Here is a 72089-nt window from a genome sequence, read left to right on the forward strand (position 1 = left end):
TTTAAGTACATTCATGTTAGGCTATGGTTTCATAAGCCCTAACCAGTTGTAATGAAAACCAGTTGTCATGTGAAAACGAAGATGGATCAAATGGGTTGTTGACCATGACAAAAAAGAAAAGATGACTCGGTAAGGAAAGCTACCAGATATGATAATAGAAATACAGTCTAGTTATCTAGCTAGGCTATAGCTTACAGCACTAGTTGACAGCTTTGGATAGAGTTTCTTGCTTCCATTCAGGCATATCTGCATGTGAGCTTTAATTGCTTGGGAGAAGGTGAAAACTCGGACCTTTCCCATGGGGTTTAAGGACCCCTGGCATTGAATTCCCAAAGATCTGACGTTGGCATCAGGTCATTGGCTGCAAAAAACAACATAGTAACAGTAGCCTAAACCATTGAGGGTTCTGCACCACCTGCATGCAAATGCCACCCCTCCTCTTCAGGATTACAAAGAAATTTACATACTTGTGAACCAGATTAACTTTTAGAGAAATATAAGAGCATATATCCGCCATTGATGGAGCAACAAAACTAAACCAAGGAAAAGAAAGGGTTCGTGTCCATATAGAAGCTTCATAAATATTAGAATTAAGAAGGAATAGTCTAAAATTAGCAACAAGCACCAGACAACAAAAATCCAAGAACTAGAACGAAAGCTAGACATCCAGAGAAAGACAAATCAATTTAGTTGAATTTGTAACAATAAAATTCTCGAACTAAATTTCACTTTCTTAAACATCACCCAGACAATTTTGTAAAACTAATTACCACAAACTGCAAGTCATCTAACTCGATTTTGCACCTAAATCCTTGCCCAAGAAAAGTGAACATTTTATTTCTCCTAATAAGATGGGCGCGAGGGAGGACCCGGCCAGTGCATAATTTCAGGAGGAGACATCTGGCAATTGACTGGAGTTGGATTAGCCACACCATAAACAGCCATGGACATGCCAGTACTAACGCAAGACTCGCTTGCAGGACCACCGCCACCACCGCCGCCACCACCACCAACACTAGGTTTAGTCTCTTGGTCAGCCTCATCATTCTCACCTGGTAGCCTGTGAAACGTAGGGTTCAAGAAAGTAGCTGCCACCACCACAACTTGCGTTGCAGCTATCACCTTTCCAGCCACTATCCCTCCAAAAACCTGCCCTTGTGCCCCTGCAAGAGATATCCCAAAAGAAGAACAAGAATGCACTGCAGAACCAGGAGGAGAAGAAGCGCATGATGCTTTGTTTGTTGCGAGAGAACCAACAACAGAGCCAAACAATGCAAGCAAGTTAAACGGTCCATGTAGAGATAGAGAAGGAGTATGAGAAACTGGGTGGCGAAGAGTAACATTAGCAACAGACCCGGTTGCACTTATAACACTTATGCCCGCATGGTTTCTACGAGCAAAGTTGACGATGGTTTCGATTACATCAGAACCAGCGGAGATCTCGAGGATGGCTGGTTTCATGGAGGATTCACAGTCTTTGGTGATGATAATGGGTGGTTTAGGCCTGTTTTTTGAGCCCGGAGGTCTGCCTCTTGGCTTTCTCTGGATCTGAACTGATTGGATGTTGTTGTGGTGGATGTGATCATCAGGAGAGGTATTGTTGTGGGGTCGACCAAGTCTTGATGGAGAGTCTGCAGTTACAGGAGTGGCGGAGAGTGTAGGGACACTTCTTGGGCTATGATCGGAGGAGGAGTCATCAGAGGTGTGGGAAAGTTCTCGAGAGAGAGAGATTGCGCCTCCAAAGTGATCTGCCATTTCATGGGGAGAATTTTGTTGAGGATGAGAGAGATAGGGAAATGGACGGAGTCAGGAAAACACTGTTTCTTCAATGTTGTCTTTATAGTCAGCAGGGTCTTGAGTTGTGGGACCCCGCAAATTTTGTAGGGATACAAAGGAAGGTAGGTAGGGACACTTTTTTAGAGAGGGAAAAATGCAGTGCACCTGGATAGGAGAAGACATGAGAGGGGTGAAAGCTTTCTAAAATGTGGTGTGTCGTTTTATAGTGGGGCCAGTCCAGGCAACAATACAAGACCAGAATTTGTAGTCTCTTAAGTCAGCCGGGTCCAAGTTGACCCGGCGGACCGATTTGGGTTTTAAACAACGGGGTCATGGTGTGGAAGCCAATCTCACTTGTTTTTCCGTGTGGTATAAGGCATGGTTATGCAACCTGGCACAACCTAACATGTTTATTTGAGAACCGGGGTTATGGACGGGTTTCAAATTATAAAGACCTTGTCATAACCTATTTTTGGGTTATTCTTTAATTTATATTTTTTTCTCTTCAAAAACAAATATCAAAATTCATGTTTATTTTTCATTATTAAAATACCCGATTTTCATCCAAACTTCCAAAATACAAAAAAAAAAAAATGTTTTTGTGCACACGGTCAAGTGTCTCAAAGCTAAAAAAATCATATTGTGTTTTTCATACACCAAAAAACAATGTTTTAGCATGCATTTTGGTTTTAATAACCAGTTTATTAAAGTCAAGAAAACATTGGTCAAAATTTCAAAAACAACAAAAATTTTATTTTGTTTGTCTCTTAGTATCCGAGGTACGACATTACACGTAATACGTATTCCGGATATTTAATTTTTTTTTGGACGGTAGAACGGTTATGTTATCCCATTAAGATAGGAACTTTCTTATTAAGGAGAGTTTTTCTTGACCCTTTAGACGGACCAACAATTAGAAAATGCAACCAAAACCTTAGATTTTATCAGACAATAAAACAATGCAGCTTACCTTAGGTAGGGCGTAGTTGGGGTGCTAATACCTTTCCTTTACACAATCAGTCTCCGTACCCGATATTTGAGACCAGTTAGGGTTCCTAGTGATCGGAATATTAGGTGGCAACTTCCAGTTCATATTTTACTGATAAGAGACAAGAATTCATTGTCTCTTCGTATTTACCAGATAGAGATAAAACACTATACATTTACATTTTCCTTGTTTTCATTCTCTTTCCATTATTTTTCGTCTTCTGCTTCTTCTTTTTTTTTTTTTTTTTAACAATTAATTAATTAGATTCATTGTCCGGGTCTTGATCACAATTAAACCAAATAACCATCAAAATGTTTCCAAACCCACTAGTTAAAACATGTGAAGTTGATATTTGTAAATATTTAGAGACTGTTTCTCTTCGTGATTGTACCATGTTTTTTTTTAATTATTATTTTTGTTTTAATTTTTTGAGGTTTTTTATTATTATTATTTTGATATGCTAATGTTAAAAAAATAAATTTTAAAAAATAAAAAATAAATTATTTTAATGTATTTCTAAACAAAAAATACTACAAAAAACAACTGTTTTATCACAATACCAAACAATATTTTAAAAGGATAAAGATTTAAATATTATACAGTATTTGATGTTTTACCCTTGAATAAATATATATCAATTAAAAAAATATATCAATTAAGTAAATTGGATACGAGCGCAGGTTTTTTACGAATTTTTTAAAAACAATTTGGCTCCCTTTATAAATTTTATATACTATTCTGGATTACTGGATTAATGAAACTCCTTTGAATTTCATTTTATGAATTATACGAGTGAATTCTACGATCCAATGTTCTGCAAAACTCAACACATTTATTCGGGCATCGAATTTGCAACATTTAGCATTACTCTTTGGAGTGATGATAGTTAGTGTTTTATATATATATATATATATATATAATTTTATTTTTACCACCACTATAAAATAGGATTAATGATGGACAAATGTTCAAGCAATAATTAATAATATTTTATTGGTTTTTATTTGAGTTTATTTATAAAAGAAATAGATACAAAGAAAACTTTATAGTGCTAGGAATTATATTTGATACAATCGTATCCTCTATGTGTCTCTTTTTATGGCTTAGAAAGAGTGATGACTTGATACAGATATCAATGGGTTGCCTTATTTTAAAGGTTTAGATGTAAAATTACGAAAGCGAATAATTTAAATTACTCATAATTAAAGATGACACCGATATTTTAAATTTTAAATATGCAAATCAAACAATTTTAATTTCTCAGTTAGTATACGCATCCATCCTCTTTTGTGAGGTTTGGTTTATTTACATAGGTATTACGATATTCTTAGGTCCTTTGGGAATTCCTATAGTTAAGTTTTTTTTTTTTTTTTAGTTTAACGTGGGTGTCCGGGTCAGTTTGCGCGCACCTTAACTAATTTCACGGGCCCTGAAGTTAAGTCTTTTTTGTTTTCATGCTTGGATGCTATCTTAACGACATAATTTTTAAATTATTGATATTCTTGTAATTAAATAAAATTAGTTAAAAAAATGGTTAGATGGGCTGATCACTAACTCTCCAGGGCCACGAATCAAGCCTTGAGATCTAGCCTAAAAGCCAAGCTGGGAATCCGAGACACCAGTACCATGCCGCTACAGAGAACGAAACTATTGTTTCTCTACTTTTTCTGCTACTGAGCCCAATATGGAATTGTGGCTTAAATAGATATGGATGAAAATTTATTTATTTTTTAATGTGTTTATGCTAAGAATAATTTTTTAAAAAATAAAAAAATATTATTTTAATATATTTTTGAGCAAAAATTATTTTGAAAAAAACTTTTAGCATACTTCTAAATAGTAATACTGTTTTACTTTAGATTTTGTGAACACTGTTGATTGAAAAAGTGGATTTCCAAATCTGCTCATGAAAGCAATAAAATTCTCGTCGTAATTAAAAACATAATTTTTTTAGGATTATCGCTGGTTAATAGCAATAGTAAAAAACCAAAAGAATGGTGAAGCATGTTTAGAATTAATCACCTCTCTAATCATGAGGGGTAGGAAGCTTGATGGCCAAGGGTTGTAATTAAGAGTTAGGTGCAGATTATTAATTAATTAAATAAATAAAAACACTTTCCAGCATTCAGAGTAAGATGACTATATATATATATATATATATCACAGTGGAATATACAAGTGGCACCTTGGATTCCTACTATTTCCAAGTCTTATAGGACCCTTTTTAAACGTGGCTTGTATGTTTATTTTGAAGAATAATATGCACAATGTGTGGAAAAATGGTCTAATCTGCCCCACCATTACAATGGTATCCACCAAGAAATTTTGTGGCTTTAACAAATATCGTGATGCTTTTCAACCCTTGATCATGACCTGCTGGGAATTATATCTTGCATTCTCCACGCACAAAGTGATATATACTTCAAAAATATCTCCATCATCTACTTGCATGCATGAATCCAGCAAATCATTCCAGCTTATAACATGAGGGTATCCTCAAATCTTCTTCTTCTTCTTCTTCTTCTTCTTACTGTTATTATTAGGGTTCTTGTTAGGGTTATTGAGTCTGGTATATATGGAAAATAAAGGGGCATGCAGAGGTCATATGAAAGAACAGAGTTAATTGCATTTTATTAAAAAAGAAGAAGAAAGGTTAAGTGCTATAAAACAATTATATACCACGTTAGACCTCCACATAAAAAATAAAAATAAAAAGTTTAAAGAGAAAGTCAAATTTCTAATCACTTTGATTATTAATAAAAACTGCCGGTGATCCTGAGATGCTTCTAAGGATTACGTACTAGCATTGATGAGTGCTAGAAATACGTGACCATTAAGCAAGATATATTAATTAAAAAAAAACTAAAATGATGACGCTTTTAATATTGCAATGATTTTTTTTTATATATAATTATTTTAATTTTAATGATTCGTAATGCAAGTTTAATGAGTTAATCAGATTGATTTGAGTTGTTTTATTGTATATTTTTGTTTAGATTAATTTCTTTAAAAAAATTATCATTCAATAATATATTGATTAAAAATTATATTTATAATTTATTTTAATTTACTTTATATATATATATATATTTATTTTAATCTTATAATTCGAGTCATAATTAAATTAAATTTATGAGTTAAATTTATTTTTTCAATTTATTTCCTATAAAAATTCTCTTATTGCGATCAAGAAACAACGCTTTAGCTGCGGAACAGATGTTATTCTTCAATCATTGGGGACAAATTATTGTAGGTGACTTACAACTATTGAAGAAACTAGAGCTTAATTTAATTCAATTATTCACTATTGTTCAATTATTAGTGAACCCCTATGGTTTATATTTGCTTTCGTATTAACACATTTAATTTAATTCTATAGAGCATTACGCCCTGATTTGCACTAAAAAAAAACTAGAGCTACAGTATTGTATGGTGTCTCCTCTCAGCAAATTAAGGAGGCAGGCCAATCTCCTATACATAATGCTTCATTCAGGTTGTCAATCTCTTATAAAAGTGCAGGCCGGATGATGATTATCTGTCTTTGTTGCGAGGATAGTCTACTTTTAGCATCCAATTCTCAGGAATTTATCTGTAGCAGGAGAGAAACACAGTAGAATTACGACTCATTGCTTAGCCAATATAGTCAAGTATGAGTTTCAGGAAACTACCCTTATGGAGGACGGAGTGTTTCCATGCCTATACTCCTTCTTTGTATGAAATCCAGGAAGAAGAAGAAGAAGAAGAAGCTTGTCTTGCAATGGCAGAATTCGTACAGGTTCCATCTGTACATTATATCCAGAATACGTACGTACGAGTCTCTTTGAAGTTTGAAGAGTTTACGAGCTTAAATTGCAGTAGAAGCTTTAGATAAATGGTAATGATGTAAACATTGTTTTTAACACATTTATAATCATTTTGTTTTTGCTAATATAAGAAAAGGGGCCATTTAAATTTCTTTATACCGCCCAACAACTGGATTAAGACAAATTGCGACGTATACATAATAAATAGAACTCTAATACAAATGGTTTATATAAAAAATTGATGTCACTTTAATTATCATCTTTTACAAGTTGAGATTTAAAAATGTTAATGACCTAGTGGTCAATCTTGACCGATCAAATTAAAAAATATTATTTTAATAAAAATAATTGACTTAATCTTTTATAAATTCTCATCTACCAACTAAAAATATTAATTTGATTTGTGTTTGATAATAGAAGAAAAACAAAACCCACATAATAATAATAAAAAAAAAGCTCATGTGAATATGAATAGTGAAACATCTCAAATTTTGTTATGAGGTTCTCAAAATGTTGAGAAAAAATTATGGTGTTAATGCTTGATTACCATTTTTTCACTCTTGCTTTTTTTTATATATAATTTTACCCTTAAACTTTTTTGTTTATTTTGATTTAATTATTTTACAATGTGAACTTGATGATTTGTTACATTTGAGATGATAAAGGCTCTCAAGATATTGAGAAAAAATTATCATGCTCAATTAATATTTCATTAGGCACAATAAAATTCAATGTTATGGATTTAAAATAACTAAAACTTCAAGGACTAGATTTTAAACTAAAACAAATATCCAACTTTTTTTTTTTCAAATTAGGAACTGGATTAAATTGTTGCATGTAAAATGCGCGCCAATAACTTAAAAAGGTCGCAGAACTTTGACGACGCATACAATGGTCATAAGCTCTAAACACGACCACAAATTTGACCAATGGAGTCATCATGACGAGGGCTTTTTACCCGGTGGCGCATGAAGACAAATTACCTCCGGTGTGGCTTCAACAACTTTTTAATTTTTTTTCTATTTTTTTTTCTGTCTCATCTCCTTGGTTTCTACACCTAACGTTTTTGATGTCTTTTTATGTCAAATTTAATCCTTATTTTTTGTTTTTAGCAACAATTATAATTTGTTTTAACAAAATTTTATGTTCATAAATCATAAAATAATATTTAAAATCATGAATACGTGAGATAATGTGAAATGAAAAAAATATTAAAAAAATAATAAAAATGCAACTTGGGAGGAAACACAATCAAATGTTGATTGCAAAATCTACCCACAATGTTTTTTTTTTTTTTCTCTTATTTTTTTTTTCAATTTGATTCTTTAATATTAAGTTGATTTTAAATTAAGTTTGATATTTTGTTTTGGTTGAATTTATATAAATTTCTCATGATTTTAATAATAAGTTTTGATTTAAATTAATGCTCAATTTTAAAAAATAAAATTTAATTTTTTTAATGGTAAAAAAAAATTAACAATGCTCTCACTTTTTTTTTACTTTGAGGAAAAAAATTGCTCTTTCCTACATTATAGCGCGGGGCAACAAAATAGTCTCCTTTCTAAATTTATCTCCTGCAGGTCGAAGAAACTCCAAAAGAGTTTTCTTTTAACAGTATTTAAAATTCAAAACTTAAATTAAAACATGCAAAAGCTCATACTTGTTGTTGATGAGAAGCTGAGAAATGAAAAAAACCATCAAAATTAACCTTATCACATACTAGATGTATAAAGAAGAACTGAATAGCAGCGAGCAGGGACAAGCAGATTGATGCACAGGCCTGCTTGTCATGGAGCCACAATCGTTCTTATCTAAGATACACAAATATTTAATGACTTGAAACACATCAGGCAAGGCTGGCATTGCCCAAAATATCATACCACTTTCTATATATGTAATCTTACAAATAAAATTCTGTGTTCTCAAGCTGCAAATAGTACAGATGCTACAGAGGATTCAAGATCCCCTTCTACAACATACAAGTCTTTGGCAATTCTTCAATACGGATACATTTATTCTTGCATAATTTGAAACATGTGACATATTAGAAGAAATTGTAGTGATAAAAAAGAGAAGCTAAACAACACTAAGGTTATTGATTTGAGTCATAAATACCACTGAAGTAGCCGATAAATTAAACTCCATTTCCCGATGGAACAAAGCTAGGTAACATGCGCAGCAGCAAGGATTATTGACTAGAAGAATGCCCGGCTACCATAAAACACTCGACCTCCGTCCTTTTTCTTCTTCTCAAGCTCTAGTTCATTTCTGTGACTTTGAATCACGTCACCGCGGTCCTCAGGTTCCGGTTTGTCAAGATCCATAGGTAGCTTCATCTTGGCCAAAGATTCTGTGAATTGTTGCATGCTCCTCATGTACATGTCTACTATTTGCTGCTGCATTGCAGACTGCTCGGCCTCAAGATTGATGTTTCCTAGTGGAGCTGAAAATACTTGACCAAATTTAATAGAACTCATGTTTCCTTCCTTATTGGTCTCCTCCTCCTTGCTTGTAAAATTTGATTCCTTTTCATCTCGGACTTCATTTCCCTTCTTTGAAGTTGGAGTGTCAGGGCAAGCGCAGGAGTTATGATTAGCCTCTGTGGTGATCAAAACGTTAAGAGAGTTTGATGATTGACCACCTAAACGAATCTTTCTCTCAACTGAATCGGAGGAATTTCTGTCATCGCTCAGGCTTGTTGTCGTAGAGCTCAAGAAACTGGAGTTTTGGGTGCTGCCATTAGGAGAACCTGAACCTCCATGATTTTCCTCGGAGGAATTTGTTGTCATTTCATAGTCATGAACAGCAGGTTGTGGAGAGGCACCAAGGTAAAGAAAAGAGCCAGGCCTGGAACCCATGCCATCAAAATACTCTGAGACCATTTGCTGATTCTCTCTAACAACATTGATATCAGGAAATTCAATTCTCGAATACTCAACTGGCTCCAAAATAACCTCCGATATCTTTCTATCAAGAAGCACAACCTCTGATGATATTGACGAGTTGGCAGCTGTTGCTGAGGGCTTAACAGGCAAAGATGTGTTTAAGGAAAGAGACAATTGGACAGTGCCAGCTGGAGAGTGAAAGAGGTCAGTGGAGGAGAGGCTGTAATCTTGAGTCACCTTTCCTTTGCCAGAAACTTGTGAAATAGGGACCAAAGCAAATCCTAGAAGCTGATCCTCCATGTAGTTTCTAACTCTACTAAGCATCCAAATTTCACATTTGAGGACTGCATCAAGTTGAGTGAGTTTCATCATGAAGTTTTCATTGAATTCTGGGTTTTTTCCGCCTCCATTGATAATTCTAGTTGAAAGGGTTTCATCGGGATTATAAGTTAGAGAGAATTTTGCATAAACATCTTGGTTATCATAGATACATATGTTGTGAATATTCCTGGCATGATGAACATAGATTTCAAGAATCCCGGAGAACTCAGAATCGCCATCTGCATCGACCATCGTGTTTGAATTTGGATTGTACCTGAACCCAGTTGATTCATTGAAAGAATCCATCAAAAGAAAGTTAATTCTTCAATGTGATGCTTCACGGGAGTTTCAAGACTATATCCTATTTGGTTCAGGTTTGGCGAGAAAGCTCCTATATATGAGAGAACAGAACAAAAACAGGGCTGACACAAAGAACAATCTATGCATCAGTGATAAGGTCTTGTTCCTATACGAGTATCACTGAACTCTTTCAAGTAGTTTTAGAAGATTAGTGAATGGATTTGGTAATAGGAAGAATGTTTTGAAGGGGAAGAAAATAGAACAGAACAGAGCAAAACAACGAGGTTTCAGAGAGTTAATTGATTGCTTATAATGCACTGGAAGCCTTTCTCTCTAGTTTCTATATCCTTTCTGGCTTCTGGCTTGTGTTGGCAGCATCGATCCATGAATTCAAGGAAAAGACTGGAGATCAAAGAAAAGAAAGAGGAGACAGGCAGAGAGAGAGAGAGAGACTCACAGTGGAATAAAAGAGCTTTCTTTGTGCAAGTTGAAGAGGTAGGTGTGGTAGTAGGTAAGAATCAAAAGAGAAAATCAAAAAAAGATGGTGATGATGTTGCTGCTGCTGCTGCTGCTGATGTTGTGGCTTGTTTTTACATGCCACTTCTTCTATTCTTTTTCTATAGCAAGTGGTGGGTGAGGGATTGAGATTTTTGAAGGCTTTGCTTTGCTTGACATTGCAGCTTCCACTTCCAGTGGACTTATTTTGCTCAGCTGATGTAATTGGAGGTCCCACCTTTTGGCCCCACTCTTCATTATTACTCTCGTCACCTATCTCCCTCTACAGATGCTCTCCTAAGCTTTAAGACAAAATAATCCCTTCTGTCCTCCCCTATTTCGTTCATGGCTTTATGGGAAGAAATTGTCTCCATGATCCCATACCACCATGATGTAGAAAACGTAGCAAATGGTTCAGTAAAACGCAGAATAATATATTAAATAAAAAAAAATAGAGCAGAATATAGCAGAAAGTATATAATAAATATAGAACAAGGTATAGAAGAATTTATGTTATAGAATCTATGTTGGAAAACATAATCCGATAAAATCATAAATAAAAAAAGGTGCTAGTGAAAACATCTATAAGAAATTTCATGAACTATATGACGCATACAAATTAATTACCCCTGTAGAATTCCTTGGCATCAAGGGGAAGCGTACGAGGATAACTAATCAAATATATATAAAGCACTTCAAGCAAACTATTCAAATCCTTCAACTGCTTCGCTTGAATGCCATTTTGTAGAGTAAAAGTCATCTGAGGGGAAGCTTCATTGATTCACCATGTATGCATGGTCAATCCTAATCTTGAACATTAAAATGATATGATTGCTCTAATTCTAGTGTGTGTATACTAGCTTGCCTAATTAAGTTTGAATGGAACTATAGATGATCTGATTTTCCACGCCAGGTCTCCATCCATAGCACTAAAATCTAACATGAAAGCTCTTGGTATTTATTGGATTCAGGTGGCAAGCACTTTAGCCGGGTACTTGACTATCTTGTATAAATCATGAGTTGATTTCTCCGATTTATAATAAGATCGGCTGAAGCTTAATTACTCAAGAAATTAGGTTTGTAAAAGATATTATAATTGTAATGCTTTCAGGAAATTGGAGGAAATGACTTTAAATCGAAGCTCATTTTCTCCTAAAACCTCTTTTCGAACTCATTATTTGCGAATCTCTTACATTGTGGCGGAGCCCAAGAGGTCCGGTGGACGTCCTAGAGTTCAAAACAGTTTTTTAGATTTAATGAGTTTTTTCAAAAACAAAAAACAAAATTGTTTCAAAACTGACGAAGATTTGCAATTATGAACTAGGCCTGCGTATTTTATACTCCTATATGAAAGATTTTTTTCATCTCAGGATATTCTACTCATCCATCCCCTTAAAAAAATTTCTAGCTCCTCCACTAATTTTAAATAAATTCTTCGACTTGGTTGGTTGATGGAGTCAAGTATCTATCTCCATGGACAGGCATATATATGAAAGTGAAGTTATTTATATATGATGATTAATTTACTATGTAAATACAAAGGAATAGATATTGCATACTTAAATTTATTAATAACATGGATAAAAGTTAGGATTCTTTAAAGTTACAATCTTAAATAAATACGTAGAGAATGTTGATATTTTTTAAAAAGTTTAAAATTTAATAATTTGATAAAAAAATAACACATCAAATATTTATATAAAAGTTAAAATCAAAAGAATTCAAAGTTAAATAGAAAATTAATTAAAATCCAAAATTAACTAGAAAAATAATTAAAATAGCAAAAATAATATCTTCTAGGTTTAATTTGAGAGAATTTCGAATCTTAACTGTTTAAAATAAGTTAACCCTTCGACAGAATTAAGCCTATAGAATTGTCCCATAAAATTTAAACTTGATTTGACAATTAAATTTAAAATTATGGTTTTTTTTGGTTATGCTGCATATTTAATGCGTTCAAGCTAGCTTTTTCATAAATTTTATCTAACTCATAAACATAGTTACATACATACACCGATCCACGGATAAGATGTGTGTGTACACACTCAATAATTAAGAGAACACTTAAAACTAAATAAGCAATGCCTAAGACATTAGTCTAATTCATAGACAAAACTGTCCAAAACACGAAAAGGAGAAAGAAAAAGCGACTTTCTGATAATGAATTCGTTCGTCCAAAAGAAGATTGCCATGATCGGTTACAAAGTCTGATACATGACCTCAAGGCTGCAATCTTTCTCGATGGTAGTTAGTGCAGGATTCAAACTTGAAACGAAGTCCTCAACTTGGCTATTTCTTGGCAATCACGGGAGTATGTTTTGACTACCACCAGCAATTTAACCTAGAAAATGAGAAAATTGGGGCGACGTTAATTTGACTGCGCAGTCTTATTGTTGTTTTTCATTTCTCCGAAGATTTGAGAAAATCCTTTTTATTTCTACCTGAAAAATGCGAGCTTTCTTTTTTCTTTCCTTTTCTTCGACGAAGTTGTTTCATCAGTTATTGGTGGTACTCTTGGAACAGAAACATGTTCGTTATTGTCTCTGTCTTGGAATATATGTTTTCTGGAGAGATTTCCCTCTATAAAAAACATAAGTCGGGGACATAAATTATTTGTTTATCCCTGTAAACGTCTCGAAATGGAGTTTGAAGAGGCACTCGAGTTATTGTTTAGAAAGGACACTTGTCAAAGGAATTGAAATGGAGCGAGTTGGTGGAAATGTGCTTTCATCCACTGGCAGGTGTAGGGCCTTATTTAGTGATTAAAAAGTCGTGCGATAATAAATAAGCACATAATGGATGACTCTAATTTTTTCGCTCAATCATCCTCCCAGGGAAGTAAGAGATGATAGTGTCTAAGCATCTAGGTGGTGGCCAGTGGTAAAAGCTTGGGACTAAGATGTTTGTTCCCTCTTAAATTTCAGGTTCGAACCCTGTGGTCGCTCATATGATGGTCACTGGAAGCTTACATGGTCGTTAACTTCAGGGCCCGTGGGATTAGTCGAGGTGCGCGTAAGCTGGCCCGGACACCTACGATAATTAAAAAAAAAAAAGAGATGATAGTGTCTCGAGACAGGGAGTTTTTTCTAAAAATAATTTATTTTTATTTTAAATTATTTATTTTTAATGTTTTTGAATATTTTTAATGTTTTTGAATAGTTTTAATGTACTAAAGAATGATTTTCTTACATTTTAAAGAACAATTACTTTACCGTTCCAACCACTTTATCAGAGTGAATGGATGGATGTGCCGGCTTCGAATTAAGAATGCAAACCCTTCTTATTTCGCTATCAATTATACTTCCTAGACAAAATCCCTTATTGCCATTATTAAAAAATAATTGTTACAATACAAGTAGGCATAGATTAATGAATGCTTATCATTGTGAATAGACTTGGCACAAAATATTCGAAAATATATTCATGATCTTGATTCTTGTGGAAATATTTTATACAAATGCTATGTTTGCTTAAAATCAAATTTATTCATTTTCTTTCAAAAGAATACATCCATGATCAGCTTCTTTAAAACTTAGTCATAACTCAATGCACAAAAAATAGATGGAATATACTATCACTGTAAAAGTAAAACTGAAGAAGAAGAAGAAGAAGAAGAAGTAAACTAGTTATTTACAAACCCAACGGCCCTTTCATGATGATTTCAAATTTTGATTATTTCGGGCTTTTAATGGGCCTCATACTGCAAACAACTAGCCCTAACGTAGCTCAAGGCGCAACAGAATGGCTTCACCAGACCCATCATTAAGGTTCCCCGCCCAGTCTTGAGGCTCTTGAACTTTTCTCTGCTGAAGATGAAGATAGCTCGACTGAAGAAGCATAATGGCCACGCGACTTTCAGGAAAAAAATAATCGTTTGCATTGTTTTCCCTCTCTACTCTGCTTGAGATATGGGATTCTTGGTTCTCATCACACTAATCGACTTCAGAGATACAGAGCTCCACAAAAACGATAACCCATCACTGCAAATGATGATTCTCTGAAATGGATGAGCACTTCCTATACTCGTTCATTTCATGCGCTTTCTTTGAATATATATGATTAATTGCATATGTCGGTTGCATTGCGCTTAATCATGAACCTTCATGCATATATAATTAAATAACTGAGAGGCTTACTTGCAATGTTGTGAACGAGGAATAAATATCAGTATGCCGAAAGGACGGTGGGTTTTGAAGGAATAGTATCTAGGAGCATGTCCTAGCCATAGGTCAACGATCCACCCAGTTGTGCCAAGGATGTAGCCTATAATTTGGCAGCCGATATGAAGATCACAATACTAATGATTTTTAATGATAACGGATATTTGAAATATCTCTCAATTATCACACCAGCAGGAAAGAATGTTCCCCACCCTACAAGGTTCAAGATAGCATGAACCTGATCAGGAGAAGTAACATTATTTAGCTATATAAATATGTATTTAGTACCATCTGGGATCAGTATTTTTAGTTTTAGTTTCTTACCGTTCTTAGATGACGTTCCTGCTCTCCCACATGTTGAGCCCATCCAGTCTTCAAGTCTATTGTTTCTGTACTATCAACATTTTGGAGAGCTGCGGGGTGCATCTTAGGTTCTGTTCCTTGGACTTCATATCCAACTTGCCACACATGATTCAATCTTGAAACATTGTACATGGAAGGAAGTGCTAGTGTGGCATGTAATGTGAGGTAGTCTACTGCTGTCACACAATCTGATTTCATACTTGGAGCTTCTACATCGATTGCTGAAGGTTGTAGCTATCACTAGTGATATTATAGGTGAGGGCAGTGAATTAGCCCTTTTAGCTGGATAATGCCTATCATTGTTCTTGTTCCAACCATCTGTGGCCTGTCTTATGGATCCAAACCCCAGGCTAGCCACATCGTATCTGCATTATTTAGCCTTATGCCAATGATGATGTCAATTTGGCTTACATTGTGTTTATTGACTTCCCATCCAAATTCAACTCCTAAAGTGGTCATTTTCTTGCAGTTTGAGAAGTTCTTGTCCTGGGTTAAGTGACGGAAAGATTCACTACAAGGGGTGTAATGTGCAGCACTGCTGTTCACGAGAAAGAACAAAGATTAGTATGGAAGTTATGAACATAGTAGTAGACGCCATTTTCGTGACTCTCAGTACTTCGTATGTTTCTATTGAATTATGGTATGTGCCACAAGGTTTAAAATGGCTTTATTCTATCAGTATGATTTATACGAGTTGTCCAGAAGTATTGCATAATTTCTTCATAATTATTGGAGAGGATGTTTCGACTACCACCAGCAATTTTAACATACAAAAAAAATGAGAAAATTGGGAGTAAGTTAGTTTGACCGTGCAGTGGTATTGTTTTTCATTTCTCCGAAAAGATGAGGGGCAAAAAATCCTTTTCAAGCCTAACTGGAAAATGGAAATTTTGATTTTTCTCTTGTTCCTAAAGGTTATGCGTCAAAGGAATTTGAAGGAGACCAAGTTGTAGGCATGGTGCTTTCATCCAATGGCTTGTGCATTGCATTATCCAGTGATAAAAAAGTAAGAACACGATGCATGGCTAGAATCTTTTTGATCCTGGGACCCCTCTATGTTCTATCGTTCTCCGAGGGTAGTAGAAGTTTGGTGGTTAAAGAGTTGATGGATTGATGACCGATAATTTTTGCAGTACAAGTAGATTGCAGGCGCACGAAGTCATATACATGGGAATCAAGTGGTACATAATTTTCATGAAATACATCAAAGTGGATTGATGACCAAAAATTAGCCGGAAGGTACTAAAACTTTACAAGTGTTTCTTTGTTTTTTTTTTGGTAAACATTGTTTTTTTAAATGTTTTTCTTTGAAATATATTAAGATAATATTTTTTATATTAATATTTAAAAAAATTAAAAAATAATTTAAAATTAAAAAAATAATTCTTTTTAAGAAAACATAAAACCGATTAGAAAGAAACTTTGAAACTTTACAAACCCACGGCCCTTCTACGATGATTTCAAAACTTGATTATTTTGGGCTTATAATGGGCATCATACCGGAGACAAGGAGCTGTAGTGCAGCTCAAAGCTCGACAGAATTGCTCGGCTCTCCGTCTCCGCTGAAGATGCAGAAAGCTCAACTAAAGCATCCTCGCCAGTCTTTTGCATTCTTTCCTCTCCACACTCGCTTGAGATCATTGGAGTTCTTGGTTCTCGTCGCACTAATCATCTTCTGAGATGGATTATCGTTTCACTGCAAATAATTCCGTGAAACGTAATTTCAAACTTGGTTACCAACCATAGAAATAAATGAAAACCGTTGTCAAGAATTTATCCAAATGCCAATCACTGGAACGAACATTTGAAATATTAGCTCGACCTGGAGTTTCCAAACAGCCATGTAAACAATGCAAAAGAATTTCTCTCGAGTATTGCAAATCCTAATCAATGACAACGTAAAGAAATACGTGATGTTAGCAACTGCAATATGAAGTTATGAACTTCATTGTGAGTTGAATTGAGTAGCGTTAAATTTTGAAAGGGCAATGGATCTGTCATGTCATCGTCCACCACATACCCCCCCATCTCCTAGATGCTAATCAACTACCATGTCATTATTATTCCAGAGTTAAAGCATGGAAATACTGTACAGGTGACAGGTTCGCTGTTCCTGGCTTATGAAGAACAAACAGAAATGAACATGGAATCACTTCCGGCCCAACCTAGTCAAATGCTGCTGATGTTTTGCCGCAGCAGCCTTGTCGGCCGCTTCACGCTTGAGCGTCCTCTTTGCCCGTCTCCCTGTTCTATCTTTTGCAGCCTCTTTCTTCTTAGGTTCACGTGAAGAGCCGGCCCCCGAGTCATCGAAATTTGATCGATGCACTGGCCTTGCTTCTTGACGCCCTGCCCTAACATAGCCATTATCTCCCCACCTGCGATTTCCAATGCGAAGATTGGATGAACTGCTCAAGTACACTCCATCTAGATCATCATCCTCATCTTCATATTCATATTCATATTCATATGGATAATAATCATCTGGGTCTTCATAAAAATCCTCATGATCCTCCACGGTCAAAGGCATGAACCATGCAGCTCGAAGGAGGAGGCACACACTTTCCTCGAACATGTAATCCTGGATGCTGTTAAAGAAACAAAAATCTATTAAACCTAAAGTATGGCTCATTTCAGCAAAAGAGAAACAAATGGCAATACTTTCACTAAGCTTATACAAGCCAAGTTCAAGTATTTTGATCAAATGAACCACTAACTGACCACATTCAGAACATAATACATGACTGTGTAAAAGATTTCAACCTGCCATCGAGAGAACGGTGAACATTGAGAAACTCGAATGGCTGTTTGCACTGAGGACAGGTTGAATTCTTACTGTATGTGGCCCATCGAAGGATGCACGTCACACTGCACAGAACAAAGGACAGAAAGAACAATGAATACTAGTATACAAGTCATTTAGTATTGAAATTTGTTAAAATAGTCTTCACACTATCAATGTCAAAAGAAATCATCAACATATAATCGGTGCTTGCATGAGGTTCAATAAGTACATGGAATATGCTATAATCAGCCTTGATTCTTCTGCAGTTATGTAAAGCTAGAAAATTCAAGTTCTTCAAACCAATTATTAGCAAGTTGGAGAACACCATATAAGCATACACCTCAACACAGCTACGATGATGAGAAAAATGTCCACAGCATAATTAGGTGGATCAATCAGTTTCTTGCATCAATAAAAATCACTGCAATTCTTCAACACCAAAACAAGAACTCATGCAGCATCATATTTAGCAAACCCACTTCAAAACAAATGAAATACAACTACATTGCATGAAAAGGACACAGGCAGATTTATACAAATAAAGGATTTAGGAGGAGAAACTCTGTTCAAAAGATATTTCTTTATACTGCAGAAAGAATAGTTGAAAGTGTAATAACTACAAGGCATAAATGATGAATGTGCACAAATAATTTGAAAAGATGATGTAAAGACACAGAAACTAGATGGTTCAATGCAAATTTAGAACCTAATTGCAGAAATGAGCCAGAGCATAAAATGTAAGACAGCATTAAACTCAAATCTGACAACTAATATACCATCCATATATGTCTGTAAGAATTATGATCTTCAAGATTGGATTTGACAAAATTTAGTACATGATTTACATATAGAACTCAGTATAAGGAGAAGCTATGAAATTGGGACTGTTAAGGCTTGTAGCGGGCACATGAATGGATTATTGCAATGTATAAGAGTACACATCTTAGCATGTGAATGAAAACAATGTTCAAAAGGAAGGTTTATTCAGAGAACAAACCTAAAAGACTGGAAACTATCTAATACTAGCTGGCAGAGACAGATTAGGATAAACATACCTCCTCTATTAATTCCAGCAACCTGACTACTATAACTCAGGTCTCAAAAGGCGATAATGAAAGCAAGGGAGTTTAATTTACTCCACAACAGTGAGGCACAGTGTGAACCTCATAGCACAGATGCAAGTCATCACAAATTCTTTGAAAAACAATAAAAAATAAAAGTAGCAAATTAGCTAACATGTTAAATGAAAAGAAATAATATATGCATAAAAAATGAATGCCATAGCACACAATTAATTTCATGCAGCCATTAGAATCCGTAACGTCATGCATGATAAAAAATGATGCAGAACACTAACGGAGGCACAAAAGTTACAGAAGATAGCATAGAACCCATATTCACACAGAGATCACCAGACTCAAGCAATTTCTTCTTCACCATGGAACTTTGTTTTCATAAATGACAATACATAGCTCTACCCACTCACAACCCAAAGATGCTTGAGAGAACAAACAAAACATAGCAAGAAATCGATTAATTTATTTTTTAAAAAAAAATGCAGCCAGCAGCAACAAATTGCACAATGGCCTCATCACAGTGGAAACCAAATGAACTTTCAGCTACACCTGCTGATATGATTCCTAAGACATTCTCTTGATAATTATTTACAAATAAACTTAGGAAAAACATGAATACATAGGAGCAGGGAAGAAATGCCACAAAATAATACTTCTACATACACATTACTATCTGTTTCTAGATCACTTTTACATTTTGTCCTCAACACAAGATCATTCCACTGTATACCAGCATCAAAGACAGTTATTTTTCAATCTAAACCACTTGAATTCTGGCAGAGCACATTTCCAGCTTCCACATTCTTAATCCTAACAAAACAGGTATGGGATATCATCCTCCGTGATCAAATAAGACGAATTAAAGGAAAAAAAACAACAGAAGACTCCAATCAAGAAGCCAAAATGTTAGAGAAGTCACCCAATCATATCAATCAAGTGGTTCAAAATTAACCAATGCAGTCATGTTTCAGAAGCAGAAACAGTAAAAAGTAGAGATTAACTATACTAACCAGTACGCATGCTCGCAACCTTTAACAAGAGCAGTTTCCTGAAGCACAATCTTATCCAAGCATATAGCACAAATCCCACCATGATTCCCACATGCCTTTTCGCTACTCTCCACTTTACTCTCCATTTCACCCTGAAACCAAAAAATCCCACAAAAATAATTAAAAAATAACTTAAAAATCCCATTCATTTCCCTCAAAAAGCAACAACTTCCAATAAATCATCATGCACCAAGAACAAGCTAACAAGCCCCAGTCAGACAAATATACCGAAAGGGTTTCAGATTATAATAAAAAATATCAGTTTTCCAAGCTGTAAATAAGCACTTTCATTAATTTATTAATCAGTCACCAAGAATTGCCAACCTTCTGTTTTCAATTTACTAGGAATTCAACTACCAAACAAAAACAATATCATTGTATTCATCATTTCCTTCAATTTCTTTATAATTCTCTGCGAAGATCCAAGACCTAAAAAAAGTAGATCTAAGAGGTCAGGAAAGAAAGTACCTGATGTTGAAGGGCAGGAGTAAGCGGTTCGTGACCGTCGATGTTGATGACTGAAGTCATGGTTTTGATCAATTTAATTAAATTAAGTTTACAACAACAAGAAATTAAATTGTGTTTTTGTTTTTTTTGTTATACTAATCTAAATCTCTAAAAAAATTATATAATCTAAAGAATATATACAGAAAGAGATTTATAGGGAAAGAGAGAGAAAAGGAAAAGGAAAAGATGCTAGCAGTCTAAAGAATGATTCTATCCAGATTCCTATATATGTATATTGAGAGAGAGGGAGAGGAAGAGTTGGAGAGGGAGGACCCTCTTTCGCATCGAAAGGGTCAAGGAAGAGACGAGAGTGTTTGATGTGGATGAAAATATTATATGGCGGTGGGTATTTTCCTTTTTTCTTTTTCTTTTTTTGTTTCCAAATTTCTAGGGTTGTGACTTGTGCCACCGGACCACTCGGTGTCATGCGAGGCATATTCCAAGCACACGTGTCTTCTTCGTCTTCAAATTTGTTCTTGGTCAAAGTATTTATAAAATTATCAAGTAAATGAGAAGAAAGTATTTTATAAAATTATAAATTAAAGACGGACGCATCAAATTCTTTTCTTCTTCTTCTTCTTTTCCATCGCAATCTAAACGAGCGTAAAACTCTGATATCCTTTCTATGCCTATGACAACTACCAAAATTGAGATTTACATGAATTTTTGAAGTTTTATTTTGAATAAATTGTTTTTTTATTACATTATATAAATGAATTTAACTTTTCATTAAATAATAAGAAAAATGTCTACTGAGTTGCTAGATAATAGTGTTTTTGAAAAAATTTAAAATTTTTTAATTTTTTAATTTTAAATTAATATTTTTTTTGTATTTTTAGATTATTTTGATGTGTTTATTTTAAAAATAATTTTAAAAAAATAAAAAAAATATTATTTTAATACATTTCTAAATGAAAAGCACTTTAAAAAACAACCGCAATCACACTCTCAAACAAGTCAAATGATACTATCTATCTTAATTAAACTAAAAATTTATACAAAAATATATATAACTTAATTTGATATTCGAATTCTGCTTGCTGATCAATAATTAAATTGAAATAGTGAATCCTAATAAAATAAAATAAAAAAGCATGGTTTTTTTCCTTAATCGTCATAAATGAATTGGAAAAAAAAAACACAGTAAGTATATTATACACACACACACGTGGAGGCAATCAAGCACTGGGCCTGCCTGCCTGGCTTTTCTTCATGGGCTTTATTCAGTGCCCTATGGAAAATAGAACTCGTAGCCCAGATGCCAACCTGGCCTTTCTTTGAATTAAATCACCAATTTTTCCGGTGCTCAACCCTCAAAGAAGAAGAGTGAAACCTAAAACCCTGTGCTCCCTCCCTCCCAAAACTCTAGAAACTGATAATGGGGACGGCGACAAACCAAGCAGAGCGGCAAACCCAAGTCGAAACAACGCCGGAGATTGTTGATGCTTTACTTGAGGTATCTCTCACAATACCCAATTTTTCATTCTTTGCGAAACTCAGTTTTTTTTCTTCACATTGCTCTCTTTTTCTTCCTTTCTTTCTTTTGTTTTTCTTCTCAAAGGCTGCTAGATATGATGATTTTGAGGATATCACAAGTTTAGCATCTTCTGGGGTTTCTCTTGACTCCAAAGATTCACAGGGCAGAACAGGTTATTATCAATTTTATCTGTCTTCTATTCTGACTTTCCATCCTGCTTCTGTTATTTTGTTCTTGTTAATGAGGTCTTAGATAACAATTAATGATCTAGTAACTTGCTTGTTTAGAAGCTTAGTTACTCAATTCTTTCATCCCATGTAGGCATGTACTCTCATTAGCCTTCCGAAACTCTGATTTAGTCAATCCTTGTTTACCTCTAAAAACATTTTGTTTCTTGATGCCATTCGGCATCCAATTAATGGGTTACTAGTTGTAGAAATGTTGGAAAATAACTTGCAATAGGAGATCAATATTTGTAGCTTTTTCGGACATAGGTGATGTGTTACAACATTGTTTCCCTTTTTTTTAGATTGTGAAAAATGTATTTCAAACAATTCATTATTTTTTTTTATCATAAGATAACGAGAGAGATTATATTAAAGAAAATGCAAGAATAGTGCTGAGTTTAAACCATTGTGTTAAAGTTGCAAAGAAACAGAAATTTTGAGAGTGAAGCTAAAGGCATGTTAGAAATATCGTTCCATCTCTAAGCAGCCATGTCTTGATTTCGTGCCAAGGCCTAACCTTTGCCAATGAATCTGCAGTGAAGTTGCTCTCTAGAATAGATTGAATAACACAGCTTCCTTTGGGACAAGATTGCTTCATTTATGTTTTTTGAACATTTTTCTAGGTGTTTTTTGATCCCATTTCCCTCTTGTTATAGATTTCCAGAGATATAGTGTGAAGAATTTCACTTCTGTTAATTGTTCCTTCAAACATGCAGTGGGTTTTTTTAATCTAAAATTACAATCCGGAGGGGCATAAAGTTTTTTGATGAATTGAGATTTTGAAAATTGTTTATTATTGATTGTTGATTATCCTCTTTTTTATTGTAGCTTGAATTTGCTTCTTTTTTTTATGAATCTTGCATGGTTTAATGGATGTTTGACTTGGCTTTACTGATTTGTAACGGCAGCACTCCAAGCAGGGCATAGAGTTTTTTGATGAATTGAAATTTTGGAAATTGTTTATTATTGATTGTTGATTATCCTATTATTTATTATAGCTTGAATTTGCTTCTTTTTTTATGAATTTTGCTTGGTTTAATGGATGTTTGACTTTGCTTTACTGATTTGTAACTGCAGCCCTCCATATGGCTGCAGCTAATGGGCATCTTGACATTGTGGAGTATCTTATCAATCAAGGAGTGGTAAGAGTCCATGCTTGTTTTCCTTTTCAAGTTTTGGGGGACTTGGGGTTTTGGGTGGAGGAGTGTTGGTGGCTGCTATGGAAAGGTGACACAGCCGGAATTAAGGAGAATAGAAGTCAAAGAACAAGGAAGATAGAATTTTAGAAAGGGGTCTCAACAACAAGAGCCTTAACCATAGTTTTATTACTGTATAAATTCTCTCCATAATTCTTTGCCTTTTCAAAAGGATTACAACCCTTTAAATATATTTGAAGCCGACACTTACAAGAAAGTAAAATCAGAATCTTTAAACAAATAGAATTAAAAAAAAATCCAAAATTTAACATAAAAATAATAAAACCAACAGAAACTTCATCTTCTGAGCTTCATTTGAAAGCCTTCCCGACATATTTTGATTACAATCAGTCGACTTGTTATAAAACTGGGCTTGTAGAATTTTCTGAAAAAATTTGAGTCCAACTCAACGGTCGAATAAGAAGTTATGCTTGTTTTCGTATGACATGTTAGGGGTGATCAGGTCTCTTCTTGGGCTTAGACCAATCTATTTGATTCAAAGATGTATATGTTAGGCTTTTCACACGGTCTAAATACATTAGATCCTTATTTGATTGATTAAAACCTCCAACATCATAAGGGCAAGGCAAAATTGCAATTCTTGGAAGCATTTGTAGCTGAATATTTTTATGTTTATTCCAAGTTCTCTTTTTATGGCTTCAGCGTGTAAACTGGCTGCAAAGTTTTCTTAATCTTAAATTTACTTAGTCATATTGCTCTATTCTAGCTTTGACCAGCAGATACCTTTAGTATTCATCTTTCTTTGTTGCTTATAGTATTTTGCTTCCATTTTCATAAGATTGTAAAGGATTGGAGGATGTTTGTATTGTTTTCTTTGTCCCTGGATTGAACCCGCTATTTAAATGCGATGTTAAGACCTATTAAATGTTTGAAGTATCCATTGAGCAGGACCTCAATGCTTCTAATGAGGAGAAGAATACGCCTCTTCATTGGGCCTGTCTCAATGGTCATATAGAGGTAATTATCGTGGTCGCTTCCCATGTCGGTTTTGTTATGCATCATATTAGGTTCTTTAACAAATACTGGGATCTGTAGGTTGTTAAGAAATTGATTCTGGCAGGAGCGAGTTTAGGCATTCTTAATAGGTGTGTAATTCAAACCTGCAGCCTGGAGTTTGTTCTATGTTTCTCTCATGTATGCAAACATTCTCTAATCTATAACTGGATGGTTTTCAGCCATGAACGGACTCCAATGGATGAAGCTGTTACTAGGGGAAAATTGGATGTTATTGATGCAATTAATGCAGCTGTGGCACAACAGGAACTTTCAGGTGTTACAGTTTCCTAGTCTAGGATTTCTGTGATAAATGTAATCCGATTAATATTTTACAGGTACATGTTTCTCATGGATTGCAATCTTTAAATTTGGTTCGTATGCCGTAGCTGGTGCACAGATTACCTTTGATTCCTGCAAAATCAAGTGACAATTTATTTGATTTGATCCTGATTTTGTGTGGTTTTCTTTAGGATGACAAAGATGTAAAAGGTGGCTGGAAGCATCTTAGATTCTGCCAGGCACTTACTGATGATGCTACTGGAGGAATGAATGAATATGATTCACTTCTTGACCTCTTGAGATTCATCGAGACTTCTTTACATAATTTATTGCTTTTTAATGTACAGAAAAGTCGCAATGCATACTCTTTGAAAGAGAGATGGAGAATCTATAATACGGTCCAAAAATTAATCAGAAATTTTGTAGTAGAGTATAGATTCCATTTCCTCGCACTTATGATAGCAGTTGATTGGTTAACATTCGCGAATAATTTTCGATGAACCATAGTTTCATTTCAGTTTTGAGTATGATTAGCCAAACCATCAAGTGCTGAAAGTTTTCAATTTGTTTGGTTACTAAGAATTCGAATTTGAGCGTTTCAACCTATGGGACGCCATGTACTAGAGCCTTGATTGGAAAAATGCACTAAATATACTTGAATATTGTTGGTAAAAGAAAATACGAATGATTGTTTCTCCAGTTCGAACATTGACATGTAGCTTTTACGTGCTTGGAAGAGGATCTTGGGGAAAAACTGTAAGAGCAGCATCAGTTAAAAAAAAAAAAAAACCCAAGGATCTCGAGGTCTGCTATTAGGGTGTGGTTCATGTGGGGGGGGGGGGGGGCTGCATGAGGCCTAAATACTTTTATATTTGTTCGTAGGACCGCTATTTAGCTTGTTAATACGGGGCCTCGTGATTTTACAAGGTTAACAAAGATAGAAAATAGCAGGTCCCAAAACATGCATGTCATGGTTTTTCACAGGGAAGATGTGCTCCCAGGCCTGAGCTATGGATGAATTAATTACACCTTTTTAAAATCTCTCAACAATAAGTGAAGCATAGATTAATTTGCAGGCATCAATTATTCTTAGGGTTTGATTGATTATAGTAGGGATTCTTTTCAGGACTGAAAATTTAGGGATAAGTTGTTGGAGTTTAGAACAAGGCATTCCTGCTTTAACAGAATTTGGAAACCCAAATGGGATTCTCGAATTCGTCCCACCATTGATTTGTGGTGGGACCTGACGGAACCCACGATCACAATGCTTTAAGACATTCGATAAATAATAAATTTTCCTAATGTTTTAGAGTATAAGCATCGATTAATTTAACTGGTGAGTTAATCAGCACTGGTGCAAGAACTTCTTATAAACAGAAATCATGACTAAAGATGGCTATCTGCCAAACATTGCTGGCCCAAAGATCCTTTTCCAATTATCTTTTTTTTCAAGGGGGAAAAAAAAGTGTCTCCAAGCTTACATGTATTCATGTAGTTGAACACTCTTCGCCTTTAGAGTTGCTGAAAGTGTTCCTCATCATTTTTGTCCAGAATAAACAAATAGTTCATGCATTCCCTGATCACTATTGTATGGCACGAAAGCTCAGTTCCTGTTTCAAGAAAAAAACCATGGCAATTTCTGGCCCACATCCCTGATTTTTCATTTATTTTAGTACTAGCTAGGGATTAGGAAATAGGGACATAATAAGAGATTCCACGGCACATTTACATAAAATATAGTATATACATGTAAGTGCAATTGAGCACAGAAGTCAGGTGATTATAATAATACTGCTGAGTGATTTATAGAACATTTTTATATACCAGTGCATATGAGCACCAAAAGTATCAATTATACCACCATCATAAAGGAACTTTTACAATATTAATATTCTATGCTAACCCTTAATATATTGATAAATGGAATTTTAATAAGATTACAAATGTTCTTCTTGTTGTGTTCACCAGTAGTTTTCTGCGATTCCAATCATTACTGCCACTTTCTTTCTCAAAAAAGTTCGGCTGGCTAATGCTTGTTCTGATTGTTTCGACTCGTTTCATTAGTTTGCAAGACCAACACTACAAAGTTGTGAGCAAGTTCTGTGCAAAACCCAGAAGTGGAAGCTGCTCTCATACAAGTTAACAGTCACAGGGTTTGTTCCAATTAATGCAGGCCATTCCTGGGCTGGAGCTTTGCTGGTTTTCTGCACATATCATTCCATTTTTTCCAACCATAAAATGAAAGTAAATAGCTACCCGCTATCAAAAAAACCAGGTCCCAAATAATAGCAAATGACAATATGGTAATTGACAACGTGAACACCGTACCATGGCAGTGAGGGTATCCTACAAGTAGGTATACAAGAGGGCCTCTATATACGCAAGGAAACATTAACTTGACTTCCATTTATTCTATAAAAATGAATTGGCTTTTAATTAGGGGTTCTACTTGAAGGGCAGCTGCCCTGGGAAATAGCGTGGAGAGAATCTAACGGGATGGTGTTTGAAAGAGACAGCATACCTGCAATCTCTCATATTTTGGTATTTGAATGGCGCACTGGATTCCTAAGCACAATTCACAAAGAATATAATCAGAAAGCTTCCTTTTTTATTGAAGTGATGACCAGTATACTTGAAATATGGATATATCAATGACTTTGTTGATGGAAATGCTGTCATGTGGTGCTGCCAGAAATGAGAGAACTGTCAGTAAGCTGGATAGATATATGATATAATCCTAATTGACATGGTGTCATAAACCAATCAAGAACCATTTTTAGGAATTTTCACCTTGGAAATCTGGGACCATAAACAATTAAAACTATTAGTGAGCGAATGCCACTTCAGGAGACTGCCACTTTGGAAATGAGCGTCTTTGGATCACATTTATAGTGCCTGGAACTGAAAGCTGCCACTGCCACAATTCCACTTGACAATCCATCAAAGGCCATTGGAAATACAAAAAATAAATTCCAGCAACCTTTTGCTCTAGGGGCATGTAAGTAGAAAATTCCAAACAAAGATACAGGTTTTTTTTTTCTCTGGAAAAAAGTAACGAAAATAGCTGAACAAAAAATGACATTGCTAGGTTTTTCTTGGATAACCACACAGAAATCACCTATGACATGTGAAGAATCAATATTTTTATGTTTTGTGAGAAAATCTAAATCTTTATCTAAAAAAGTCTAATAACAATGAGATAACTCATTAACATGCTGAGTTTAGTGAGCTGTCAAACATAATATATTTAGGTTTGGTCACACGCTGAGCTTAGATAAACGTAAGTCTAGTAAATTGCCAGATCCAACATACATGAATTTAACCACGCGCTAAACCCATATAAGTGTGGGTCTAGCGACGTGATAAACCCAACATATTTAGAGTTGGTCACATGTTGAGCCCAAGTAACCATGGTTCTTGCGACCTGCCACACCCAATTTACTTGGGTTCGGCCATGTGCTGAGCCCGAGTAAGTGTACGTTCGGCGAACTGTAAGACCCAACATACTTGGGTTTAACCACGTGCTTAACTCGACTAAATGTGGGTCTAACGAGCTGCAAGATTCACCATTCTTTTATCCTTAGAATTTGAAGTTATTTTTTTTATTTATTACAATCTTTTATTTAAAGTAACTAACTTTACAATTAGAAGATTCATAAACCCCATAAAAAATTATTGTTTTCGTGTGCTAGAATTTCTACTACCAATCATATATTTTCTAAATTCTTGAGAATAAAATATTGATGTAAATATGTCATTAACCACTATTAAAACATCAAATAACCTCATTTTTTAATATATTGTATTTTGAAACATCAACAACTTTTATTGTTTAGTAGTTGAATGGCAACTTGAAAAATAATATTCATAGAAAAAAGAAAACCCTATACTTTACAACTTGTAACTCAATTCCCTTTATTTCTCTGCATTAGGAGAAGAAATTTCAAATAAGTTGATTCCTTTATTTACTACTATTTCCTATTTCTTGGTTTTATCCAATCATTAATAACTTGATTATTTTTAGATAATAGTATATAAAAAAAAGCTCATAAGAAATCCTATTAAAACTAAAAAAATATAGGTCTGTCTGTCATCTACATCAGAATAAATAGAGTTTTTCAAAAAAAAACATGCTAGTAGAGAAAGATTTCCAAACGATAAGAGATATAGGGCCAAAGAGAGAGCCAAAAAAGGATATTTCATGTATAATCCTCGAATTTTATCAATTCCAATGTGTTGATCAAATAATACAATGCATGCAAAAAAAAAAATATCCTATTGTGACTAAGTATTATTGTAGTACTAGTGTTTTTAAAAAAATTACTTTGAAATATATTAAAATATTTTTTTATTTTTTTAATACAAGCAATTCAAAATTATAAAAAATACTATAAAATATATTTTTAGACAAACACATTACACTACCAAACAAGTGCTAGTCAAACGATAAACTTTCAGCTTCCATCTAATTTATTTATTTTTGTTGTTTTTGGTCTCAAATATACAAAACACGGACCGACCATTCAACAAAAAAGAAAGCCCCACTAAACTTGGAAATCCTTGTTTTTCATTCTTTACATATTAATGGTGGGGGATGCAATAATTTTATAGGTTTATTCGAGGGGTGAAATGTGTACCTCAAATGCACTAGAAAATATTAAAATTCAAGTTCTGCCAATAGAATTTTAAAGCAATCAGTATTCACCCCTTGATACAAGGGACATTGAAATTCTGGTGTCATCATCCACAGGAAATAGTGAACTAGCAGCAGTGATGCCACTGCAACTCTCAGAAAAATCATGATCCTTCACATGCTGGGGGGGAAAAATAATCTGTGCCCTGCTGGGTGCCATGAAATATGCGTTGACATGTTCATCATTTACCGATCTCATTGAGAAATGAACTCTACAAAACTTGCAGGATATACTTAGAACCCTAGTATAAAACCTTCTGTTAACCTATGCAGAGGTCAAACATTTCCTTGCTTCAACCAATTAATGGTAGATTAATACTTCAATTAGATATCAATAAACACCTGTATTTCTCATAAGCAATGCTGCGAGAGAATCACATTCCTCACAGATCAGCTCTCAACTGGGAACAAATTAACAGTGACAAGCAACTCTCATTGCAATAATCTATGCTGAAATGGACAAGCGTGATATTTATTTTATTTTATTTTATTGTGAAAAAAAATACTATCCCATCCGTACTAAGGAAGGGAAGGATCAGAAGTTTGGATAATATTGTTTTACAAAATACTTGTGACAAGCACTAAAAGTCGGCAGCTGAAGAAGAAAACGATGCACCCCGTAAGACTCAACCGTAACAAATTAATAGCTCAATTGCAACAATTTGGCATCTGGGAATCAAGAAAATCAGATAAGATGTTTAAACAAAGCGAGGGCTACAGAAAATGTTAATGAAGCCAGTATAAATGATTGGGGAAAGGGAAGAAAGGAACTAGGATACAGACAATAAACGAACGACAGCACGACAAGAGCTCGTGCAAGTAAAAATTGCTCAAGTAATGGCGTCACAAGGGCACAATCATGATGAAATCCCGATCCACAGGTAGATTAACAGTTTGAATAGAGAAGTCATGGATCACATATTTCCTCAAAAAAAAAAAATGACAAGATTTTTCAAATGATCAAATCACATTAAATCATATCAGATCACACATATTTCAAATTGTCAGTGATCAGTACATTCCAAAATGAAATGCGTGCTCCTAACATCCCATGTGCTATGAAAAGAAATAAGTGCATGAGCTTAACAATAATTAAACACACCACATAAGCATTCCAAGCAAATTTTCCCAGGTAAAACACCAACACTGATAGGATTGTAGCCTATTTCTCTGGTTCAATGAAGTTCAAAAATCTGCCACCAACCAAAGAAAAAATCTACTAACCTAACCCCACCACAGTACACATCTGGTTACAGCATCAAAACCATAAACAGCACTTCTACACTCTCACCCTGCAGTTTTCCCATGGTTTTGCTACCTGATTATACGGTTATACATGTACAGAAAAACCAGAAACGTTTAACATCAAGCAAGAGGACAGAAGTGAGAAAGGCTTTTATTCACCACCCTTGATCTGGATGCAGACATGAAGATTGCAAAGAATAATTGTCACAAGACACGCCCTATGCACACAACATGCGCAGTCTAAAACCCTAATCTATCATTCACCTATGTTTCATTGATGCAAAGCATCTGCACAACAGCTCAAATCACAAACAGTAATCATAATTTTATCAGTCCACCGAATCAAGTACTTAACTTTTGTTGTTTCAGTTGATTTTCTTCCTTCTAAATACGGATAAGGTACAGGGACAGATTGAAGGACATGATCGAAACACGGGTAACAAGTAAACGAGGACCTTCCGTAATGCTAGCCAGACATAAAATACAGTGATTCTTCCGGTAAAATTAGTGATACGAACACTTGACTCGAGTGAAATTGACCAGTCTGCTTTTCGCAAAACAATAAAACAATTGTCATTCTATTCAGCAAGTTATGTCAATTAAAAAACGTACCACTCACAAGTATAGAATCCAAACGTTATTCAATAGCATTTCAGAATGAAAATATTCATATATACTGACAGCATAGATAAATAAAATGTATTTCAGAAAAAGCTACACAGCCAATCGATGGAAGAACAGAATTGATCATACCTCCGACATAATGAAACTTCACGATATGCTAGGAAAAAAAAATGCACACAGGTGGCCATATCAATGTTTGATTATTGAAAAACTATCAGAACGTGCATTCACATACCTCAGAACAGGCACTAATCTTTCAAACAAAAAGTGAGCACAAGGACATGTTTCAGTGCCAGTCATGCACAAAGGCATAGTATTTCCATCAGCAATGTATATGAAGTGTAACATGAAAAAATCTTCATGGGACTGCCCTTGTTCCATACATGTTGCTGGTTTACAAAAGCGGCATGCAGTTTATAAAAAACACAACATTAAATATAGAAAGAAATGATCAAAACGATCTACACGACAAAATACATCCATTTATAAACTATGCTACGAGATCCAATGGGGGACAACATGTCTGGGCGTAAAGGAAAAAGGCCAAGCAAAGAATTAAATAGATACCAAACGCTTTATTTAATCCATATCAGTCAAACATGTGCACGCAAGATTATAGCCAAAAGGATAAGTCATATATATCTGAAGCATCTCAAAAAATAAACTATCATTACAACCCAAACAGACATCCCGACAGTAATTATCCCGGTGGGCAGAAATGACACGACTAGCAGATTGACAGCACGAGAAAACCCACAGTTATATGAAATACTGTTTAAATATTCTTCTATGCTTGTATATTTCCTTAAAACTGGGCCAGTGAACAACACGAGGAGACAGTAATTCAATCAAGAGCACCGATTAAGTTTTTAGCAAGTTCAATTCACTAAACCACGGTTTAAGCACAAAAGAAGTGCATGAATGTTTCCTGAAACAAACGCAAACTTCAAAAGGTTAAAACTCAGAAAATATGAAAGTTGGAAAAAGTTTTAATATTCTAATCGAGTAGGATGCATTTCAAATACAAGGATAACAGAAGTAGCAAATACACCATGTATTCATGTGTGCATGCGATTCAATGGTTGTCCGTATTACGAAAATGTTACATGAAGAGAAGTGGGCGGAAAAGGACATCCATGTAATGCTCTTTCTTGTTTGGCAATAAATGATGGTGACATAGCAACTACTTCTCATGCTAAAGTCTAAAGCAGCACAATAATGATGAATACCACATTTACTTGTAGTTGATGGAACCAAACCAACCCAATGGGAAGGAACTGGTGCAACAAAATGTTAGCACCGTAAAAGTACAAGATTGTGAGAAAACAAGCATGGCAGAAAACAAAGGGGGGCTTGGTCATATATATATATGGGGCAGTTTTAGAACAAATTAAGATCCTTTCTATTGTAAAGCATGACTGGCACAGTGAATCCAGGTAAGACAAATTGCTACACAAAAAAATTGAAGTTCATACCAGAACGCTTCTTGATGATGCATTTATACTTTACACTGTAGATCTCACCTTTGCCAAACAAAAACTTGTAACAAACCAAAAGAGAGGGACAGAAAGATAAAAAAGAAGGCTACAACTTCAAGAAAGCAAACAGATTTTTATTTTATTTTTTCATCACAAAGTTTAAGAACTAATATATCTGGTAGAACAGGATTTTTAGACTTTACTATCTTTTCTAAATTTTGATACAGGAATTGCTCCAATAGTGAGAAAATGCAGCTTCTTTGGCATATGATGACCCTCGAAATGCTATTACACAAGGCAAATAGAATTAAGAAGCAAGAATACTAAAACCCAGACGCTGGGATTTTCAAAGAGAGAGCATATGTTAATAAGATACAAATTAAGGAGCAACTTACCAAAACCCTATCGATAATAATTAATTAGTGGACATAAGAAAAGTTAGACAAGAATGTCACTCCTTGATAAACCTTGAAAGTGCCCTCAATTTATTGGATTGCCATAGCCCGAACCTCCGAGTAACCCTCCAGTGGAAGCACCATAAACATCTGAAGGATCGAGAATCGGGGAAGAAGAGGCCCCGTTTCTCCCTACGCCATTACCACCGCTACTGCTACCACCACCCAAATGCAGTTCAGATATATTAGGGAACCCATCTCTTGTTTCAACTCCTTGGTCATATAGAAACCCTTTGAAAACATGACCGCCAATCTTCACCACAGCCTGATACGCAAACTCATCTTCACCATCTTCCACTGCCGTCACTCTAACACACCTGAAGGTTGCTGGTGCAGTTACTTGCCCCGGTAGTCTCTCTTTAAAACCTGCATCAGAAAACATAATTCAACAAAAACCCTACTCAAAGTTTCACTTCTATATTAACAACCCTAAAATTTTCTCATGCTCATATAAAGCAAGGCAAGTAAAATAGAGAATGATAAACTGATAAACTCAAAACCTTGGTGACTAGAGCTCGTGTCGTAGCTCCTTGGAGTAGTATTAGAAGTGGAAGTATGAGAAGTTGTAGTTTGTGAGCTTATAAGTCTAGGTTTCTTGACACCAGAAGTAGACCCAGTAGAACCAGCACCGCCACCGCCACCTGCAGTTGCCATAAGCTGACGCTCTCTCCTCCTCGCAGCCGGTACCCACGTGCTCTTCACATGAGTAACACAATCAAAACCACGGCTTTTGCAACACGTCCTACACCTTCTATGGCTACAATCTTTCTTCGCTTGGTTTCCACAATCTTGACACGTGGTTGTAGCGGACGATGATGAATTCCCTCCAAGACTTCCACTTCCATTCCCAGCACTATTTCCACTTTGTAGTAGAAAATTCGCTGTTGAAGAATTGTTGTGATGATCAAGAATCGAAGGAGTGGTATTAGAAGCTTTCTTGATATATTGAGAGCCTTGGTTTTGCCAGAACTGATGAATTCCGCTAATCTTGTTTCGACCATTATTCAACAAATCTTGATCATCCATGTTTTGGGGCGCAAGACAAGGCCCCGCAGCAAGGAGTGGAATGACACCAACACCTACACCAACACCAAGGGCTGTGGCATTGGAAGCATTGATTGGATCTGCTGTTGAAAGATTGATTTGCTCATGATGCTGGTGGTGGTGGTTGAAGGAGGCAGCGGGAGCCACCACGAAGACATCGCGGAGGCCCACCATGCCCATGTCTGGAGAGATGCCGTAGTTGATGGGCCGAGCTGAGTTAGGCCATGTTGGACCGGATGTTTGGCCGCCGCCGGTGGGACCGGCATTGAAGCCGAGTGAGAGGTCGTCTGGACCAGCGGTACGGATACCAGAGGAGTTAGAGGTGGCCCAGTCAGCAAAGGCACCAGTGTCTGATAGTAGCTGCCTACTCCTTGTAGTAGCCACAACTGATAATTTTGTAAAATTTTATCAGATTGTAAAATATAAGAAAGACAGAATCTTTATATTTATAAGTAAATATACAATACGAGTGTTTTTATGATAATTGTAGAAGAGAGAGAAGGGAGGATAGATTTTTAGAAGAAGAAACTAAATCTAAGGATGTGTGTATGTAGGTGTTATGTGAGTGAAGTGGGGTCGAGAACTCTGAAATTGTATCAGAGAAAGAGAGATTTGTAGAGAGAGAACAAGAGTGGAAAGAAAGAGATCTTGTTTGTTGGGGTGGGCTTTGTTTCTTTTTTTCTTTTCTTTCACTAGGCAGGACTGGTTGCTGCTGGCCTGCTGCTGCTGCTGCTAGGCTCTGGGGTTTCTGTTGGTAATATAGAATAGAAATACTACGCTAAACACAACTGTCACTTTGGCTTTTGTGAGATTGTGAGAGCAAAAAAAAAAATAAGAAGTTGGGATTGAGAGGGAGAGATGACTGAGATTTCTCTGGAAGATGGGGGCAGTGAGACTGTGAGAGAGAGAGAGAAGTAGAAGAGACTGGTGAGAAGGAACAAAGACTCCCTCTTTGTTGTGTTGTATTTAGTAGTATTTGTTGTCTTGCCGACCTTTCTATGTATCTATCTCTCTCTTCACGATCATCTTCTCCTTCGCTTCTTCTTCTTCTTCTTCACTCAGCTTTATCTTTCTTTCAAAATGGTTTCCTAGAAAGCGAAAAATGTGGTGGGTTCCTCTCCACCTCTCTTTCTGCTCTCTCGATACTATAGAGTTAAATGAGATTATTATTGGAGAGGAGAGTGTGTGTGTGAGGGAGGGAGGGAGGGAGAGAGAGAGAAAAGGGTATAAAGACTTTTGTTCTCTAGTTTCTGTAATTTTATGAGGCTCTAAAGTCACATGACACCTTTCATTCACTTTGGGCAACTTCTTCTCTACCCATGTAGTGGTAGTCTGGTAGAAGTATTACTAGGCCATCCATTCTCCACTCTCTCCCACTGCGCGTGGATATGCTTCCACCATCGAATGTCGTGAGTGAGATTGAAGGAGGTGGAGAGCAGGATTCTAGTCCAGCGTTGACGATGGCACGAGGCAAATTTTAATTCTTATGATCGATCCAATTGGGTGATAAGTGATTTGTTGTGAATTTTGCACCTGCGATTGAGCCATTTGTTTCGCGATAATTACAGTGATTTCTCCCGAAAAAATTATAAGTAGTTTGTTTACAATGTTTATTTACAACACGTAATTTTTTTGGTTATGATACACTTTTTTTTTTTAATTAGGTGGTTTTTGGTTAATATTTGGTATGTGGTGAGTTAATGTGGTAAGTGACTAATAACTATGAAAACAAAATTTGGTGATTTCAGAATTTTTTTAATTTTTAAGTAAGTAATTTTTTTAGAAAAAATATGATAATATTTTAGAAAGAAATTTTAAAAATAATTATGCCATATAGAATAAAGATTGTTATCTTATTTTATAAGAATTCTAATGGGTTTTTATAACTCATTGTATTGATTGTCAAATAATGAATATCTTTGAATTGATAAAAGGCAAAAATATTCCTATAAAAAATATATAGGCTTGATTCTTAATTGAATTTATAAGTGTGTTCTTAGTTAAATTTATAAGTGTTAAGTTTAATAAATCATCAAACTCGTATATAATTAGACTTAATATTTAGCTGAACCTATGAGAATTAAGTATACTAAATCGCTACACTTATATGTTATTGAGCTCATTACTTATATGAATCTAGGAGAGCTGGTCTAGCAAATCAATAAACTCATATATAATTGGATTTAATGTTTGATTAAGTTTAAAAATATTAAATTATTATTTTGTTTTTTATTTCTCTAAACAATAAATTACAATAAAGATAAAAAAATATTTTTATCCATCATACAATAAATATTTTTTTGTTGCGGATGAGCTCAATACATGTGAATAAAAACAATTTGATTGACCGGCTGGGATTGTTCCAGGGTCCATCTGGTGCAGCAGAGGCGACGATTTTGACTCTGGTAATTATTGTGACTGTAGTTGTTGATGTAGAGGTGCCAACAAAAACATTAAAAGATTTCGAGGTGAAAACACTGTTCATAATATATATAATATAAACAGTGAAGATTTTAATTTTTTTTTAACATTCTCTTTTTTATTAGGATCTTTTTCTCCTTATTTGTATCATTCCTTTTTTTATTGAGTTTTTTTTTTTATATAATTGTATTTTAGTTTTGCAAAATTAATATTTGGTAAACTATGAAATCATATTTGGAATTATAAATATGCGATGCAATGCAAGATGTAAGAAAAAAATAACGAAAATACAATATAAAAGAAGAAAAAAAACACAATCCACTTTGTGTTATAATAATTACCCACAATGTTTTTTTTCTGTCAATTGTTTTTTTTTATTCACACTTTAATCATTTTACATTTAGTTAATTTAGTTATGAGTTTGATATTTTACTTTGATTGGCTTCATATAAAACTCTAGCTATGTTAAAAATAAATTTTAATATTGAGTTAATACTCGATTTGGTATAATAAAATTCAGTTTTATTAATTCGAGTAATTAAAATTTTAGGGACCTGCTATCAAATTGAAATAAATATTTAAATTATTTTCTTCTAGAAAATAATATCTTTATCTCAATTTTTCATTTTATTTTTATTGAAAACAATAAATTTATTATCATTTATTAATACATATAATTTTTTATTTATTCTACTGTACACAGGTGTAAACTTTTTAGTTTACAGTTAAATTTTTTATTGATGTTAGAAAAAACATTAATAAAGCATGCATACGTTTTTGTGCATCGAAAAAAAAAGTTTTATCCTGCATGGTAGCACGTGAATCAAATTGGTTTGTATTATATATTATTAAAAGTGGTTCTGAAGAAAATAATATTCAAAAGCCCTTTGTAAAATTCAAGAGCTTCAATTTATAAATTTTCCATTTAATTAAAACAGCTTTCAAGACATCATTCAAGGTGACCAGAGAAAAGGCTAGCTCGAGCAGGGAAAAGGAAAACCCCTCTAAATTAGGTTTTGTTTGCTCAGGTTAGGTGGCTGCGATACACCGCTTGTGTTTGCTCCCTTTTTTCTTCTTTTTTTTTTATTAAAATTTGAGCACGTTATACTAGTTTAATTTCCTATACAATCATCGAGTTTATTTTCATGCCCAAATTAGATAGGTAATTGCTGTTTCATGGTTTTCTCTACTTTTATTGTTATTTTTTTATTCGTTTTCTTTATAATCGAGAAAGGTTTTATTTATTATTTTAATAGTTTTATATGTTGTTTGTATGAGACTTTATGAGATTTAAAACTTATTAAATCAGATTTTTATCTACAGTGTAGATGCAATTTTAAGGTTTGTGAATTTTTTGATTTTATTTTTTACTATACGTTCACTTGGTGACTATGTCAAGTTATCTGCGTAATTATCCATAATGTAATTATGTTTCGTATATATTCTGACTTTCTATAAAGTTGTGATTGTAGCAGATTTGTGGTTTTAAGATTAAACATATAATGCGGTGAAGGTTTTATCTGGCTTGATGATGTTTCTACGCGAAAATGTTTTCTTGAAGCCATCACACTCATAGAGGTGATTTGAAACACTCAAACAAGAAGTTCAAGGTCCAACCAGACACTGAAAGCCCGACCCGACAAGCAATATTATGGATATTAAAAAATCATCTCAACTTAATAGTGTGAGCTGTCATGTGAGGTTTCAGGATATTATTTATACAATTCTCTAACACACACTCTCAAGTAAAAGCTCTCTGTACTTAAAACTTACACAGCCTCACACTACCTTGTGTTTAATTTTAATAAACAAGAATAGCGAGATTCGAATTCATAATCTCTTAATTATCAAGGCCTCAATATCATGTCAAATAATCATATTAATCTAATAACTTAAATTATGTGAAATTTTATAATATAATTTATATAATTTTTTAACTATGAAAACTGATATGACCGAACCAGGTCTAATGGAACAAGATCTGATTTCAACAAGATATTTGACTCAGGGAGAGCCGGCAGGAATCAATGAAATACTGAGCACCGGGAAAATGACTATCAGCTGACAAAGATGGCTCCTCCTCCGTATGTGATTGGTGGTAGTTAATATAGATCCATATGTTACGCATTGTTTTACAATATAAAATTTTAAATTAAGTTGATTTTTTTTATATGAAATGGAAATTTTAATTATTATATAGTGAGTTCGAGTTACACCACTTTTAAAGTGTGTTAATTGTATGAGTTTATTATCAAAACATACATGATAATTTAAGTTTTTTTTATTAAGATGCTGAAAATCATGTTATTATTGATAATTAAATCAATAGAGTCAGGATCAGCCACTTTCCAAGGTTTAGGTTTGTACTCTGCCCTCTTCAATGTCAGATAGATCAACGACTTCTATTTGCTGAGAGGGCTTGGCGAGGGCCAGGTTGAACCTCTCTCGGTTTCAGGTTTGTTGATTTGATTTATTTGACTTTTCCTGTGTCAGGGACAAATGCTGGGATTATTCTTAATCCCGTTAATCTAAAACAAAAATCTTTGTCTGATAATAATTTATTTAATATATAATTTATATTATTTTTTAATAAATTTATCATACCAATATTATATATTTCAAATAAAAAGTTTTTAGTTTAAAACTTCCACCCCCATCCTATACTCTTTCAAGTCCACACTATCTTGTAGTTAATTTTATCAGTTAAAATGAGATGGTAAAATTTGAATTCGTGATCACTTTATCAATCAAATTTTAATATCATGTCAAATAACCTTTTTAGTAAGAACAATCTCAACTTAAAATTTTAAATTATCAGTTGATTTTTATCTTTGTCTAATAATAATTTATTTGATATATAACTTATATTATTTTCTAATACATTCTTCCAGTCTCGCGTTATATTTTTCAAATAAAAGTTTTTTAGGTTTAAAATTTGCACGGATAAGCCCATACTATAATCCTTCAAATTCACATCATCTTGTACTTAATTTTATTAGTTAGAATGTGATTGTAAGATTTGAATTCATGACTATTTAGTTAATGAAATTTTAATATCATATCAAAAAATCTTTTTAGGTGGAATAATCTCAATTTAAAAATTTAAACTATCAGTTGAATTTTCAGTATATAATTTATTAATTATACCATATCAAACAACCTTTTTAATTTTATTAATTAAAATAAAGATATTAAAATTTAAACAAATAAAATTTTAATATCATATCAAATAATCTTTTTAATCTAAAAATTTAAATTATTAAATACAATATATAATTTGTTCTTTTAAATGCTACGAGACTAAATCTTTAACATTAACACTAAGTTATGTAACTTGAGTTATAATTGCCACAATATTTGAGTTAGTTAGGTCAAAACTCGATGATTTAAATGTAGCCGAGTAAAAAACTATACAATCTTCTCAAAATCTGGATGGGTTAAAAAATAAAAATAAAATCTTTTAAAAAATCTTTTATGTACGAGACAAAAAATATCTTATACGTGATTGACCCATAAATTATTATTCTTAAAATTAATTTATTTATATTGTTCAAAAAGATAATTGATGTCATATTAGATTACATGAATTCAAATTCTATTTACGTTAACAATGATCACTCTTTATTAATCGAATAGGAGAAATACCAAACCCAGACCATGTACAATTAACTTATACACATAGATCGTACGTATACATATACATATCACCGTATTTTACCTAGTCATTCGAAAATCATCCTATATCAATCATAGAGTTATCAAAAAAGTTCTAATACAATTTTTTGTCATTAAGCAGCTAATAACAACTAAAAAATAATCACGGTTTTATTTATTTTATTCGTTTTTTTCGTACCCCCATAGGTTCTGTGGGATATTATCAGGTAAGACGAGGTTTCGAGAGGAAAGATAAAGATAAAAATCAAAGAAAGTATAAAAATAGCTGATTTCCGCTAGATTTCATTAGCTACTATATTAAATTTTAGAGACTAGAGGACTATATTGAAAAATGTATAATTTTAAAGGGATCGATACGGTTTTGTTGAATTTATAGAGACTAAAACCGTGGGGGAAAAAACACCATGGATCTACGTCTCAATTGCCCTACACCAGGGCGTGTATTGCACGTTCCTGCACATCCAAAGATTTTCTTTCAAATACAAATAAATAAATAAAGAAGTCAGTCCAAGGTAGAGTGACTTCATCGCCCCTCCACAAATCCAAATATCCGATTCGTTGTCGTTTGGATTGGATTTTCTTGTCTGATAAACGGGAGAGATTTTCAAAACTGGACGTAGCAATTTGCATCCGCCATTATAAGGGCCGAAAATACTTGCGTTCGACCTCCTCCTCTCTTCTTTATTAATGTAGCACGGCACGCACCTTCCTCCTTATTTATTGCCACCATGTGAATCCATTTTATACATTAAAGTTATCGTGGTTTTAGATTTTACTGAAATAGTTAATACAAAGTATTTATAAAACTCATAGTCTCCACGACTTAATTAATATTCAAATCACTTTTTTGAATATCATGCTTGAAATTGTTCTTGCTTGTTGCCTTGTTCTCACATGTAACGGTGTATTTTTTGTGTGAGAAGGAAAGGATTGGTACTTGCATGGGACTTACTCGTGTTTATGAATTTGGGATGCATGATTGCTTTTCAAAGAACGCTCTATAAGCCCGCTATTCTGCCGTTCCTTCGCCTCCGAGGAGATGTTTTGAATTGTAGAATTTTTTAAAATAATTTTTTGTTTTAAAATATACTAAAGTGTTTTTTTAGAATTTTTTTTGATGATATATCAAAATCATAAGAAACACTAAAAAAATATTAATTTATATTTTTTTAAATTAAAAATCTTGCTTTATTCGGCTATGTTGAGATTGGGTCAAGGAGAAAGGTTCTAGGATTGGATTGGAGTTGGTTAAAAAAATCAATTTTCTTGTCTGCTAGAGGAAAAATAAAGTTTTGCTTGTTGTATTGATCAGCAACTTGAATGATACCGAGGAAGTACGGGGGCTTGGATTTTCTTTGTTTTTCATTAGCTTCTCGGAATCTTCTTTCTGTACGTAGTTGTTAACTGAGCAGCTTTATGACAGCAATATAGAGCAAATTAAACCCGGAAAAATGGATTCTAGAGAAAGAAATACAGTGATTCAAGAGAGTAAAGATTGGAAAGAGAAGGGTAGGAATTCCTTGACTGGGAGCAGTTTTAGAGAGAACCTGTTTGTTATGTTTTTTTAGGTTGATTATCATACCTTGGGGCGGAGCCAAAATTATTTCTAGAGGGGACAAAACTAGAAAGATTTTTCTAGGTTCGCTAGTTTTTAGCTCTAAAATTTAAATCTTACTGGATTTATAGGAGGAATATTATTAAGTTTTTATTTAATTTTTAGAGGCCGGGGCCCCGCCACTGGTCATGCCCTTTTAATATAATAATTTGAGGGTTAATTAATTTCTTGAATACTAAAAACTTAGTAATTATCATGGAGTTTTATTGTTCATAAAGTTTTTTTCTTTCAATTTAACGTCCATTTCTTCCATTTCCTATTTTTAATCTAAAATTATTTTATTTCTCAATTTTATCTTTAATTTTTTAATAGTTGTCCATGTTATTTTTAAACCAATCAAGTCGATTGGATCACGTCAAAGTAATCTTTATATAATTTAATTTTAAACTTGAGCTAAAAAATAGGGTTGAGAGAGCTTTTTTTTTTAGCAATTTCATCCCCATATTTTATTTTATTAGTCGGCCGAATTGTATTTGGATTTATCAAGTCAACTGAATCGTGTCAAAACAATTTCCACACAATTTAATTACAAACTCTAGTAAGATAAAAGTTGATTCAAGAGGTTTTTATGTTAAATTTCATCTCTTTGTTTTTTCAATTTCAACGTTGTGATTTTCTTGTCAGTTGTTTAGGAAGCCTTTGGACCTATTAAGATGATTGAGTAACTCCGGGATAACTTTTACACAATTTTTATTTTAAGGAGTTCAGTTAAAAGATTTAAAGGTTAACCAGTTGAATTAAACTTAATAAAGATATCAAATAGTTTTTTATGACATGAATATTTTTATTATATTTTAAAAAATTGATCTGTATAGCGCATTTCTGTAGACTAATTGATGTTCAAATAAAAATGCATTTCTGTAAACTAATTGATGCTCAAATAAAAATGATGTCAATGTGTAAATATGTAAGATCAGATTAAAAACTATGTCCTCGGTTAATCTATTTTAAGGACTAACTTGTATTAGATCTTGGAATATTTATTTAATTTTTTTAACCCCACACAAAGTATCAAAGTCTTGGACGTAAAGTAGTGTGATTATTAGTGGAATTATTACATGGGGGCGCATTCATAGTATCCATGTAAAGACTACACGAAGGTCATATGCACTTGGAAAAACAAAAATCCAGGATTAGTGTTTAGATTAATATTTTCTATTTAGATTAATATATTTCATCTGAGAACGTGAATACAATAGTAGTTTCGCCCGTATTTTCAAACAAAACTTAATCTAAACACTAAACCTGGATTTTAATATTTTCTATACATTTAGAAACGCAGATGCAATCGTAACCACGTCCATGTTCACAAACACTATCATAACAACTGATCAACGTTGACATAAACTAGGATAATTCGCTTTTAACAGTAGACGAGTGTCCTTAATTAGAGTAACTTCAAAGCGTGGTTTCGGTGTATAACTTTTGTATTCTGAGAAAACGTCAAAAATAATTGAATGTTTAGGGCACGTGAAAGTGAGAAAGCGAAGCTCTCTGGGTCCTCTGGCATGCCGTATGGGGCCAAGAATCTCCTCTTAAGTCTCCTCCTTTGTCACTTCTCTTCTCTCAAGGTCTTCCTTCACTTCCTTCACCTTACTCATTCTTATCAAAGACTCCTTATAAGCGTGTTGTTAATAAAGTGTCTCTTTTTCAAAGCACACTCATGTTTCTCTCTTTCAAAGTGTTCGTGTATTTGGAAAGCACTTTCCTTTTGAGTTCCACTCATTAGCATGTTGGGTTATGGAGGAGCTAATCCGGCTTCTCTTAGTAAAGCATGAGTGCTAACTCCATTTTTAACAAGATGGTATTCTCAGCAGAGCATTATTTTAAATTTAAACCATCTCAAATCAAATCATAATGAAGAAAAAGAATCTTAAGAATTTGAACACCCTGGTTAGGCTTCTACATGGTACCAGTAACAAAATTGATCTTGAACAGTATACCAAACAAAGTATTGCTGCAGTACCCGTGAGCCATGATTATCATTTTCTCCACTGGTTTTCGGGGAAGGAAAAAGATAAGGGATCGTTTAGTGCTGGTTCGAGTTCTTGTTCTGGTTCTCTGATCGTGGCAGGATTGATCACTTTCTATACATATATTTGGCAGATTTCCAGTTCGTTGTTCTGATGATCGTTACATGCTTATCAATTTTATTCTGGTGATATGCTACGGCTTAGCATTCAGGTTCCTGTGTCAGTTTTTCTAAGAGGTTTAAATATTGCTGAGTACGGAATATTAAATAACATCATTTAATTTCTAGCTTATTTTTCACCAGCTAAAGTTTCGTCATTGATCTGTCCTGTCCCATAAGTAATCCATCGAGCAATTAGTGTGACTTTTGGGCAATACACTCGCACCAGAGAAAAATAAAAACTGGGTAGAGACAAATGAATCCATCACTGTAAATTTTTATCTTATCATCAAGCTACGGATATTATTAACGAGTGCCTTTTTTTTTATCATGGAGGAAAATTCAAAGACTAATTGGCCTGTGACCATCAACGAACAATACGATCTCCATTAATCCCTCATTAATTAAGGAGAAGATGTATAAACTGAGGGGCCAATAACTTTTTTTTTTTTTCCCTGAAAGGAAATCAATCCATTATTTTGGTTGAGTAGATGAATATGAAATGTGCAAGACCCTTATGATCGATACAAAAAGTGGAGATAGGTGATGAATTTTATAAAGTCAAGCGGCATATTTGTTCAGCAAGGGAAGGAGTTTTTTTTTTAATCTGGTAATTAAAGAGAGATAGAGAAAAGGAAGTTAAGCTAGCTGTACATAGGACAGTCAAAGAAGAAGGTCATCCAAAGAAGTACTCCCCTTATAAATACTCTTAAATTAATGGATTGCTAGCTGTCCAAACCAGCGAATTGACAATCAAACTAGACAAATTTAAGCAAGAATTCTTGAAGAAATAACATGTGACAAAAAAAAAAAAAAAAAAGCTAGTTGGAACTGCATTAGAAAGTGACAAGTCCAAGAGTTATGCCCATAGATGAATCATAGACTGAAAGATGATGGTGAAGATGATAGATAGATACCCTTTGAGGCGTTAGCTACTATGATCTCTAGCTTTCCCCAAAGTATAAAAGTATTACTGGTAATTAAGGCAAAGTTAACTGCTTGCGTGCTAGGCAAATGTTCTATCAAGTCATTACAATTACATAATTGTATATCCATATTTTTTATATATATAATTTTATAAACTTCTTTCAACTATATTATTTTGCAATTTGATAATCTAATTATTTATAAATAAATAATATGAATATTCTATATGGTGATCTTATTAAAACATTATACTAATTGATACAGCTGATTTTATTTATATTGATATTTTTAAATGGAAACAATAACAAATCAGATAGTCGATGCTTAATTGACCCAGATTGAACAGTAGAAAACCAAGGTTTAAAAAGTAGGCTAACAAAGGTTGTGGGCTAATTAAGAAATTAACTATTGAAATTATTTTCTTATCAGATCAAAACATATTTTATACTACACTTTTGATTTAATTATTATCATTCAATTGATATTGGTTGCCATGAATTAAGAAGAAAAAACAAATCATATATAGATATGTATATATAATATATTCTATATTTTCGATCGATGCAATTCAATTTAATTAGAGAAATATTATAAAATCATATTACATGATTTCATCATTTTGTTAATAAAGAGTTTAATTGAAAAAAAATATAAAATATAAAGGACTCATTCAACTATTGTATTATCATAAAGTTTTATAATTTAAAAGACTTTGACAAGGATTGATCTAGCATGGATTTTATTTTCCTAGTTTTTTTTATAGTTTTACTTTTCAATAAAAAACATTCACTATGCCTCTTAACTTGAAGTTTATATATAATGCAAATTTATAATTGATTTAAATGAAAATAATAATAAATATATTGTAATTAATCTTGATCTTATAAAACTTGGCGTTTCAATTTTTTTTTCCTTATTTTCTTTCTCCTTGAAAGTAAAAGACTTTTACCATAACATTTATTATGAATTGTCAAATAAGAAGCTAAGGGACGGGGTTCATTGAACTTAACTGTATCAATTATGGCATTATTTGCTCACGAGTAATATAAACAACCCATGCACAAAAAAAGAAAAAGAAAAGGGCTGGGAAGAAAAGAAAAGCAAAGAATTAAAGCTGGTGGAACAAAGATAAAAATAAAGCAAGATTCTCGCAAAATTAACTTCGATTCATACTTTAATTTGTTTCTAGAGAAATCTGTTCATGATGCGGGGAGATTGATCAATGCGCTTTCAAATTAGCACCCAATAGTGTAAATGCTACTTGCATCGAAGAAGAAAGAAGAAAAAGCCATCTGATTAGGATTTTTGATAAAGAGAAAGCATGTGCTCTACTCCCCCATCAACAATCAACCGAAGGCATAAAATTAAATCCTAATTCTTTTAGTTTGCATATGTGTTCTCAACATCGGGAAAAAGAGCATCCCTTTCTTTCTTCAAAAGCAGAAACTTAAATCCGACTCCTTTTAACTTGATCACCTCTTGCACCTGGTACTGGGCAAAGCTTTGACATGTCAATTCGTCGAGGAGGTGTTTGTTTACAGAATTGAAGGGGAAAATAAATCATGCAAGTGAGATTTCAAGCATCAGGACGGAACTACATTGACCTGGGAGACGCATGGCACCCTCGAGATTTAAAAAAATCTTCCCTGGTCCTGAGATCTTAAACATCTCTACTGAAAACTAATATTTCCTTTTTCGCTTTTCCAATTCTAAATATCTAATTCCACCCCTGTCAAGCATGATGTTGTTTATTGTTTATCTTGGAACCCAACTTTTCCAAAACCGTGTTGCATCGCTGTGGAGTAAACCAAGCATCGATCTCCAAAGAATAAAAAAAGTGCCAACATATAACAGGTGCTTCGTCAACGTAATAGGAAAATTAAGGTAGCGCCCGGCTGATTGAGATCGAATGTAAATAGCATCGTTGGAGGACATAGAGAAGAAGAGAAAATAAAGGCAAACGATGTACACTACTGAACATATGACTATGCTTCAGTTGATTATTATGTCTGTGAGGTATACCGAGTAATTAGAGCAGCAATGCTTACAAAGAGTCTGGACGTGAAAATGCTGCATTTACTCTATAAACTTCCTTCGGGGTATCCAACTATGTTGCGTGTAGAGGCTAGAGCTAGCCTAGGCGAGCCAGTCAGGCAAGCCACTATCCAATCTAACTTTGGCTCGAGGCAATAGAACCATAATCTCAAATGGGTCCCTGCGACCTAGAAACGGTGCAAACAATCAAACGGCGAGTTAACTTTTTTAATTTGTATTCTAGTTGGAGAGGTCCTTCAATCCTTATTCCTTAAATGCATCTTGTACGTCCAAGGGCAAGTGCTGTCTTCAAATTAGCTTGCAAGGGTACAGAAACCCTTTTTCAACTTGAAATTCCCCCTTTCTTTTCTTGATTCAAATGCGAAGGTGACAAATCTCCTTTATTTATTGGATTTTGTTGGTACAGTATGAGGTTGCTCATGTGAACCACATATTCTTTCAGTTGTTAAAAAATCTAAAATTAGCTTTAGCTAATAGAAAGGGAGGTGTTCGTGGCAAGAAATCGGATTTCTCCATACAGGAGTGTCTGCTCTGATAGACAGTATCTTTGATCACGAGCGTGTTAAATCGATTGGCATACGTGCACATAAGTAACATCAGTGTATCTCAAAACAAATCTTCTTGCTGACTGCGATGCCTGCATTGATAATGATCTTGGAAAGACACCAATGTCATGGACTCACAAGTGGCACCCGATATCTCTTTTATTTCCATTAAGGTTTTACCCGCTTGACCAAAGTCAAATCAGACTGAGTAAAAATTTAATCTGGTTTACCCGAGATTGATCGACGAAGGATTCATCATCTGACCAGCTCATATCCGATCTGACATTTTTATTATTTTCTTTAATGTATAATTATATTATAAACAAATCTAACTATCCATTCTCTTATTTATAACTAATGTTTACTCTACAAATGAAATGAAAAGATCATTTCTTCAATGTTTTGCATATGAATATCTTTTTTTCTTCAATATTACATTATAAATCCCCCAGTGCAACCATTAAACGTTATTAGAGTGTATTTATTAAACTCGATTTGTGGTTGATTTGTGTTAAAATAATAAAAATAAATATTTAAATAAAAATCAATGATATTCGTTAAAGACATTAAATAAATACTAAGATAATACAAAAAAATCTAAATAAAAAATACCATGATTGATTAGAAGTATTAAATGTAAGGGCACTTGTTATATAGAACAAAATAAAAAACAATCTAAATTTTTTATCTTCGTTTTCTAAGGAGGGATCGGCGTACATATTGTCACATATTTTGTATTTTATATGTGGTAGCATAGGTTAATATTGTATAGATATATTGTATAGTTACCCCTTAAAATTAGGTGTTGATTTGTTCGCCAAACAATAACTCCCTAAAATTAGCACATTACTTTTTATACTAATTTCCTCGGTAAGAAGGAAACTCTCATTGTACTTATATATAACAATGCTTATACATGAATAATATATGCAATTCTCCGTAACTTAATATAGTATTAGAGCCCCTTGAAAAAAAAAAATAACTATTGTGTCGCCATCATCATTGTTGGTTTCTTGTGAATAGTACCCCCTGCCCTTTATGTTTTCGTATTCTACCAACCTTATCACGATTTTTGTCATGACCCTGATTGTTATTGTACAACATGATTCCTCTACCATATTGTTTGGATTCAAATTCAATGACTCCAACTAAACCCTTTGATTGAAGATGATGGAACTTCATGCTGCTGCGCAACATAAACTTGGTTAATTGATTGACAAAACTATTGTTGTTGACGAAATTGATCCTGGTTATGCAAAATAGAGTAAAGAATATGCCATTGTTAGAGACTGGTTGCTCAGGAAAATGAAACTGAATCTTATAACATTCTTTATTTGTTTGCCTACTGCATATAATATTTGAGATAATGTTTCTCACATGTATTTTGATATATCTGATGAAGCTCAAATCTACAAGTTGTGTTGTTAAGCAACTAATATAAAAACAATGAGGTAGATTGATTCCATTATATTTTGCTCGCTTGAAACATTTTTAGCAAGAACTTGATCAACATCGTCCAATTAAAATGACATGTGCACAAGATCTCAAGCTTCGTCAATAAGAGATTATGAAATATTGTATCTATGACTTTCTTACGAGTTGGCTAATGGAATAGAATCCTTATTTTGATTAGTCCATGCTTGGTTCATTGGTAGTCATCTTTCATCTGGAAGAATTGGTCCTCTCCTTACTATTGTTCTTTCAAATATATATCCTTATATGATGTTTTTGATAAATTTTGTTATGATTTTCTATGGATTAAACTTTTAGCACGACCTGATAAAGCATTTGCTTATACTCGTCATGAAGCTCAGGGTCAAACCATGATGTTTGGTAGTTATTCTCCACTTGACTCACTTCTGAACTCTGTTGTTGCCATGATATCCAAGGCATCTATTTATAGATCAATAGATAAAGATGGCTTGATTTGTTTATATTGCAAAAAGAGCTAATAACAGGGGCATATATTAAAAAAAAAAGGGCTTCCTGAGTGGTATTTGGATCACTACAAGAAACTTAAGGTTGGTCGCACTGCTCACACATCCATATTTAGTTTGACACCATATTCTTTGCACGGTGTGGTTGTCCTCGCAGCTGCCAGCTCGTCCACAACACTTTCCAGCAATGACCATAGCCTAAATTTGCCACCTCTCTCTTCATGTTTTACATTGATAGACTTTTCAGTTGATTCTACTCAACCAGGTAAGATTCTTCATACATCTGACACTCATAATACTAGTTGGATATTTGATTATGGTTCAATCGATCACATGACATATGACAAGTCTCTGTTTCGTACTAAGAAACCTCATTTTCATAAGTGTGTGGTCACTGCCAATGATGATTAAATTAATGTGATTATAGCTGGTTTTATTAATCTTACACCTTCTATCCTTTTGCATCATATTTTTTTCTCCCTTCTTTATCAAATTATTTATTACCTGTTAGTTAGCTTACAAAGCAAGTGAATTGTGTTGTTATGGTGTTTTCATAATTTTGCTTGCTACAAGATATCCAAACAGGGTGATCATTGGGCATGATACTAATAAGGGAGGTGTCCACTACGTTGAGAATGTGAGATCAGGTCAGGTTCATCATGTGTCTGATGTACAATGTGATACAATTCAAGATATTTGGTTGTGGTATTGCCAACTTGAAATGTCTAATTTGGTTATTTACATCATTTTCTTCCATCTTTGTTTTAAGATGTTCATGTAGCTGAGCTCAAATATAAAGTCTGTATCTTGACAAATACATCGAGTGTCTTATCCTTTAAGTTTTAATAAAAATGATACTTTATTTACTATTATTCATTCTAATGTTTGGGGTACTTCCCCTGTCAAGACTTGTAATGGAACTCGATGTTTTGTTACATTTTTTTTTTATGACTGTACACATATGACTTGATTGTATATGCTGAAAAATAAAAGTGATATTGGTCGTATATTTCATGTGTTTTATCAGATGATTTATACATAGTTTAAATCCTCTATCAATATTTTTCACTTTTATAATGGCAGTGAATTTGTCAATATTGTCTTATTTACTTTATTTCAGGACCATGAGATCGTATATAAAACTACGTGTCCACAGCTTTTGAATAAGGTGGTATTGCAAAACGCAATAATGTGCATATTTTAGAAACTTCCTAAGCTTTTCTTTTTGTTGCCTCAACTCCACAATTATTTTGGTCTAGAACTGTTATATATATGGTGTATCTCTTGAAAAAAATGCATTTTTGAGTCTTGGATTTCAAGATTCCCATAGAAACCTTAGCTCATCATATCTCTGTTTGTGCAGTCCTAGCTCTTACTTCACGAATCTCTAGATGTGTAAGCATATGTTTATATCCATAAGACGTGACATAGTAAATTGGATCCTTGTGTTGTTTAATGTGTCTTTCTTGGTTTCACTTCTTATAAAAAAGGGTTATTATTGTTACCATCCATATAAAGGTCGAAAGTTTCTTACCATGGATGTTATATTTGTGGAATCTGATTTCTATATTTAACCCAATAAGCATGTTTCCCTTATTTCTAGTGCACATTCCATCACACATGAACAACTGTGGTGCACTATTCCACTTAAGATAACAGACTTTACTATCACAAAAGCAGAGGCTATCACTTATCCTTAATTTGTTGCTACTGCTCCTAATATTGCTATCAGTTATCATCAATATGTTGTTACTACTCCTGATATTGTCACACCTGTCGATATAATAGATATACCTCCACGCACTGCATATAAACTATTAGTATATAATATATATTCTCAGGATATACATCTTGTAAGCACATTTGAATATACAATGACTAATGTTTATGATATTAATTACAATTAATTGTTGCCACCTAGATCAACATGGGGACAACCACTTGATTGTTACTCCCTATAGGGCAAAACATGATGTCATTTCTCAATATATGTCTTATGCATGACTCTCACCTCAACATGTAGATTTTGTTTATAATCTAGTAGTTATCCAAGTTCCTCATACTGTTCATGAGGCTCTACATATTTCTTGGTGGATTGAAGCCATGAATGTTGAGATGACAACATTAGAAAAAATACCATGTAGGAAATTGTATCTCTTACTAAATATAAGAAACGTGTCGGTTATCGATGAGTGTTCACTATTAAATATCATTCTGGTGGTTTCATGAAGCACTATAAAACATTTTCAGTACTAAGAGATATACCCAGACATATGACAATGATTATCTACTATGATGTCTTTGTACCAACTTGAGGTAGAGTATTATAATATGTTAATATTATATAGCTATAGCTATCTCTTAAAATTAGTTGTCAATTTGTTAGCCTAGCAATAACTGTCAAGAATTAGCTTATTTAACTTTAGTTCTTTTTTATAATAGTTTCCTTGATAACAAGGGAACTCTTGTTGTGCTATATACATCACTGTTTATACATGAATAATAATGCAATTTTTCTGAACTCTTCAATCTGATACTTTTAGTATCTCACAGTACATTTTTATTTATATATCCTCTTGATTATTACATATAATTATTTTATAATAATAATATTTTTTTCTTATATTTTCTTTACCACAATGATCTAAATTATTTACTTGTAATATGTTGAGTAAAAGCACGTTTGCTTGTTATTTTTTTCTGTACTAAACAAGGCTAGAGGCCTAAAAAATAACTCGACTTAATTATTTCCCTCTCTTTTTTAAACAATCAAACGTCATTACTAATCCAATTCCTATAAAAAATAATACTCTTAGCTGATTTCTGCTATTATCTTTAGGAATATTTGAAGATGAATAACTAGCCATTACAAGATATGAATAATTTTCAAGAATACACCAAAGAATGCTACTTCGAATATGTTTTTATTAATTAACGTGTGTGTAGTTTAGAAATAGAATTAACAATGCAATTTAATTTATCTAAGATATATATATATATATATATATATATAAAAGATCCAAACGCAGACTGAATTCCAGTTCAGAACAGGTTAAATACTAGAACCAAACACCAGAAGATGCTGATGCTTGCAGCTAATACATGAAAGCGAGCCAGTTGGCCATCGCATTCAACCTAGTCACATCAAAGCGTTAAATCGAAAATACCATCAAATTCTCATCACCGTCCACTCCATGTTCACCGTTGACCAGAACACAGTTCCGAAACGAGACAAATAAAGAGAAAGAATCGAGAATAATTGCCACCCCCTCCTTGAGATTTGTGACATTCTTCTTTGATCATCCTCTGGAATTAGGAAACGGTGCCTCTCTATCATGAATTACTTCATTACTTATACTGTCATCGATCAGGGTCAAATGCTAACGACAAAAGTTGTTTGAAAATTCTGGCAAACTAAACTAGCCCCGATCGAAGGATGACATTCCCAAAAGAGACTGTACAAGGACCAAAATCAAGAGTTTTAGAGGTCATCGGCTAGATTGATCAAAAGTTCAATATTTTTTAACAGATTAATTAATCCCACTTCTTTTCTTCTGCCTTGTGATTATTTTTTGCGAATTTGGCATGCGGATTAAGACGTCCCAATTATGTACGCAGTAAATCAGGAGGATGATTTGGTAGTTAAGAAAATTTGCTGTTTTTTTATATATTTAAATCTTAGTTTTGACTGATGTATTTTAAGAAAGGATTTAATTAGTCTTGATTTACATGTAATTAAGTTGATATAAGAATACTTTTATTGTTGGAAAAAAGAAAAGTTATAGCAGAGATTTAATTCACGGTTAGCTAATTTATCCATGAATTAGAGAGTGATATGACCTGATTTATGAACCGTTAATTTCCATCCCTTCATGTATCATAATATATATGTGAAAATTGAGTTTCCAAAAGAGAATTCATATGCCAGATTCTAACAGCCATTGATGTACCGTTTATTTTTGCAGTGTAAAGGTATTTTTTTAATTTTTTAATAGTTTTTATATATTTTTAGATTGTTCTAATATACTAATATTAGAAAAATTAAAAAATATTATTTTAATATATTTCTAAATAAAAATACAATAAAAAATAATCACTAATACAACTCAAATATCAGAAACCATGAGTGAAGCTCAAATGAGTTTTGTCGAGCTAGTATGTGATTATAACCTCAAATTTCTCTCAAATAAAGTAGAACCTCGAGTGGACTCACGGCTAACATACGGAGCATATTAACAATATGATACTTTAATATGGACAGTACCGAGTCTAGCAATTTCTTTTCATTCCACAAAATAGCTTAACACAAGCTATATATATATGTTGCCATTCTTGTTGTTGGTCTGTGCTATGATTTATATCCTGTCTGGTATAATTTATAATAATTTTTATTATTATTTTTGAATCATAATCTAAAAGCTAATTTCATAAAAATTAAAAAAAAAAGTTAAAATGATTTTAAGTTAGAAGTATGTTTGGTAAAAATAATTCAAATCATTTTTTTTAAATGATGTAATATAAGTTATAATCTATAAGTTAAAAGAAGAAAAAAATTGATGAAATTAAAATTTCAACTTAATATTATTATATATTTTTTATTCAAGTAAATAATTATTTCTAATCGAACATGCTTTGACTTTTACATAAGTCAAAATTAGAAAAAAAAATAGCTTACATCAATTAGCAAAATTAATATCAAAACACAATATTAATTCATTAACAGCTGAAATTATAACTTTTATTCGAATTTAATACGAAGCTTCAGTGAAAAACAGAGCATTATAAGCAAAATAGATTCTATCCATTTCTATTGCTGTAGTTTTCTTCTCTTTCAAGATTCAAATAAAAACCGGTTTTTTCTTTTTAAAAAAAACCTAGCTCTGTTCAAAACCAATGACTCGTCACACAACACACAGACGACGGATCATTTAAGTCCTCGTCGGGGATGTTGATATGCTTTTCTCCGGTCATATGTCTTTAGGGTTACATTATTAGCTGGTTTTATCCATTTTGTCTATCTTAGGTTTATATTTCTCACTCCTACCTTAAGGCTAATCATGGCGCAGACTGGTTAGCTGATTATACTGATCGTATATCTGGATACTGGAGTTACTCACTTCTATCAAAGACAAGCAACTGGAAGGATTTCATAAGAATTCCCTAGCTTGGTAATCCATCCTTCCATTTTAGTTGATTTTCTAACCTATCATTTTGGTAGATATTTCAATGCAATCTGACAAAAACACCGTCGTTTGAAATTTTGAAATCTCCACCTAATTTGTTAAAAATTAGTTTGAAAAATCAAATGATCATATGATGCTAAAAACCATTTCTATTTCATGGTTATTTTTTCCAGTAAAGGAGGTTAGATTTGAGTTTTTCACACATGGGTATTTTCACTGGTTTGCATGAAATTAGAATGAACTAAAAGGATACAGCAACTAAATGGATATGAATAAATTAGAAACTAAACTTAAGATATAATATAAGTATATATTAACCTTATGCCAGTATAATTTAATTTTTATTATGGTATCATATGTTTGAGCGAGTATATACACCTAGAGAATAAAATAATAATATCACTAATTCAGACCCAGTATATATATGTTCGACAATGAGCTGAGCTCAAGTCATAGTGGTTCTGACAGTACGCCAAATTCATTTCCTCTAGGTATATGGCTACACACCAGACCCAATTGGACTTAGAGATCCATTTAAGACCATAAGGTTCTATCTTCAGGATATTTACATGAATTGTTTTTGTTTAGGGTAATCATTTCCCTACCTATATAGATGTATAAAAGATCTATAAATAGATCTATTATTTTTTTCATCTCATTAATGATATTTAAGAGATATTTATTTCTTATTAATGTCATCAAAATCAAAAGACTTTCTATTTTTTTTGTTTTCTAAAAAATGATAAGATTCAAGAGTTATAAATAACACCTTAATCATTTATGTAAAATATTCACTTTTTTCTACTCCAAAAGATTATCTATTTCAGAGCATTAATCATAAAATATCAAGAATAAATATTTTTATTCTTAAAATTTAAAGTTTCTACTTTTATTTATTATAATTCACATTAAAAAAATTTATTATCAGAAAGCTTTTAAATCCCACTAGCATAAACTATTGTTTTTACAGGTAACAAGACTAGTATCATCAAGTTTTGCACTTCCTTTGCTATAAGGAAGGAAATAAAGACATGATTAACCACTAATTTAAATACCAAATAAATTATTCATTGAACATATTAAATTTTGCAGGACATCATCATAAATTAGTCCTTCTAGTTTTGTAAAATAAATTAAATAAGTTTGTAGTCTTAAAAAAAACTAATCAAGTAATCTTTTAATTATTATTGATCGAGCTTAATTTAATATTAATTTATTTCTCTTATTTTGTCATCAATCTTTTCATATTATTTATTTATTTCCGTACCTTTTCTATTTCTCAAAACAAACAAAAATCGGAACAAGGCATGATATTAATGTCATGGACTAATTAATTATTATTTTTAAAATTTAAAAATAATATAATTTGTTTTTCTAATTAAAAAAATAATTTATAAATATTATATAAACTAAAAAATAATAATTTTACTGCTCATCACCTCCCAAAACACTATTCTTTTTAATATAACCCGCAACCAAGCATAAACAGTGGTCTAGTTTACTCCGATTTAAAGTAGCTGCGTAGAATCGTAGATTGAGAGTCCGAGACCTGAGGCTGAGAGCAGACCAGCTAAGGCTACCCTCCTCTACCAACTCAGCCCTATGAAAAGAAAAGGAGGTGTTCTTGAGAATTATTCCAAACACCATCAAAATGGGGAGAGAATAGCTTTCCAAAATTAGAAAAGATTAGAAGCTAATCACATTTGCTAAACTGTAAAGTGCAATTTCTTAAATCACCGATTTGATATGATCTCTTCGTGTCTCCTTCCTCTTGGACTTGGATTAAACAAAACTTCCTCATTAGAAGCAATCATGCTTAATTATTATTGCATAAAGATCAACATCCTTCTAGAACTTGTTTAGGGCTACTTTTGAAACCTAACCTAGCTAGCTAGAATATGACCAGAGGAGAAGAGAGTCCCTGCCCTTTTCTTTCCTACCACATGGGAAACAACATTACACTATAAATTTATAATGAAGTTTGTATTTGGTGCTGTGCTGAAACATATACCAGAAATGTGTTTTTTAATTAAAAATATATTAAAATAATATTTATTTTTTAGTTTTTATACTAGCATAATAAAATTATCTAGAAATATTTAAAAAATTAATTTAATATTAAAAAAATACTGTAAGAAACAAACTATAACATGCAAATACAGTTAACAATTTAATAATTGTAATTTAATAATTTCCACAATCATTCAATTAGATTTGCGTACAAGAGATATGTAGCGTGAAGAAATCTTTGGTTCCGTGGCCCTAATGCCATCTCTGTAACATGCAAATACAGTTAACAATCGATCCCACGTTGAAAAATAAATATAAAATTTATTTATTCAGATCATTCAGACAATTTTAATATGAATTCTTAACAATTAAGTAAGTAATCCCAAGATAATAAATCTGTGGTCCAGCCTGGTGCTTAAGAAATTACTCAACGTGCTACAATTACACGTCTGAACAATTTGTTCCGTCCATATAGCCTTCATCGCCAATTTTCCATGCTGTTAGTTCCTCTGAAATGCAAAAACGGAGAAAGATTAACAAAAAAGTAAAAGTAATTAAGAGATAATAATGAGGAGGAAAGGTAGTGGGGGTGTACTTAATTACTAGATCATGCTTGCCATTCCAGTTCAGTTATGTTTTTAATACTTTTTAATACTTATTAATCTGTAAAAATTAACTTTTAAAAAATAAAAAAAATATAAATTCAATTTATTTTTAAATAAAAAACATTTTAAAATACAATCTAAAACTAATCTTCGTTAACACGAAGGGTCGTGTTTACCAAGAGGAAATTATTGGAGGTCTGAAGAGGTGAAATTGGGACCCACAAAATGTACGGCTCCATGCCACCTCCGTTAATTTTGGTAGGGGTCCCACTCTATTATTATTCCTCGCCTTTCTCTCGAGCACCGTGCCTTGTCCCTTGTCTGCCCCTTTCTCTTTTAGATTATTAATTGTTAATTACCATTGCTAGTTCCTTGCTTTACTGATCATTAGGGTAATTAATAATTTAATTGTTCTGTAATTTTGTTTAATTTAAAATATCTTCATGAGAGAAAGTTGATGAGTTTATCTCTCTGAATCACGTGCATACAGCTTCTTTAGGTCGCTTCAATTAAATTAATCACCGACCATGACCATGACCATGTCCGTACACATGAGCCACTTCTATGTTATCCTTCGGGAATCCTGCCTTTTTGTTTTTTACCCCCCTTTCTTGTTATTTTTCACTTCCACTTTAAAACTTGTTTTGTACTCTTTTGGGTTGCATTTCAACCCGGTTTTTTATTTATTAAATTTTGATTTTTAAAAAAATAAAAAATATTATTTTAATATATCTTTAAATAAAAAATACTTTAAAATACAATACCTTCAATACTTCCAAGTGTTCACTCTTCGAATACTAAGTTTTGGAATGTGAAAATTATTGCTGAATTTTTATCCTTTTCCCCTTTATATTCCACCTCATCGCTCGTCTATACTTGTGGTCTCTATAATGAATCAAGAATAACCCAGGAAATGCTCAGCCTGGAACACAAACTACTCCTTTCGTGCTGTATATTCTTAACAGCAGTGCTTCTTCCTCTCTGCCACCACTTATTTAGTTTCTTAAGGTTACAGATTTATTCGAATATGACATACGATTAATCTTGGAAAAGCTGGATTTCAATTTTTACTGCCAAGGGCTCAGTACGTTTTGAAATCAAACCTTCCAGCACTGAAAAGGTAAAACGGAACAGTATGGTAAATTGGGTTTTAAAATCCTCTTAAAATGTGTAAGGCGGCATCCCAATTCCCAAGTGTTCAGGTCTGCAGGAACGCGTCTCTCTTTTTTTTTTTAAAAAAAAAAAACATTGCAGGGAGACAAGCTCTAAACTATACTCTTAAAATTAAGAGTCGCCATGCTAGAAGGTAAATAAAATTTTACTCAAATTAACATCAAAGGACTCTTGCAAAGAAATTCAAAAGATCTAATCGTTCTTCTCTTGATTACAAAATTACAATGTTTTAATTGTTTTTAGGGGGCATACTTGCTACTGTTTTCTCAAGGAAGTCGTAGAAATATATATTATCTGTAATTAATTCATATTTGCATGCGATAGAAGATACACTGCTATCTATTTTTGGGCGTGGCAATTTTTTATCAATGGAGATGAATCTTGACAAGTATATACAAAAAAAACTAGGATTTTAATTCTTCAAAACACATCACATCCAAGTTGGAATATGTGTTATTTTGAGAATTTCAAGCCAGCAGCAAATTTTATGCGTTGCTTTTCGTTAATTTACTAAGCATGCAGGATCCAAAGCACTTGCATGGAGCATGATCGCTGCCTGTAAACGATACAGAACCCAATCATGCAAATTCTTTCTTAAAATAACTCAATCTGACCTAATCCATGTAAATCAGTATAATTTGGATGATTAGCATGGTGTAACTTGTAATTGTAATTTATTCGATTCATCTATACGTGAAACAGCTCCTGATTCATATGCATTTCAAAAATAAAAATGTTCGATAAAATTAATGCTTACTTCAAAGAAAAATATATATAAAAAACGAAATTAAATGCATTATTTCAGACAAGTTGATTAAGAAAGAAAATCCATCGATCATGTACATTTTTTAATACTTCGCTTGTAATCAATTAAAATAAACACTTTGTTATAAACACGATATAACCAAACAAACCATACAATTAATCAGCTATGTAAGCTGCTCTTCAAATGTTTTTGGCTTGATCGAACACCAGATTTGAACCATATATGAGATCGATTAATAAAAATGACTGTTATTTTTAAGTTTTATTGTGTTCTCGATATTGTGGGGTAAAGTGCTTTTTAAATTTTTTTTGTTTAAAAGATGTATGAAATAATCTTTTTATTAATTTTAAATATTAAAACATAAAAATCTTAAAAAAAAAACACTAAAAAAATTATCACATGATGAAATCAAAAGCAGTTGAAAACGCAATCCAGGCAAGCACATGGGGCTCGAGAATTTTCTTAGCGAATCTCCCAGCACAATCATTGGTGACTTTTTGTGATGAATGCGTGCAAACTCTTCCAAAACATCTCATTATAAAAAATAAATACAGATATCTTCTATATAACGGAACAAGTAGCTAGTGATTCAATATATTTACAAGGGGAGAAGAGAAGAAAAGTGAAAGTGAAGACAAATTTATATTAGATGTAATGGTTTTTTTTTTTTTTTTTTAATTTGGTTTTCATGTGTGAAAGTTGGTCATCACCCTATAGTCAGATTGCAAGATACTATATACAAGGAAAAGTTTTTTCTTTTTTAACGTGATTAAGGAAAACAATTTCAATGCTTAGGGTTGAAATTAATCCTCCAAAGTTTTTTTCTTGTCTGCCCTCACAAATCTCTCCCTTTTTTTTTGGTTTTTGTTGCTTTTGTCAAAGAACTCCACTCGTATTTCCATTGCTAGCATGCTTTTCAAATAAAACGTGATTAAATGCACTTGTCAATCGCATTTTAAGCTGTGATCAACATCATTTCTCACTAAACTGTCAACCTTTTCTGCTTTTTCTCTGTTCATCCCATATATACCGTGCAAATTGTCAAATGATTAAAAGAGGATCTAATGAGGAACCCTGGAGACAACAAATCAAGGGCTTCCATTGTGGTGCCGATGGCTTAGCTTTTCACGGTTCAAATTAAGTTCAAACCATCAATGCGTAACTCATAACAAAATGGTTGCAATATGCAAAGGGCTGACTCTTAATTCCACATTCAAGTGTTTGTACTCTCCAGTCCCTACTACTTGTACTCCAGTGATTGATTTATTGTTCGTGTTCCCATTAACGTTCTGGGCACACACTCTCTTTTTGCCTCTGAGCTCTTGTCGCCTTTATACGAATAAGCCTCAGCTGGACCCTATAATAAATGAGATTAAAAGTTGGGCTCAACTACTTGGGCTAGCTAGCCGTATGGTTCAATTTCAAGTACACCCAAAATGGGTTGTTTGTTGTTCTCTTTCACAAATTCGGCCTACCTTATCCTATCCCTAGAAGGATACGAGTTGTGGTTGTTCAACCAAAAAAAGATGCCGGAGGGAGTTTTGCGATGGACGTGGAAGCGAGAGAGAAGATTGTCAGGCAGGCAAGGCAAGGCAGCCCAGAGGGAGGACGACTTTTACCGCGGCATGTGGCTAGGGAGAGAATTAGAGTAGAAGAAACAGGAAAAAAAAAAGTAAACGGAGTGGGAAAGAGGAGACAGGCAAACTATTTACAGATCACAACTCCATACAGAGTCACCCTCAAGACCCAACACGCACATACTCAAGCACTCACAAATAGACTTGAAAAAAAAAATCCACTTTTTTCGAAAAGAAAGCGGCGCTCGCAGATCCTCTCTCTATACACGCCACGCCTACTCTCTCCCTCACTCTCTGAATATTTTCTTCTTTTTTATCTCCATATCTCTGACAGTAGCAATCGTTCATAAATTTCTCCTAGCCAGTTATTACTTGTTGCTGTTCTTGTGTCACTCAATCTATAGGCATAACTAGCCAGTCACCCACTCTCACTTTTCACATAAATAAAAATAAAAAAGGACATATTCTAAAACAAGTGCATTGTCATGCAGTGCGTGAGGCTCATTGCTTTTCTTTCCAGTTGTTTCAACAATCCAGTCCCAAGAGATTGTTTGATTGGATCGACCAGATCTTACCTTTCCAATTTCAATTCTAGTTCATCTAGAACGACACCACATTTGTTGAGAATTGAAATCGATATTCCATCGTTAATATTAATTATTTAAAATAAGATCCAAAAACGGTATTTCTTATAAATATAGACTTAATAAAGAAGATATACGCAGGATAAAATCGTTTAAAAACAATTAATTTAATGATACACAGCTTTTAGAATCGTCGAAGAGCAGAGTGAGGGTACTGTAGGTGATATCAATGCAATACAGGAGAGCACAGAGATATACTAGGGAAGTAGGGAAGAAGCAGAGGGGACAGCTTTTAGGGAATAGGTGACACACATGACGAGGCAGCTGACACTTAATTTCCCTCGAGCCCTGTGTTCTGAGGCTAAGTTAACCACTAATACTACACTAGCCTCTCCACGTCACTACAGTTTTGCGGTTTTCTTCCGACTCCCTTTTTGTTTCTTTCCTTCCTCTAACACGACGATGAGTCATGGAGCACGCGCACTTGTTTTCTCCGTCATACACGCTCTGTGTCTTTGCTTTCCACACTCGGCATTATCAATGCCGACAAAAACAATTGATTTTCCATCCACTTCTTTCAAACTCTCATCGGCAATCTTTAATTAAAAAATATTACTATTACTATCAACTTCCTTCGATATCAGGACGATGCCAGCATCTCAGCTTATGTTTATGCTCTACTTCACTTCATGTCTCTCTATATCGAGGATGTATTCAAGTGGTGAAATGTGTTCCAGAAAATAATAAAAAATTAATATATTATTTAACAGATTAAATTATTAAATTGAGATGGTTTTTTTATATGGTATCAAATTTTTTATGATCAAATAGTCACTATCTCTATTTATTTAATAAAAATTAAGTAAATGATTATGTGAACTTGTGCAAGTTTTAAGTTTAAAGAATTTTTATTTGAGAGAATGTATTAAAGAACAATATAAAATCAGAATTTTATTTAACTATTTAAACTATTGAATTGTGATGATTTTTTAATAAAATATTATAATAAAAGTATCTTCCTTCAATATATTAGTGATTACTTTTCTTACTTTGGACGAGACTTGAAAATGGAAGAGGCCGCATGAACGAAAATAGGGATGCACGTAGGCATGATTATCTATCTATCTATCTATGCTGGGTTACTATAAAAAAGAAGGAAAAAAATCTGGGTTTTTCTCGTTTAAAGACACAGACTTCTATATACTATGTTATGTTTTTAAGAAGAGAGATTGGTTTGATCGAAATCATATCCTGACCCGACAGACAATTCTGGGATGGGGTCTGGCGCGTGGGCCTAGAAGATTTATGTTGGATTTTGGAATGGAACTGGAAAAAAGAAGCCTGGGACAATCCACAGCTCAGAGCCCCATGATAGAAGGACTACATACGTACACGTGTCTCGAGACGTATGGTTCTGTAAAAAAAAAGAAAGGGAGTGTTGAGGGCGGTCGCTCCAGATTTGGTAGTTTTTAACATTTCTAGGGCAAAGGTATGACAACATTGGCTCCACAGATCATGTTTTTTTGTTTTTTTTTTTTTTCAAGGAAAAGAATTCTGTGCCCATTCAATTCACCATTACACTCTCCTTAAAGTCCTCACCAGCGGATCTTACTCCTTAAATTTTCTTAAATAATTTTTTTTTCCTTTTTTATTTTTCTTATTGAAATTAGCAAGTGGTGATTTTCTTCGGTTTCTTTTAAGAAACTCTCATCCTATGATTTAATAAAAGCCCAACTAAACATAATGTCACTTAGTTTATTAAAAAAGAAAAATTAATGTTACCCTCTAGTTTATACAAAATACCAACATGACTGAGGGTGAGATGGGCCCCTATTACCCATCTGAAAATAGACCTGGGCTTAATTTCTTAGTTTCTTGTGTTGTCACATGGTTTAGATCCCCTATAAATTTGCCTTTTAGAGTGTTTGTTTTTGTTGTTTAAAATATTTTTTATTTTTAAAATTAATGTTTTATACGTGATTTTTAATGATTTTACTGTTTTAATGAAAAATAAAAAAAATACTTTTAAAATTAACCTATATAGTACTAAATTCAAATTTAAAGCTTGCTTATTAGCGAGTGTTTTTTTTTTCTTGAAAATACATTAAAATAATATATATTTTTGTTTTTTAAAATTTATTTTTAATACCAACAAAACTATAAAAAAAATCAATTTTTTTTTTAAATATTAAACCGCAGCATCAAACGGAATAGAGCCATGGGATTTGAAGGCAGCAAGCACATTGAAGTATGCTATTGTCGAAGAACCAGATGGTCCCCTTCTACAATGAAGAGGACTGGTCCCCCAATCATACATCTATCTAATAAAATGACATACATATGACAGTTGATAGGGATTTGCAGCTTTGCAGGCTTAGGGGAAGCCATGGCCCCCCACCATCCAACCCCAGCCAAACGAGCTTGAGATTTTTCGGTGGCAAACTCCAAGAAGAAAAGCACGAAAAGAATGAAGAAGACAGGCAGAGGGAAGGAGAAGTACTTTCGGCTTGCTTGGGCCCGTTTTGCTTTTCAATTTTAGGCTTCTAGCCCACTTGCGACAAAATAGTTAGGCACTTTGGATTTTGACAGAAAACATTTAAAACAAAAATAAATAAAATAAATTATCTAGATGGTGGCCCAGTGGTAAGAGTTTGAGACCAAGAGGTTTGCTCTTTATGTGATCTCAGGTTCAAGCCCTGTGGTTGCTCATATGATGGCCACTGGAGGTTTACATGGTCGTTAACTTCAGTGCCCGTGAGATTAGTCGAGGTGCGCGTAAGCTGGCCCGGACACCCACGTTAAACTAAAAAAAAAATAATAATATAAGAAACAACAAGAAGAAGAAGATACTTTCCGGGAAGGATATAATGGCAGAAGAATGTCATCCTCAAACCATGTTCTTAAATGCGGACTTCGGGACTTCATGGATGTTAAACAGTGGTCTCCATGAATTTCCTGATATTTTCATTGAATACAGAGAAAAACACTGCTAATAGTTATAGGTAAATACATTGTAACTATTAGAAAAAAATTAAAAAATGAAATTAGAATTAAAAAAAAATTCATCGTAATTACTGACACATAATTTCCACAACAGATAATGGTGTATAGCTGATATCATTTTGATCTAGATTAAGGATATCAAATAACGGTAATGGGGTGCAATGTCCCTCAAAACATCCATCGTTTGATTATCATTTAGAATTAGGGTTAGCTAAGTGCATCGAAATTAAACTCCTACCTCGTTTAAGCAAGTCTCTATAATATCCTAACTGATACAAACCAACTTACAAGAGCTTACCAAGCTCATTGATGAAGTAAACAAGAATTTCTTGAAATGCTCATTTTCTTGCGCTGTCTGAAACTAGAGTAATAATACATGATCACACTGAAGATTGTATTTTGATGCGATGGTAAAAGCTAAGGAATTTTTTTTTTTTTAATCTCGTGGTGCCGTACTGTTAATTGTTAAAAGCATTACATTGAGTTTCCGAAGTTATTGGGCCAAAATAGTAATTTGCTAGAAAGCAATCGCTCCTGGGTTTTGAATAGAGCAATTTATTGTTCCGGAGTGAAATTAGTTGTGGCTGGAGTGTGACTTGAATAAATTCAAGAATACGAGTTATAAAATTAGTGGGATTTACCATTAGATCTCAAGAGCATGATTGAATGATGCATTTGTAACATTTTTTATCCTCGACATAAGATGCCCCGCCTGATGACAACTTCGTGATGGGAGCCTAAGAACTAAGTAGTGCAGCAGATGTCCCGCCGATTGCTGCAATATCTGAAATAAAGTTTAGAAGGCCTGATCTCAATCACCACCTCGACTTTGTTCATCCAAAGGAAAGTCTCAACTGGCATTGCTAAATGTCCAGTGAGATGCTCAAAACTTCCAACACCAATAAGATACAAAAATGAAATCAGTCATAGATTTTAGCTGGCAGAAAGGAGATAACCAATCTGAACATTAGATGCCAGAAAACAATAGCATGTTAACATGAGGCATAGCTTTCGCATTCAGGGGAAGAAAAGACAGCATGCGGGAATCAAGGCTCCGCACAACATTGGCATTCAAGAGTACGAAATACCTGTGTGATTTTAAGCAATCTACTTGAAAGAAAACACATCAGGGTGCCGTTTCTAAAGAAACATTGGCTCCACACTGTTCATCACATCTGTAAAAGTCTTAGTTAATTTACAACCAGCAACATAGTAGCCTGATATCACACTCCTTGACCCTCAATTTCCACCACACCATAGCAGCAAGTGAACCACCACAGATGGTTCCTTGAATTCACACAAGCTTAGTACTGCCCTGGACGATTTGCAAGCTCAGCCTACAAACAAAAAATTTCGAAACATAATAGTTGACTTTTAATAAGTTAAATGGAGTTCTAGAGAGCAAAGACAATCCTTTTCTTTTCTATACGAATATCTTGAGTTTCTATAGATGTAGTTAATTGCTACAAAACTAAACAACAGTTAGGCTTCAACATTAAATCTGTAAATAGTCTAAAATAAGAAGTGTCATAACCCAATTTTGATCTATTTGCTTTTAATTTAATTTTTTAAAGGAGCTAAAATTACGAATTAAAAGATCAGAGACCAAGATTTATTAAAGGTGTGATTTGTCAAACTTTTGGAAAGATTAGGGACTGTAGTGTGTTTTTTGTTTAAACAAACTATAAGATAAATTTATTTTCAATTTTGAATCAAATTTAAATTTGAAAAAAAAAGGGTAGTGTTTGTGTTTGTTTGGGACTGCAAGACTCTTGTGTTATAATTTTATAAATACACTTTCTAGGAGACAAAAAGGAGGGGATTCTACATCGAGAGCAGATCAAAAAGCTTTTGGAGAGACAAAAGAACTGCTGACCAATTAGGGTTACTAATAACCATAATACTGGGTGGCGACTTCTTAAACAAGACCTTTCCCCTCAAAGAACAAGATGTCAGATATATGTTCTTTTTTTAAAAAAAAAGTCACCGCGACGTCGGGCAACAACAAGAAGATTCATGCCTCTTAGAGATAATGGGGCAAAGTGATCCCATGGGTATACATTACAAGGAAAGAACACATTATTTTGATACAAAACCATTGAAACAAAGCAACAACGCTAGTTTCTCGATCATAATAATAAAAAGCAATATCACCAACCAGATTACATTAAAATTACTAGCAAATGCCGGTATAAGCTGGCAAACAATTAGCAAGGATATAGTCATGGCCCTTATTAGGAAACAACAATTCAAGGAAACAACAATTCAAGGAAACAACAATTTAACTAAAAAAAATTCTTACTAAATCATAAGTTAACAAAATTGCCATGTGGCTAGGACTAAAGGTGCGAAGTAATGACCCTACAAAGCACACTCATGTAGTAAGCTAGACCCCAATTTCACAGCAACCAAACCTGTTCCTAGAACAAGTACAGTTGGGAAAGAAATCTGCTGTCACCGTGGCTTACTAGAGTAAACATGGGCAGGCACATGACATTTTATAGCAATGGGTGCATGATCCAACATTCTACCAGACAGTGTGAGCCAACACTCAGATCATAACCTCCTCTGAAGATACATCTAGATGATGCATGCTAATATGCTGTATCTAATCAGAAATTGAGTCTGTTAAAATGAGCCTATGCCACAGCAATGCACCCCCATCGTTATTTTGAATCTATTTCAGCATGAAATTTTGCAAAACTGCACTGTTTTTACTATGAAAGTATTTCGGGTGGGGAGAGCAGTAAAAGAAACAAAACCATCCCAAAACAACAATCTAGGAAGCATATCTCACCAAAAGGGTAACAAATATTAAAATTTCGAAAAGCAACTGAACTTTGTGCCAAATGGACACCTCAAAATGTGATATTTCTATCACTCTACTCCTGCTTTAGGATATGCAATCAAGAAGGCCATAAACAACTATTCAAAAAAGGCTCCCTGGGATGCTTTTCTATCATGTTCCCAGCATATATACAAGAACACTTCAACCAACAAATATAAAGACACTTAACTTCCTAGGAATATTTTCTTTCAGTTGTATGTAAACAACCTAGCCACAAAGTGATTGCTTGAACTGACACGCCACCTTACACAAGACCTTGATTGAAATCAGCAAAGCTAAAGCCAAGTCATTTCTAAGCAATACCATACCAAACAGAATCACATAGCAAAGCTGGCTTCTTAATTACATCAAACAAAGATGCTTCATTACAAGCATCTTTGTAATGATGCTAACAAGCATTCAAATCAAACACATATTCCAACAATAAATTAACAAACCGGATCACAAGAATGCCATACCTCAAAAGCATTCTTCAGATGGTCAAGTTCCTTGTCTAGATCATTGATGGCCTGATTATACGCCTGCATTGGCGATGACTGGCTGGTTGTGTGAATCTACAAAAAACCCACATTCCAAATCGATTAGAAATCAAAACCTCAAAATTATTATAACCATATTTCCACTACACACACAAAAAAGACAGATACACTAAGCTTAGCATTACTAACCCTAACGATAATTTTGTACTTGAGAGGGTGAGGCAGCTTGTAACCAGCAAAAAGAACATTATCATCTCTGTGTAATTGCCTAATTAAACAAAATAATAATAATTATTAGAGTTTGATTAAGCTAAGATTAACGAAAACATGCGATTTACATGCGAAGAATGTTGCCGATGGTGTGGTCTTCTCTCTCTACGGTGAACGACGCCGCGTTGATAATTTTCGTATCTCTCTCGTACGAAACCCTAGCAAAGAGAAAGCGAATTAATGAAACGAAATTGGTGATAGAGAGAGGAAGAGGGTGAAAAATACTTTTTGGTGCCTTCAGGGACGACGAATCGCTCATAACGATCAGGGGCATTCATGGCGTCAAGTTTTTTTGTCTCTTTTTGCTCTGAGCAACACTGTTTGTGCGCGCAGAGCAAGTCGTCTTTGTTTTGTTATTTAAGCGCTTGCTACAAGAACGACTAGGCAGGCAACTATTCGTTTGGGAAATCAAACGACAAGTCTTGTAAAGTTAAGGTGTATTTATTTTCAAAAAAACAATTTTTCCTATTTTCCTAATTATTCATATCCATTTTTCATCTTTATTCTAGAATATGGTTTCCGTAAAAAAAATTATTAACTAAAAATATCTAAAATATGAAAAAAAATTCTCATTTATATTGTAACTAATGACAAAAAAATTAAGTAAATGATGAATCAAATGATACCCTTGTTTCTGAATTAAAATGGATGTAATTTTCTTGAGAAAATAGATAGCGGTAGTATTATTCATGCTCCATGAAACATTAATCCCATTCTCTATTTATTACAAGTTTATTAATATATTAAATCATCTCATATCTTTAATATAACTATGGAGTATATTATCTTGGCTAGATCAAATTTTATTGAAACATTACTTTTTAATTAATAATATATTAAAACCCACAAATAATTCAAGAAAACACGTATAGAAATTTAATTTTAAATAATTTCAGTTATCTTTACAATTAAAATTAATTACTCTATTATATTTTCTTTAAAATAAATAGTTTATTAGTGATTTGGAAGCGCAAAATCTTGAAAAAGAAAAAAAATGCAGTTTGACCCAGGTTTTTTTTAAATAAGAAATTAGTTTAGTGATAAAAAAAGGTAAAACAAATAATTATTAGTATTGCATTTAAATAAAAGAAATGTAGCTAAAAGTAGAAAATCTTCCTTTTCATATTTAGAATATTCAAATTTTAACATTGTCATTTATGAAAAATCAAATTAAAGATATTTTGGTCAATCTAAATAATACAGGTGGGATTAACAAAACATGGAGTGGGAATAATATCACCCATAGAAAAATATAAAACATGCGTTTTCTAAGAAAATGGTCAAAAACTTATATTTGTCCGATTTTTGTACTTTGATTATTCTATTTTTATTTATACTGATGTGAGTCTTTTATTTTTTAAATTATCCTTGTTTACTATTTTTGTCAACGCTGTTCGATATGGTGTTAAATCTTTCAGCTAGCTGCATAACATGCTAATATTAGCATATTTTGACCTGTTTCTTCTAAAGTTTTAAAAAGTATTTTTTAAAAAGATAATTTTTTTTAAAATTAATTAATTTATATTATCAAATCATTTTAATATACTAATATTAAAAATAAAAAATATTATTTTAATATATTTCTGAGTAAAATATACTTTATTTAATCTTGATAAATATGATTACAAAACCATATGCGTGATTCATTTATGATAATCGCCATATGATAATAGCAAATCTGTACATGATTATTCAAAACCTTCCCTTTCTTCCGGGCCGACAACATTAGAACTTAAGGCCTAAGGGTCTTCGTTCCCTCATTCTTGCTGACAACCTTCTCACTTGTCACGTCCCATCATCCTCAGGTAATCTTTCCAAGTTTTATGCTTTGGAGCTTTCACAGAACAAACTCTCAGGAGAAATTCCTCTGGAGTTAAAACAACCGACTTTCCTCTCTTTCTTTAATATGTACTATCATAAGGACCTCATGGGTTCTACACCACAAGGAAAGCAATTCAGTGCGCTTAACAACAATCCATACGAGGGAAACTCGTGTGGAAGTCTTTTATCGAAGAAATGCGAAACATCGCCATCACCTTCAAGCTTCGATGAAGATCACGAGTCAGAATCTTCATTTGAATTTGGTTGGAAACCAGTTGTTATGGGGTATGCCAGTGGATTTATAATTGGAGCAGTTATTGAGGACATTGCCTTAAAACGAAACGTGAATGGTTGCTGAAGATCTTTAGCACAACACAACAGAAAATGAGAAGCATCAGACCCAGCACAATGGAGACATAGAGATTGAACTTTTCTTAGGCAAGATCCTCCCTCCATGATGTAAAACAGGCATTTCTGTACTCTTTTTCCTTTTTCCCCTTTGTTCATCGCTTATTCGTTCGCGTCGGTTGCGCGGGTTTAGATGAGCAGAATGACAGTGTTCCATGTGAAAACTTCTGGTTTTGCATTATAGTTTGAGTAATGGAATTGGCTTGTGTATCGCCTGCAAGGACAGAATTATTACAACTTTAAGACCCTAGGCAATTTCGTGAATGTTTTATCCATTTACTTTTCACAGACTAGATGTTGGTTTTCTGGCCCGGGTTAGGATTTGTTTAGTGACCAAACTTTCTTCTTCTTGTTTTTTTATCCTAACGATTTTATAAGATAGATACAGAGCACCGTTTTTCTGCATGATTATGGAGAATAAACAATTCATCATTTCAGTCACAGAGTTGTCTAGCTAGACTTAAAAGCTTGGAATAGATACATGGAAGAAAATCTCTGTAATCAGTGTTTCTTGAAACAGTTCAGTGTTCCAATTATCAAAACTTAACATCTTTTTCACTGTGAAGTTTCCATTTTATGAGTTTGGTAATTAGCAGCTACAATGGCTTGACAGATCAATAATTGGACTACACAGATAAAAACAGTAATACAATTCCATCAACACCTACAATGCGCTCCTCCTCCTTGTTCACCTCCGCCCATAACCAGGCATCAAGGATGTGAACTTGCCGTCCATTACAACATTGATGGCAACAAGGGCATAAATAGACATATGTGGAGGTCGTCGAATTCTTCATTGCCATTAATCTCTCAAGCAACAGATTTCAAGGGAAAATTCCTAAATTAATGGGGAACCTAAAGGTTCTTGCAGATGAGAGCAACTACCTCCTCGGGGAAAGGAGGGACCATGGTCAGGATACGTTAGAAAAGCACTCCCCAAGAAACCATTTAGGACGGAGAACAAACAATCTCAAGAACAGAGAAACAAAAGAGATTTAAATGTTTCTCCTAGTAAACGTACGTACTATTGCAGAAAGAGAAAAGGCCACATGCTTACTTTGCTAGCTAGCCCTTTGACATTCGGCTATAGATCATCTATACTTGTTATTACCACATACGTAAAGATAGCTCTTTTGCAAGATGATATGAAAATTTTCTCTTTTTTCATGAATGAATATATCAAAATAGATTATATTAAGAGAAATGAAACAATTTGGAGTCCCATAATATGTACTGTCTATTCTAATCAATTAGTACAAAACACATGTATAGGTATACATGCCATCTCTTTTAATTACGGGAGTTCAGAGCATAGGCATACCTTTGGAAACTTTGGACAGGCTGATTACAGTGATTCAAAGATCGACTGTCTATCCTTAATTTCTTCGCTTTTAATCAGATTGGTGTTCTTGCATTCCACACATGCATCAAGATGTGCTCGAGTAGATATATATATATATATATATATATATATATATATATATATATATATATATAATGTTGCAGACGCAGAAAGTACTTGCTCTTGAACACAAATATATTTGATCACATTTTATGTACAGTTGATAATCAAATTGCAAGGAGAAAATTACCAGTTTTTGGTATTAGACTTCTCAATCACTAATGTATGTTTGTTTAATCCATCTCTATCTTCCAAGTAATTGCATACTCTAGCTACATGGAATTGTAGAATACTAATTTATGCCTTCTCGTTTTGTTTCCACTTCAACCTTGTAAACCTGCAGGGAGAGTACCTTATTTTGTACTCTGAAATAGTCTCAAGTTTAGGTGACCATGTTTGTTCTTTTGATCCAAC

The 72089-nt window shown here is 33.5% G+C and overlaps 7 protein-coding genes across 8 annotated transcripts in view; 1 reads left to right on the plus strand and 6 right to left on the minus strand.

Moving 5' to 3' along the window:
* Window positions 1–555: 555 nt before the first annotated feature.
* On the minus strand, window positions 556–1907 carry LOC7475023 (AT-hook motif nuclear-localized protein 28). Its single transcript, XM_002313223.4, has one exon. The coding sequence runs from the start codon at window positions 1753–1755 to the stop codon at window positions 844–846; it is 912 nt and encodes a 303-aa protein (XP_002313259.3). The 5' UTR covers window positions 1756–1907; the 3' UTR covers window positions 556–843.
* A 6522-nt stretch (window positions 1908–8429) lies between these two features.
* On the minus strand, window positions 8430–10701 carry LOC7475022 (uncharacterized). Its single transcript, XM_024608905.2, has one exon. The coding sequence runs from the start codon at window positions 10077–10079 to the stop codon at window positions 8763–8765; it is 1317 nt and encodes a 438-aa protein (XP_024464673.2). The 5' UTR covers window positions 10080–10701; the 3' UTR covers window positions 8430–8762.
* Window positions 10702–16935: 6234 nt separating this feature from the next.
* On the minus strand, window positions 16936–20842 carry LOC18102059 (uncharacterized). Of its 2 annotated transcripts, XM_024609106.2 has the most exons (4): window positions 20467–20837; window positions 19960–20090; window positions 17852–17956; window positions 16936–17676 (listed from the first exon to the last, which is right to left on the minus strand). In XM_024609106.2, exons 1-4 carry the CDS (start codon window positions 20524–20526, stop codon window positions 17241–17243), a joined length of 732 nt encoding a protein of 243 aa, XP_024464874.1. In that variant the 5' UTR covers window positions 20527–20837; the 3' UTR covers window positions 16936–17240. The 2 variants fall into 2 exon arrangements, with proteins under 2 accessions (XP_024464874.1, XP_024464875.1); XM_024609107.2 differs by lacking the exon at window positions 17852–17956 and having other exon boundaries at window positions 20467–20842.
* Window positions 20843–21796: 954 nt separating this feature from the next.
* Window positions 21797–25218, plus strand: LOC7475020 (ankyrin repeat-containing protein P16F5.05c). The gene is made up of 7 exons (XM_002313962.4): window positions 21797–21961; window positions 22067–22154; window positions 23287–23351; window positions 24315–24383; window positions 24462–24511; window positions 24602–24757; window positions 24893–25218. Exons 1-6 carry the CDS (start codon window positions 21884–21886, stop codon window positions 24711–24713), a joined length of 462 nt encoding a protein of 153 aa, XP_002313998.1. The 5' UTR covers window positions 21797–21883; the 3' UTR covers window positions 24714–24757; window positions 24893–25218.
* A 7636-nt stretch (window positions 25219–32854) lies between these two features.
* On the minus strand, window positions 32855–35465 carry LOC7475019 (protein LATERAL ROOT PRIMORDIUM 1). The gene is made up of 2 exons (XM_006379055.3): window positions 33697–35465; window positions 32855–33562 (listed from the first exon to the last, which is right to left on the minus strand). The coding sequence occupies exons 1-2, from the start codon at window positions 34418–34420 to the stop codon at window positions 33222–33224; spliced, it is 1065 nt and encodes a 354-aa protein (XP_006379117.1). The 5' UTR covers window positions 34421–35465; the 3' UTR covers window positions 32855–33221.
* A 29889-nt stretch (window positions 35466–65354) lies between these two features.
* LOC7475018 (DNA-directed RNA polymerases II, IV and V subunit 11) lies at window positions 65355–68436 on the minus strand. Its single transcript, XM_006379056.3, has 5 exons — window positions 68270–68436; window positions 68113–68202; window positions 67964–68042; window positions 67754–67849; window positions 65355–65784 (listed from the first exon to the last, which is right to left on the minus strand). Exons 1-5 carry the CDS (start codon window positions 68320–68322, stop codon window positions 65752–65754), a joined length of 351 nt encoding a protein of 116 aa, XP_006379118.1. The 5' UTR covers window positions 68323–68436; the 3' UTR covers window positions 65355–65751.
* Window positions 68437–71792: 3356 nt separating this feature from the next.
* The window catches only part of LOC7475017 (uncharacterized), a 923-nt gene continuing 626 nt past the window's right edge, over window positions 71793–72089 (minus strand). The window contains exon 1 of the mRNA XM_002313217.4: window positions 71793–72089. This exon is cut by the window's right edge and continues 626 nt beyond it. Within this exon, the coding sequence (XP_002313253.3) occupies window positions 71973–72089 (117 nt within the window). The 3' untranslated portion in view covers window positions 71793–71972.

This window comes from Populus trichocarpa, chromosome 9 (assembly GCF_000002775.5).
Source record: "Populus trichocarpa isolate Nisqually-1 chromosome 9, P.trichocarpa_v4.1, whole genome shotgun sequence".
Taxonomy (NCBI): domain Eukaryota; kingdom Viridiplantae; phylum Streptophyta; class Magnoliopsida; order Malpighiales; family Salicaceae; genus Populus; species Populus trichocarpa.

Coding starts and splice junctions, on each gene's coding strand:
- LOC7475020 (XM_002313962.4), top strand. CDS start 21,884: ATGGGGACGGCGACAAACCAAGCAGAGCGGCAAACCCAAGTCGAAACA. Junction 21,962..22,066: donor TTGTTGATGCTTTACTTGAG/GTATCTCTCACA, acceptor TTCTTCTCAAAG/GCTGCTAGATATGATGATTT. Junction 22,155..23,286: donor AGATTCACAGGGCAGAACAG/GTTATTATCAAT, acceptor TTGTAACTGCAG/CCCTCCATATGGCTGCAGCT.
- LOC7475019 (XM_006379055.3), bottom strand. CDS start 34,420: ATGGGCATGGTGGGCCTCCGCGATGTCTTCGTGGTGGCTCCCGCTGCC. Junction 33,563..33,696: donor CACGAGCTCTAGTCACCAAG/GTTTTGAGTTTA, acceptor TTTCTGATGCAG/GTTTTAAAGAGAGACTACCG.
- LOC7475023 (XM_002313223.4), bottom strand. CDS start 1,755: ATGGCAGATCACTTTGGAGGCGCAATCTCTCTCTCTCGAGAACTTTCC.
- LOC7475018 (XM_006379056.3), bottom strand. CDS start 68,322: ATGAATGCCCCTGATCGTTATGAGCGATTCGTCGTCCCTGAAGGCACC. Junction 68,203..68,269: donor GTCCCTGAAGGCACCAAAAA/GTATTTTTCACC, acceptor TCTCTTTGCTAG/GGTTTCGTACGAGAGAGATA. Junction 65,785..67,753: donor ATCTGAAGAATGCTTTTGAG/GTATGGCATTCT, acceptor TTTTGTTTGTAG/GCTGAGCTTGCAAATCGTCC.
- LOC18102059 (XM_024609106.2), bottom strand. CDS start 20,526: ATGACTTCAGTCATCAACATCGACGGTCACGAACCGCTTACTCCTGCC. Junction 20,091..20,466: donor CTCCTGCCCTTCAACATCAG/GTACTTTCTTTC, acceptor TTTTGGTTTCAG/GGTGAAATGGAGAGTAAAGT. Junction 17,677..17,851: donor CACCGTTCTCTCGATGGCAG/GTTGAAATCTTT, acceptor TTTCTTTAACAG/CATCCAGGATTACATGTTCG.
- LOC7475022 (XM_024608905.2), bottom strand. CDS start 10,079: ATGGATTCTTTCAATGAATCAACTGGGTTCAGGTACAATCCAAATTCA.